A 72,089-nucleotide genomic window follows, 5' to 3' on the forward strand; every position below is an offset into this window, starting at 1 on the left:
GAAATATTAATGCAAAATAATGGGGGACACCCCAAAGCACTTGAACTGCCAAATATTGAAAAAAAAAAAGACTCCTCTATCCTCCTCTCTTCTCTATCAATTGTTATCAGAATTGTTATCAGAATTGGATGAAGAATAAGGTATATTCTCTGTCCCTGCTCTAATCAGCCTGTGACTTCACCCTGCTCTGTCCCTCTGTCAAATGGCGATGGATTGCTGTGGAGGCGGGTAGTTATGGATTTCAATTATCGCGAGAACCGACCCCCGAGATCCGACGACGTCACAATGACGTTCGGCCTCGATTTGGATTCTGAGTGGGCGGGAGAGTACCTAGCCTGCTCGGCTCGGTACTCGGATAGGCAAAGTTCGGGTGGGTTCGGTTCTCGGGAACTGAGCCCGCCCATCTCTAATTTATTTACATTGCAAGCAAAAAGTTCTAAGGACAGTTCTGGTAATATGGGGCTATACGGGTATGTAGCTTTACAATTCTACCTACAAATATTAGCTCAGAAATTAGAATTGCAGTGGACATCTTTTGAAGGTTACATTTGCTATATTAAGAAATAAAAGGTGTAATTGTAGGGGGTGGGGTTATCCAGAAAGTATAGAGACTGTACACAACAGCTGTCTCTTCTAAGATGCATTATCTGTCCTGAATACTACCTGTCAGGGAGGCACAATGGTACATATACAAAGGTTTATGGTTTAGAAAGTCTGAAGTTTGGTTTCGGATTTTCACCTCTTATTAAAACTGGATATTTGTTCTAACAGTGATGTGAAGCACCCATGTCTCTCACATATTGGGTTGTCATTGGCAGCTCTGTTCCATGTACAGTGCACATAGCTGCTAGATGGAGCTGTCATGTATTAAAGGGACACTGAAACTTTTTATAACGTGTAATGTTTTAACACGGAGTGCTAAAATAAAATGGAAAATACTTTATTCAAGTGCTGCACGAGAGTCAAAGCTCCATTAAAGTAAGTTATTTTACCAGTCACACAAAAAGCATGGAAGTTCCCAATTTACTGATAGCCCAGGTTCTCTGAAGAATAAATTCCACCCGTAGGTTTACTAAAAATGTAGGTAATGTACTTTACATATAAGCTTGGTACATTTCTTTTGATAGAAAATACATATAATACACTTCTATAATGCTTCTGGAATAGTTGCATTTTCTGTCAGGTATGTGACAAAACTGCTTCATCAAATAATTTAATTAAAAAATAGCTTGGTGGTTGATGTATGCCACAACTTCCCGATTAACTGAATGAATTCTTGACACGATATCCTGCACTAATTCCCAGCACACGAAAATACCCCTTGAATACAGTTAATTTTTTTGGTGGATTACATTTGATGGTAAACTGGACACATGCTTTTACTACAATCGCTGGGCTACTAGATGGCTACAGTGACCACCACATCAAGCTCTTCTGGCATCTGTAGTAATGATAATTCAGTTGTGTTCTAGAAATAATTTTTCCTATAAACCGTGTGTCCACCTTGATGAGCAATGCAGATCTTGTAATATTCTTCTTAATAGACTAAAATTCTGAAGATTCACAATATCTCTACAAAATGTGAGAAAAAACAACCTCGTCTTGATCAGGGAACAACTTTTATAGATGAAGTCACAAGCTCTAAAATTGTTAAGCACATCCCTTACATAACTCAATAACATGTTTTCCAAGTTTAACTTATTGGACTAACCTCTGCCTTCTTTCCAGGGACAACACACCGGAAGAAGGAGGAATGGCCCTATGTACCTTCTAAACTTGTTTCCTCTTTCCTGCTCTTACTGTAGTAGAGGGGAGGACTAACCCCTTTGTATGTACTGCCAAGGACGCAAAGAAATGTAGAATTACAAGAAACTCACTTCACAGAAGCAGTCCCTACACTTCTCTCTGACAAGCAGACAAGGTTGTTTCACTAATGCTGTATCTAAACATAACAAATGTGCCATGTTATTTACTGCCTGTCTGATATTATCCCTTCTCTGCGTGGTACTCTAGTGATAACTGCATTGCAATGCTGGTAGCTCAGCATGCATAGTGAAAACCGAGATTGAGAGCCTGATTCATCAAGGAACACAAAGGGCATACAATATGCATTTTTTTTCAAAAAAAGAAAACAGAGGGAAATTGCACAAATCTACACTCACATTCAAGTACAAGCAGGTCTGAAGAAACGTTTCCATTTATTGAACCAGGCCCTGAATGTCTTGCAAATAAGCTTTATTATTTAGAATCTTCTGCTGGCAAAGCTCACGAGGAGGCTGTTTAGAATGGGGGTGGCTGGAAAGTGTCAGTTGGGAGTTGGAAGTAGATGGAGATGGGTGTGTGAGCTGAGAGTGAGAGACAGAGCAAGACAAAGATGCCAGTGTGAAGCAATAAGGAGGAACAATTACAGTTATAGATAAAGAAAACAGAGTTATGGCACATCATATAAAAGAATAGCCATGTTGAATAGTGAAATTATTGTCAAGGAGAATGCAGACAGACGAGTAGCTGAGAGATTGTTATGGAGACACATGATAAAGATATATGCGCTTAATAAACTCATGATCAGTGTTGCATTCATAAAATAGTTACAGTTAACACAACCACAAAAAAGACAGATTCACAAGTTAAATAATTCATAAAGATTTATTAAGCTTCAATTTTTTCTGTAACACCCAATTGATACGTAAATGCTTATTAATAAATTTAGTATGGAATGAAATAACCTACCCCTCTCAATTAATCAATAGATATGTAACTATCTTGTAACTAATTTTCTAGACACAGTTCTGATTAATTTGTAAGAGACTCAAAAGTAGTAAGGTGAACTGCCGATTCTTCTGTCACTCCAGACACTATACAATAGACCAATAATTATATTGAAACCATTCAGTGGAGATATTCACCTTTTCACTAAATTGATACATACCAAAAACCCTATCAATTTTAAACTGAACTGAGAAATTAGTAATTGTGCAGAGGATCTGAAGCATTAATGGAGAGAAGCCCAAATTAATTTTATAGACTTTAATTGAAAAACAGCTCGGCTTCATTTTTGTTTTGCGATATTAAAAACAGATCTTCTACGACCATGCCAGAAACACAGCAAAGAGGAGAAGAGGTAAAAAAAGAAACTTGACCAGTGTTATAATGGAAGACGATTCTTGATGCAAGGATACCTCCCTCTTTCTTGTGGCCGCAATGGTTCTATTCCACTGGTTTAAAATAGCCTTCCGAGCACCATCCCACTTGCCTTGTCCATTCAGTCGAAACTGGTAAGGGCTACAAGGCCCAAAGAAAACCTCCCATGCCAATTTGGGATCAGTGAGGAAGAGAAGAGGAAGTTTAGGGTTGCAGCCAATGTAAGAACTTATGTCATCCATGTAAGCGACATAATCAGTGGACAATGTTTCACTTCGACCAAACCTTGAATGTATAGGAAGAAGAACAAAACAAGTTATTTTATAATGAAAGCAGTGTGTGCTATGACAACCTTGTGCAAATGTACCATCCATAATTACCATCAAACTCTGTACTATACTTTAACATACAAGCCAACATTTTGTGGGTTAAAAAAATTAAATTAAAGACGCTCGTTATGTCTTTAAATACACCAAAACAGTAGGCTTTGCATTTTATACTTTTTCTTTTGTCTCCTTTTCGTTCCTATACTTTACAAAGTGATTCATTTAGACAGCAAATAAAATAATGAATTATATATCCCAGGTAAAAGTAATGGGTTACATGGTGTATATTTATGCAGGAGAAAGAAGAGCTACATTCCCAAACCCGTTTAATGGTCACAACTTTTCTTTTTGTAATAATCAACCATGAACAAAACTGCTTTGTAGATTACCAAACAAATACGTTATTGTGCAGTACAAACTAAACACACACAATAATATATTTTATATACACACACATTATATATATATATATATATATATATATATATATATATATATATATATATATACACACACACACACACACAATATATAATTAACATATATAATAAAATTTAATTTTCAAAATAAAATAATAATACAAATAAAATAAAGAAGTCCTATATACATACTAATAGGTGTTACTGATGGTAGAAGTGGCTAACTGCACAAACATAAGGTATATTGGGCGACTATGAGCACCGATTCTACTTGTAGCCATCTGGCTAACAGGGCAGTACTGAAGAGAAGGATGATGGTGAAAGTGTTGTCCACTATGCTGAGAGGAATTTGTTATCAATCACTGTTCATTCTCCTGTATGAAGGGACATACTTGCCAACTCCCGGAAACTTGCTTCCGGGAGTTGGGGGCGTGACTGGAGGGCGGGAGGGGGCAAGGCCAATCGTGTCATTTTGGCCCCGCCCTCCAAAATGGCGTGATTCACCGAGAATCGCGTCAAATGACGCGATTCTCAGTGAAATCTTGGATCCTGGAGAAATGCCAGCTCCCCCGGGAGACTGACCCGAATTTCGGGAGTCTCCCAGACTTTCCAAGAGAGTTGGCAAGTATGATGAAGGGATAGTGCTGCAAGTTCTGCTTGGCCCTAATTGTCAGTCATAAGTAATGGGCACTTAGCAAAGACATGGTATTTCAGTTAATATAAATAATATATAACACAGTGGTGCACAGCTTTTGCAGTAGTTAATGTCCAGGCATCTCAGGTTCCCTTGTGTCTGTCTTGCATTGTTCTGGCAGCTGCAATGAGAGCCAGTGAATAATAAAGAATGCGCTTTACTCTGACACGCTGCCAGATTGTCCCTGTACTGCTGTGGAGCTTATTGTCATGGGAGAGATTAAGGGGCCGATTTATTAAAGGGTGAAAAGCCCTATTGCAGGCAAAAATGGTTGTTTTTTACTGGCAATAGAGATTTTATCTCGCTTACAAAAAAGGTACATTTGCATGAGGAAACAAGTATTACCACAATATCGTTCTGTTATCGCTATATTAGGATGACAATGACAGATGAATATTATAAAAACAGCTTTATTATTTGAATAAATAATGGACAGCTGGACATCACAGTCATTTTCTCACGCCCCATAGCTGGCAATTGAATCTCCCCCTAAACTGTAATTTTTTTGTTAAATCCAGAAAATACGGTGGTATTTGTGCAATAAAATGTGCAGAAATGGAAGGTCTACTTTGCACCATGTAGACATTGTGCTTATTTTCAGTGAATAGCAATTTGACCTACATTTACATATTGGCATATTGAAAATAGAGGAGCATCATAAACAAAATTTTAACGTGCATAGATCACAAAAAATTGGAAAAAAATGTTGTTTTGTCATGTTAAAGTAATACTTGGCCCCACTAGTAATAACTTTGACTTTACAATCTAATAAGGTTAGAACATAACAAGGATAAAGGGGCAGTTTACAAATTCTGATATAACACCTGAGTTTTTATTACATTGCACACTGGGATAATTCTTAAAAAAAAATATTGTCACCACATCTACAAAATCAAAACACAATGTAACTGTGAGCAGCGAGTGTCACTTGGCCCACACTGTTATGAATACTAAGGCACATAAGTACATGTTTATCAAGTTATATAACAGATGTAGAATAAAATGGAGCCTACCAGTTCTTTTTCTCTCCTTCCTCTTCATTTAGTTCATTAATCATTGTTTCTTTTGGTGGCAGTTTACACAACCCTTATATAAAAAAAGAAAAAATAATATATATTTATTCTAATTTGTGAAGAGACACACTGGCACACAATGGCTGATACATGTTGCCTGCACAAATCTAGTGTGCTACGTTATAAAAACAGCAATTAAATTTAGAGGAGGAATAACTTTGGTGATGAAAAGAGTAACTTTTACTTCATAAAACATGAGAATAAAGTGCTAAATAAAGAAAAGTCCACCAGTCAAATGGTTTGGGATTGCTTTTGTTTTTTTTAATCAATATTGTTGGTTTGCATGGCTTAAACAATTTTACAGAATGGATTGTGGTTTTATACAAATTGAAACAAAGTGGATTGCTGCCAAATTGCATGGCCACTGTATATAAAGAGGAACAAGACTTCAGTTACTGTAGAACAGGGGTGACCAACCCGCGGCTCCCGAGCCGCATGCAGCTCTTTTGACTTTGAAATGCGGCTCTGTTGCTGGCAGGGCAGATCATACCTCTGCCAGCACAGCTCCGATCTTCCAAGCGCCAGCAAGGTCAGTTTTTTCCCCAGCCAGCGCCAACTCCTGGTCATGTGACCTCCTCTGCACAAAGCAAGAAGGTCACAGTAAGCACTCCAATCAGGAAAGGAGGAGGAGACAGTGCAGCATGCTGTCCATCCTTCCTCTTTCGTGGGTCTAGCGGCTGTGTGAAAAGTAAGTAAGGGGCATATTGTTAAATTGTATACAATTTGTTTGGGCCCATGGGCATGTGGGGAGATCTGATGGGGTAGGTGGAGTGGACTGATGGGCATCTGGTGAGGTCTGATGGCACATAAGGGGCATGCGGAGTGATCTTGTAGCAAATAGTTATTCCTCTGTTGAATCACTCTGTATGTCTCTACATTGGCTGCCTGTTTTCTACCGAATCCAATATAAAATACTTTTACTAACCTACAAGGCCATCAACAAAGCTGCACCAACATACATCTCTTCTCTTGTCACAAAATATCTCCCAACTCGGCAACTCCGTTCTGCACAAGATCTGCGTCTCTCATCCACCCTCATAACATCCTCCCATTCCCGGTTACAGGACTTTTTTCGGGTTGCACCCACTTTATGGAATTCTCTTCCTCACACAATAAGACTCTCCTCTGGTCTACAAACTTTCAAGCGTTCTCTGAAAACCTACCTCTTCAGACAAGCTTATAATATTCCTCAACCACCCTCTTAACCCCACTACCTTACCCTATTGCCATGTGTTACACAATCTCACACAAGACAACTACCCCTGACCAACATTGTTGTGTGACAGGATCATTTAGCCTATGAGTCACTTTTATCTTTGCAGCCTGGCTGGGCCGAAATGCAAAATGTAGACTTAGCCTTAGCCTCATGTGTCAAACTCCCATTGTCCCATAGATTGTAAGCTTGCGAGCAGGGCCTTCTCACCTCTTTGTCTGTTTTACCCAGTTTGTTCATTAGTTTACTATGTTTGTCCCCAATTGTAAAGCGCTACGGAATATGTTGGCGCTATAAAAATAAATGATGATGATGATGATGATGATGATGATATAGGGGGCATCTGATGAGGTCTGAGGGCATCTGGCAAGGTCTGATGGCATATGAAGGGCATCTGGCAAGGTCTGATGGCATTTGTGGGGTGGTCTGATGGGCATCTGGTGAGGTCGATTGCCATGTATGGAGCATGTGGGTAGATCTCATCTCATGTGGAGAGGCAGATGTGTATGTAGGCACGTGGTGAGGTCTGGTTGGAATGTGAAGAGGTCTGAGGGGCATGTTGGCTATTTCGGACTTATTTTATCGCCGCTTCAACAGTTTCCTCCACAGCAATTCTGGATACAGAAGCACCGTGAGCTTCTGTGGAGAGACTTTAAGTACCCTTTGAACCCTCCTCCGCCTAACAGAGCAGCAAGGTAAGAACTGAGCTAATTATTATTCTGAACATTTTGCCAATGTTGAATATCTTCTTTTTCACTTTGGAAATATAGCATCATTTACAATATCTTGCCAAGTATGTGTGTGCGGTATGTATGCACATGTTTATATTGTGTATATGTATATGCACACATATATTAAAAGTAAAGTTGGCTCTTGCCACATCTATGGATATTTTTTGGCTCTTAAGCTCGGACAGGTTGGCCACCCCTGCTGTACAACATTAAATGACAGCAGATTCATATAAAGATTGTATTATATTATATTATTATATTATTCTCTCAAGGTGATGCAGTCAAGCACTTGTGGAAAGCAATGACAATCTTGCTACCTAACTCTAATTGTGTTGCGCCTACACTTATGAGTGGATAGATCTTAAGCATCACATTCAAACACATTCTTATTATAGGAACAAAAGCAAAATCACACCATCTGGACAGAAATATCTTGCTTCTAATAAATTTTGTGCAAAGTAATGGCATTCAGAGTTCAGTGTGCTGGGTCTCTTGTTCTTTTTTTAAATAATACACAAATGGTGATTAAAAACAACAACAGAATAAAGGATTCTACAAATATCAGAAAAACATACCATATTCACTAAATTAAAAAATAAAGCACAATATGAAAACAGAGATACCGGTGTCAAAGTCCCCACATTGTACCTTTGGCTGAAAGAAGTTAAAACATGTCAAATTGTTGTGCAATGCTATTCACAGAGGGGAAGGGGGGGAAGGGGTTGAAGGACTCAATGATAAAAAAAATCAATGCAAAAGTTGTTGTACTGTTATTGGCATAATCGGATTAAAGTCCTACTCATGTTAAAGGCCATGGGGATACATAGCCTCCAAGGTTGTAACCCAGAGTACCCTATCGATCAGGTACAAGTAGCAGTACAGCAGAACTTCAACAAAAACACGCACAGTTAGCAAAAATTAATTAAATAACCAAACATTCTTAAGATACATTAAAGAATTAAAAATACCTAAAGGGCACCATATAACTCTAGTGTGCATGGGCTACTACAGCTATAACACGATCCCGGGCTACACTTCCATATAAGTAGTACTTATTATATTTTAGGGTATCTGTATTTAAAATTGTAACTAATGTAGGAGATACAAACTAATCTAAATTACAAGTGAAAAATATGAATGTCAGTCAATGTGTGATAAAAGCAATCTGTTAGGAAATCACAGGAATAATGAGATTATGCTGTAGTAAAAAAGTATCATGGAGTTTGTTGCAGTATCAAGAGCAGACAGATGAAGCACAAGCTTTAAGGGAATGTAAGGATTTGTAATTTGTCACAAGGTAATGCAGGAATCATATAGTAGTATTACAGTCTTTTGTTGCAACTCAGACAAACAATATCTCTGGAAAAATACTGGTGCAGATTTATACAGTCCAGAAAATCAATCAGAGCCCTACAAGAGAGCAATATTAAGTTACCAAAATCTGTGCCTGGTAATTCTAAGTTGAGCTTATAAGAATAGTATGCAGACCACTAAAAACATAAGTCAGGAGACAAATATAATAGGAGCCAGAAAACAAAAGACTTGTATGATGCTATCGAGGTATCAGGAGACAGATATCAACAGAGCCTGGAACCAGCAGACTTAAGGAAGAACAGGTGCAAGGTAAAGAACAAACTTAACACAGGTACTGGGACCAGGAAGCTAGAGTGTACAACGCTATCACTGACAATGAGTGCATGACCGCTGAGGGTTTAAATAGTGGAGTCAACACAGCTGAAGTGCATAACAGATTTGAGTACCCAGCAGGATACAAGACAGATTTAACACTAACAATTCATGTCACTCACCACTCAATGCAAATCATTTTATTCAAGGACTGTTGCTCCCACCAACAGCATGTGTGCACTTTATTAAAGGATTGTTACAACTTAAATCCATTGGCAAAGTTATTTGTAGAGTGACAAGGGTTGTGGATTACATTCATCTTATTGATAGTTTTTTTATGAGCCTGTTCTTAGAACGAAGAGCCAGGCTGTCACGGAATTTTAGAGATGGCTGCTAAACAGTATTAGCGCCACTGAACAAGAAGGCTCAGAGTCAAACGTATTCACCAGGGACCCCCGCAAGTGAGTTTGGGCTTAGCAGCAGAGAGTACACAGTACGCACGGTTTTCCAAGACAGTCACCAGTGTAACGACAGTAGTAGACAGGCATAGTCAGGCAGTCCAGGTCAAAGCCAAACTAGCAGTGCGGTACACAGGGGGGTTCCAGAGAGAAGTAAAGTCAAGCCAAATAGTCAAACCAGTTGGGCAGCAAGGTACCGAAACGAAACACAGGATAACAGTAACAGAAAGCCGAGTCAGAACCGAAGAACACTGGATCAGAAGTTCAGAAAGCACTGGTGCAGGAGTGAACCAATACTCTGGAACCCAACATGTGTCAGAGGGTGCTCTATAAATTGTAAGGTGCATCCTGATTGGGTGATGGAGATTTGGCAGTCAGACAAGCCGACCTCCGAGAGATGAGCGGAGCAACGGGACGCGACTGAACAGAGCATGCGCATGCATTGCGTGCAAGGAACAAGGAGTGTCCCGCTGTTAGGCAACAGGATACAGCTACCGAGAAGGTGCAAGCGTCCATCTCCTGCACCAAGTGTCAGTGCCGAGATGCAGCCTGACACAGGTTAGCCACAAATCCTAATTGGACTTAGATATAAAAACTGTACATATCTGTTGAAGGATAGATAGTTATTAGGAACATACAAGTCAACAACATATGGAAATATGAGGGTTTTGTGAAAGGACACTTTCTTATATGAACTTAAAAGACAAATGTATTCTGTAATTGAAGAAAGGTAAAGTGATGTTGATTGCATAACAAAATTATTTCTTCAAAGTTTGTGCTCCCACTCTGAACTAATGTGGCCCACACAAAGTTTTATTCGGTTTGATTTTTAAGGCCATTGGAATTTGATGCGTCTTAGTGGTTCCCTCCCATTTTCTCCAATGAGCTTTCCAGTGAAAGTCTGAATGTATCTTAAAAGGACATATGTGAAAACTGTTCTGGGCGATATATCTAATTTTCTACACATAACCAATCACATGCTATCAGTTGAAAAAGGAATGCAAATATCAGATTAGTTGCTTTGGGCAACACCACACAGTTAATCATGGGATAGGTTTTATAAATGTACACCATTGTTCATGCAACCAATATAAAAATACTCCTCTTCAGTTCTCTCACCATCTGTAAACTTAAATATTTGTAAATGCTGCTAATTTCACTTGCATTTTTTGTCTAGTTACCATTTTAAAAAATCTCTCCATCTTATATCTCTAGAATGTAAGCTCTCAAGGGCAGGGTTCTCTCTACCGATTGTCCCATGTCTGTCCACTGTCTGACTCGCTTGTATGTCCTGTTATGTCTTTTGCTGCACTCTGTGTGAGTCCCCATTGTATTACTCGCACTTATTTGTGCTACTTATGTGTATTTATGGGTAACATCTATTTGTCCCTTGCTTCTGTATCTGGTGCTACAGAACCTGTGGTGCCAAATAAATAAATATCAGGGTTTACAATTTCATTTTGGTGTTAAAAATGCTATTCTTACAGGGGCATAATAACAAAAACCTGAAGCAACTTAGATAATCTCAGTTTAGGCAACACACCTAGTGATGGCAAGAATTTCAGTAAGCATTTACAACCTATTTTTTACCATGCCAAGCAAGGTTACCTAGAACACAATAATTTGGAGGCGTGGTGGTGGTGTTTTATTCTAAGAATCCCTACATGCCAAGGAAAATTAGCTAGGTTTGGGGAGCTTATTGAAATATTTACCATCTCAAAGGTGTGTCGCCTAAACTGAGAACATTTTAAGAATTTGTGAGTACAGGATAGAGGGAGAAGGAGAGAGAGAATAAACCCCTATATTGACATCTATGAAACTCCATACTGACATTAATCTATTGAAACTTGAAGTCATGCTCACTAGCATGCACATATGAACATGCTACAAAAAGATGGTACTCTTGATACTAGTGAAACTATTAATAATTTGAAATACAGAACCTTAAACTGTTCCTTCCAACTTACCCTTAATGACTCTCACAGCCCAACGAGCCTGGACATCTGAAGTTGGTGGAATTCCTCCTAAAGATTGAACTAATCCAATGACTGCCAATGTTGGCTTTTCCAGTGTTGGAGGGAAGACACCTTTATAGAGAGAAACTTTGTTTTTACTGTTTTTGACAATAGAATCCTCCATAAACGGATAGGCATAGCTGTAACCAGTTGCAAATATGACAACATCCAAATTCTCCATAACTGAACCATCTTCAAAGACTGCAGAGGTTTCAGTAAACTCTTTGATGTTGGGTTTCACAACTACAGTGCCACAGGTAATGGAGGTAGCCAGGTCATCATTGAATACAGGCTCTTTCCTCAGGCTCCTGGAATAGAGAAAGTCTTTATTTGAATAACCCATCATATTATTTCTATAAATTATAAATAAAATAGTTGCAAACATTTTAAAACTTCCAATATTTAAAACATACACCAAATACATACTTGTTCACAGGTACCAAGCCATAGTGGCTATGGTTAAATCTTTTTTCCATCATTCTTTCATATAACCAGTCAGAAACTGCTCTTGGTAGGATTCTGTTTAAGAAGGACTGATAGCGGGTCAAATAGACCATGTCCCAGGGATAGCCATTATCCCATACACGACTCATAATCCAAGCCCCACTCCTGGTGCTGAGAACAACCTGAAACATAATAATAGTTGTGTTATTAGTAATGTTAGGCTCAATTTGCTCATAAGAATTTAGTTTATGATTGAATCTGTAAGCCCAAATGGCATTAATGTGCATATAGTGCAAGCTCTTCCTAATCAAGCAATGCAGTTTAAAGTGTTAAAGTGCTTCATTGTATTCTGTGTAATAGATCTCATACTTGTATTCAATAAAGTGTCAGCTCAGTAAACAATATATTGGGTATACTGCCAAGGGAGTCACAATATTGAATTAGAATTCATGTTAAATGTCAAATCCCCTTTACTATAGAAAAATACATTATTTCCTACTAATATAACTTTTGGAATATTATTCAGTGTATGAGCTTCTCCATTTTCATAGTCCTTGGGCACCAGACACAGCCATAGAGCACGTTCTCGGTAGTTTGATTTGGGTTCAGCTATATATTTGACTCAGCCTGTGACATAGTAGAAGGGGACTAACAAACAAGTGTGAAGAATGTGGTCTACAATGTTCACAGACAACTAGGGACAACAAGAGATAAAATGGATACAGGGATACACATGCACTATCTGCTAGATGGCTACTTTGAGATAATAATTAGCATAAATTATAGAGCTAATTACTTTAACCCATCAAATGGGCATTAGCTATGGGGGGAAAAGCATAACAAATCACAAGGAACACTTTTGTATAGTTTCTTGATTACATGTTATATACATAGCATAATTCCAGAAAGTAAAAATTAAATATATTTACCTAATTCACTTAAGTTTAGTTATACTAAATATATCTACTTTACTGAAGGTCTTAGGGTATGATTGAAATCAGTGAAAACAAGGTGCGATTCTTTCAATTAATGAAATGTGTAAAAGTGAATATAATCATTTGAAAAACTACAGCCTGGACAATACGTCTTTGTATGTGAAAACAAAAGAAAATATAGTCCAGCGCTCACAAAAACAACTATATATAAATCGGTATTGGCCTGATTCATTAAGGCATGCAAATGTATCCTAATGTAAAGGCCTGGGGTGCTTAAGAAAGGGGGGTTATTATGGTCTAACATTAAAGGCATATCATCATTTCCACAAAAAAGAAAAGTTGTTATTGTTACCCTCATCTCTCTCTCATTGCCCCCACTAAATCTCACCCATTGCCCCCTGCATGTCTCTCCCATTGCCCCATCCATATCTCTGTCATTGCGGTTACTTCCCTATCATCATCATCAATTTATATAGCGCCAACATATTCCGTAGCGCTTTCCCTATAGTTATCATTATAGCCCCTTCCCCATAATTATCATTGCAGCCCCTCCTTATAGCAGTCTCGTTACATTTTACTTAATTTTAGATGTTCTGTAACTCCGAGCTCCTTGCTGCTCTATACTACTCAGACAGAAAGCTGCTACTTAATCAGAAAAGCATGCAATCATGATCAAGATGTTCACTTGTTGTTCAGAACAAACTCCAGAATGGGGAACTAGTTCTAACCAAGTGAATTTGACGGTGGAATGATTGTTGGTGCCAGATCTGAATATTTAAGAAACTGCTAATCTCCTGGTATTTTCAGGTTCAACAATCTCTAGAGTTTACAGACAATAGTGTGCAAAACAAAGACACATCCAGTGTGCGGCAGTTTTGTGGATGAAAACGTCTTATTAATAAGAAAGGTTAGAGGAGAATGGCCAGACTGGTTTAAGCCAACAGTAAAGCAACAGTAACTCAGCCATGAGTTACAACAGTGGTATGCAGAAGAACATATCTGAACAGACAGCACGTTGAACCTTGAAGTGCCAGGACTGCAGCATTATTAATCTGTTACCTAGCGCTACCAAACTTTATCCACAAAGAGCCAGGCAGCATTGTATCTTCTGAAGTCACAGTTATCATTTTTGTTGTGATGCATAAAAAGTGCTTTAATGTGACTCCTTAAATCTGCCCCAATGAATTGCCAACTGTTCTCAGGTTCTAGAGATAGTATAAGAATAACAAAAAGTTGTCCCTCACAAAGCCCCATTACATTCACATGTGATGGATGAACAGCAATTCACAATATCTGCTCTTATCCTGTATCATGCATTTTAGAATGTATTCGACAGTCAGCAGAATATGATCATGTTTTAAAGGGAGCATAGATAAGAAGAGATAAATATAGTTTTGCTCCTTTATAATATGAGGCCTAACCTTTAACATAGTTTTAGACACGCATTCATAAAAATAATGCCCTGATACTGGATAATGCAGAGGGGCCCTACATTAAAAAGGGGTATAGAAGATATCAAAGACTGTCACATTTAGAGTTATTTACATTAGAAAATATATGATTAAAAACAAAGACAATTATGATCATTATGCATTAATATATTAAATGGCCCATGCGGATTATTATTTGACAAATAACTGGTGTAGAAAAATATGTGAATGGACTGAAATTTCCCTAAGAAAAAAAAGACTATTTTGTCAATAGGCAAGTGTTTAATAAACGCGAATATCCAATTAATTTAAAAAGTATGTTTTTCCAGGATGATTGTCTAGTTGCCAGCATGCAGTCCGAAAATAATGTTTCTCCTCCTAAGGCAAGTTAAACTATAGGTTTTTTTTTCCTCCTCTGGATCAAATAAGGTTAATAACTATGTATTGTGATGTGCTTTCTCGAACAGTTTATGTTCTGTGCTGTAGTACATGGATGTCCACCTCGACTTCAATGCACATGTTGTGCTCATGAAAATGTGTACAACTCATAGGATCTCTAGCTAAGATGTGCAGTTAAAAAAATAAAAAAATAAAAGAATAAAGAAAATGGAAAACAAAAATTTAACAGTACTGTACAAAGTATGAATATTGAAATGTGTTATTTTAAGTTCTGCTGTAAAGATCCATAAAAGATCTTATATGTCACAAATTATCTCTCTCAAATTTCAATGCTGTTTGCAGCATTTTTACATAATAATTTCATGCTTAATTAAGAATACTGTGTAAACCATGTACCTGTTTAGCAGTCCGTCCTAACTCCACGGCAATATCAGCTCCAGAATTGCCCAAACCAACTACAAGCATTCGTTTCCCAGCATAGTTTGCAGGATTCTTGTAATCTCTGTTGTGTATGTACTGACCTTTGAATTTATTGATACCTAGAAAATACAAATGCATTCAAATAAAACAATGTTGGTGTTTAAAAATCTAATGTCACATGAACCAAGTTTACTATCCACTTGCAACATTTTGTTTTAATATATATTTTTGAAGATAGCAACCATTCTGCTTTCCCATATACACTTTGGAAGGAGGCCCCAACTGCTCAGAACCAGCATTGCTCTGTTATTTTTTGACAGAGCCGTAACTTAGAATTCTAGTGCCCTGGGCGAGGAAGACAAATGCCGCCCCCCTAGCCCTCAATTTTAACCAAATTAGCCTAAAATATTCCTAAATTGCGCCCCCCTTCAGCGCTGCGCCCTGGGCGGTCGCCCCTGTCGCACAGCCCTAGTTACGGCCCTGTTTTATGACATGACTTTTCAGCCAACACCAAGGGACTAGTATGTGGGACCTTCCCTTATATACTGCATAGAATCCACAATGTTCTTTCAGTAAGCTCTTAGGAGGACCAAAATGATCCTTTATTTCTTTCCACAACGGTATGTATATATTTATTTTCAAATCACAATCCCTAATATTCCACCATTTCTTTTTTACCTACTCGACCACTGTAAACACTAATGAGAACGATCGGCAACACTAGTCAACCACTTCTGATTGAATGTTTGCATATTCACGCCTCACACTACTAGCACAAATATATGCTGATGATCGGCAACAGCTAGTTGCTGTTGACTGGATGATTGTGTAATCACCTCACCAGCTGACATAAAAAAAAAAAGAAAATATTTTAAATTTTGTTTCACATCTTGCCGTTTCTTTGATAAAATGTTATCTTTTTATCATATTAAAATACGGCGGTACTTTAATAGCATAAGACATTATAATGTTTGCACAAATGCTATTAATGTAGTGTTAATTGGCAATAAGGCTCTGCATACGGGCGTAAATACACTATTTTTATGTTTTGTATATAAGCTACGGATTCAGAGCTGGATGTATCTTCAGATGTGTACTGCTCTAAATATGGAGCAAAAACACATTTTTTTTGTGTGCGACTTTTTAGCGCACAAAATAGGCCCAATTTGCATCCAACTCTGAATCAGATCGTAACTGGTATATTTACTCAACTGAGGGTTTGGAAAAGTGGAAATGTTGCCTATAGCAACTAATCAGATTCTAGCTGTCATTTTGTAGAATGCACTAAATAAATGAAAGCTAGGATCTGATTGGTTGCTATAGACAACATCTACACTTTTCCAAACCCGCAGTTTAGTAAATCTAGCCCTAAGTGTCTAATGAAAGGGTTGACACACAGAGTTGAAAGGATTTAAACTGTTTTAAATTATCTTTACAGTAGATAGACGAGAAAAAAAACAAACTTTTAGGTTTTCTGACAATCAAGGCATAAATAAAAGTGATGTCTCACAATGGGCTATGTCAGCGCTATTATACTGAAAATTAATTTTTAATATCATATAGTGTTTGTTAATCCAATCTTGCTGAATTAAACAAAATATTTTACCTCTAGGCACTGGTGCAGGACTGAGCCTTCGTGCCTCCTTCTGGCTCCTCTCTGCCCCAATCACTGGTGCCTTGTGCAGCAGAATGATGGGATCTTTCATTACCTGCAGTGTTGCCCATTAGAGGGATTTCATTGTATCTTGTTATGACAGTGCTTTGTGATAGCAGTAATTCACAGCAAATCTGTGATATTTCAGAGTGGCCCTATGGATTGTTTTGCAAGAGCCTCAGAGTTAATTCTATTTTCCTGAAAGACTCCCTGGCAGCCGTAACATATGGGTTACTTCCTTAGTCAGCTGAGTAGAGACAGGAAAAGACACATTCCCCAAAAAGGTATATAAGTTGTATCCTCCTTTCCTTTGGTGTCTTTGAGAACCTTAACAAACTGTCCTAAAAGCAAACAGACAACATAGGTGGGAAATGGCTGTCTGCCACGGAGGATTTCATGGAAATAAAATGAGCAGTGATAATTTCCTTTTCAAGACTCCATGGCAGCCATTATGTATGGGATGTGCCCAAGCAATATCTGACAAGGGTGGGTTACCATATTAAAGAGTTTCAGAGCCAGCATTACAACAAAACATATGTATTATTGAATCAATGTTTGAAGGATTTTCTTTCCAAATTGAGCTTCAGCAGAAAATATTAAATTCAAAAGATAATGTTTGGTAATGGTATGAAGCGATGACCAACCTGCAGAAATTATCTGCTGAGGACTGAGCTTTCTGTGCCTATGAGGTCACCACTGCCCTTGTAGAATGTGCCCTTACTATTTCTGGTGCCTCAGGTTACTCTTTTATGCCTGCACAATGACCTCCTTCATCCATCTTGCACGAGTTCTTTAATTCTGGAAAGCTCAATTGAAATTACCCTGACAAGTGGAACCTACTTGAGACATGAAAGTAGTATTGATTCTCAATACCATATTTTTCCATATATGTTTAAAAAAGTTTCCTTACACCATATAGCATGTAGTTCTCCCACTTGAGTGGCAGATGTGATGACTACAAGAAATATCTCTTTAAAAAGTTAGTCATTTGAGGGATACGTGCTTTAGTGGCTTAAAAGGATCAAATGTTAGAGCATCTAGTACCACAGTACCACAAGGTGCTACAAAATGTTTCATACAAGGTCTAATTATTTTCACTGCTTATAAAACTAATTAAAGTCTGACGTGCTGATCTATTGGATTGTGATCCCACTGAGTATATCAAATTGAAGACTTTGCATACGCCATCTTGTCCAAGGAAGAACACCTATGGTGAATGAAAATATTCCTAGCAGGCATACACAATTACTTATTGGCATCATTTTCTGACGCTGAAGTCAGTGGTATGCTTGATGTTGAATTTCCAGGAGTCTCTGTTGACAGGGACACTGCATCTTTTTGCTGTTGAGACGACACCATGTGATGATCCAGGCATTATCACTTGGATGGTTCTGTGTTTGGAAACAACTTGTGAGTTTCCAGTTCCCAGAATCTCATGCAGATAAGGCCATTCTGCGATTCATTGTTTTTGGAGAGCGCCCATAAGTGCCACAAGCACCTTGCTATTGGTCGTGGAGATGTGTACAGTTCGAATGGGAGACATGGGAACTGTAAATGTTGACCCAGAAAAAAGAATGTGAGGAACTGATGACATTGAGTTACATATTAACTGGCTTCAAAGAAGAATATTGAAAACATTATTTTATTATATTGTTATTAAAATCAAAGAAATATTCAACCCAAGGTCCTCTATGTTCAGCAAAATATTCTATTAAAGAAATTAAAAATAATTTTGAACCTATGCATATCTAAGTTTTAGTATTTCTGTATACAACAGGGATAAATCTACTTTCCCTTTAAATGTACTTTAATACTTCTATGATGTTTTTACAAGAAGTGATCTCTATTTCAAAAGGTTTCTTAAAGTAGGGCTAGTATGTGTGATTTGGGGCTTAAATGTTATTTGAGTTTTTTATATTGCACTCCGGTGTCTAGTGCTTATTTCCAATGGTTTTAAATTATAATAATATTCCACTCATTTCTCCTCAATGTAGTTTTATCTGTGTTCAGTATCAAACTGCAAGACAAAAGTGTTTGATACTTTATTCAAATTGGGAGAGGATACGTAATTAATACATATAACTTATTCCATAACATTGTCCATAATCCAGTGTTCTAGGTTACTTTCATATATGGATATTCTCAAGAACCACCTTATAGCCACCAATTTTATTTAGGGTGATTTATAGCAGCCGCTTTATAACCGCTTTACTTATAATGCCCTAATCAGTCAATTTGTTTAGGATTGCAGCTATAATATTTGTCCTCATTCATATGTACAATTACTATTTAGCGGTCTGATTTCCTCTATAGGCTGTGTAACAGCTTGCATTATTTCACCATTTGAATTTTTTTTTAGTGTCTTGATACCAGTGTCTTAGTTACAGCTTCCAAGCCACAGATTTTCCTTACTGACTGACAGCAGTCCCTGCCCGATTGGAGCTTACAGTCTAAATTCCTTAGCATACACACACACACACACACACACACAGACAGAGAGACTAGGGACAATTTGATAGTAGCCAATTAACCTACAGTCAGGATTCACTAGGATGAGTGGGATCCTTCTGTTCTGCCTGGGATTGGTGGTACTTCACCCAGATGCACGGAATCAAACAAAGTAAAAGGTTTTCACCAGAGATTCCCACAAGGGAATTTGGGCTTGGCAGCTTCCACCCTGCAGTTCGCAGCCCTCTAGGGGAGTTCCCAGTGTGCAGTGATAGATAACCATATACAGAGAAGAATGTAGGCACTAGATAGCTACAAATGAGTAGGAGAACTGAGTGATGGCCAGTGATGGACCACGGAGAGATAATAGGTGATTAGCGGCAGCACACTTGGAGAGATGGTCACGATGATATGCAGTAGTTACCACTAATGAGTGGAGCAGGTAATAGGTGATTGCACAGCAGAGTGCATAAGCTGCTTCCAGGCCAGGAGTCTGATGAGAAGAACTAGCACTAAGAGGAGCCTTATAAACGAGAGGTAACCAATGGATGTGCGGGACAGGTGAACACAGGTGAGATGATCACCTGCGCATGTGCAGAGCTGATTGCTGGCCTGACAGCCAGGGAAGCAGCAGTGAATGAGGAATGAATGATACATAGTATACCGGGTAGCAGCTATAGGTGAGCGGCTTGTGACACCTACTAGTATGTTTTTGGAGTGTGGGAGGAAACTGGAGCACCTGAAGGAAACCCATGCAAACACGGGGAGAACTTACAAACTCCACACAGATAAGACTATGGTCTGGAATCGAACTCATGACCCTAGTGCAAGAAGTGGTTTGCATGTTTCAGGAGAAGTGTGCTCTTGTCACATATTAAAGTTAGCTAACGGAGAGTGTTTTTAATTATCCTGGCATAGACATTCTCCTTAGGAAAATTTTCACCTCACTCCTCAACAGGACAAGTATTCCTCACCAAAGTTCTATAAAATTTTCACATTTTAATCTACTGATACTCAAACTCTTTGAGGGAATGTACAGACAGTCAGAACTTGATGCAGAGTTCCATTTCTGAAGCGTAAAATGGAAAAATTTACAATGCACATGCCCAGAAAGAACTGACACATATGCATCAATGCAGACATGCGCATATCTGGCACTTGTGCCTCCTTACAATTGGAGAAATTGAATGGGGGGAAGATAGGATGTGCAAATACAAGCCGAGTACAGTAAGGGCATGTTTCACGCAAGTGAGGTATGCAGTCCTGCAGAAACACGCATATATGACTGTTATTAGGTGAATCTTTTGTACCTGTTAGAAGGCAGGTGCAAATACACGATGATGATAATGATTGGCATAATCAGGTGCATTTGTTACCGATGCGCAACCAGACATTTTAAGATGTGTACGGTTCTGCATATGGGCAGAAATACGCCATCTTTACATATGCTTTTGTAAGAGTGATTTGCGCCAATTATGCTACCAGTTCTGCATCAGCCCCTCTATTAGTAAATATGATGTATTACTGTTACAGATTTGAGTTGCATAATTAGGATACATACCAGGAAAGGACTGAAGGGGAAGGTTTGGATAAACATGATGACCAGTGCAGACAAGAACAGCATCAAAAATGGTCAACTTTTGTTTTCCTTCATGTTCTGTAACAACGTCCCATTGTCCAGTCACCGAAAAGTCTGATCGTTTCTGTACACTGACCACAGCAGTCTAATAGGAAACAAAACCATCTGTGCATGACATTTCAGTTAAACTTGTCAAATTAGTTGCTAATTCAGATCAAGAAAAATGTGACTTCTCTTAAGCACAAATGAAGACAGCTTAAAGTGGACATTTCACCAACACAAACTTTCAAACCTCCTTTATCAAGAAAAATAAAATTGCTTTATCTACTGCATGTAACAGCCATGCAGTTTCTTCTATGTTGAGCTTTTAGATGTCCACAATAAGTTAAGCAATCTATAATATAAATGTCTAGTGGCGTGTGTTAGTCTGTCTGTGTGTGTAAAAAATAAAACCAAGCTGCAGCGCCACCTGCTGGGCGGAGTTATACACTGACCTACTAAATTCTTAGTGTGTGTGGAAAAAAAAATTCAGAAAGGGCTGAAATTTGGTATACTAAGATGTTTTTAATTTGTTAATTTAATTTGTTAATTGTTAAAAGTGTTTATAAAGATTTTAAAAAAATATATATATATTTCTTGAAGGAGAAGTGACAGTTGGGAGTGGTTGGTGGTTGCCAGGGGTGACAGTGGGGAGTGGTTGGTGGTTGAGGCCTGGGCTATGGCCCAAATGCATGACAAGAACCTTTTTAACACCTTAAGTAGCTTGATTTGACTAGAATGCATGAGTATCATGCACGGGTTAACTTGTAATATAATAAGATCCATCTTCTGGACAGGCACCACAATTTAAAGAGCATTGTTGAGAAAACATACAACCCATGTACTGACCATGATTACAATGCTCATAAGGAGAAGTTTGTTTTATCAGCTGACTCTTAAGTCTACCAATTTAGAGCGAAGACTTCTGATTGTAGTCTAAAATACAACTCATGCCAATAACCAATTTGTATTTTGCCTATGTAGATGAATGAACAATTTTGCTAATTATTTTCACAAGAATGGCATGTATTTTAATTACAGTACCTGGCAAGCAGCAAAATAAGGTTAATTTTTTTCAATATTTGAATACACTTTTATGGAACCTTATTTGTTTTCAGATTGGTTTTAAATAACAATGATGTTTTTAGAATTATTCAGTTAACATCTAATGATGGGACATTCTATGGGAGTTTATTTTCTGGAAAGCTACTGCGCAGCAATAAATGAAATAACCAGAACACATCTTGTAAAAACAGAGGAAAAAGGAGTTTTGATGTTCTGCATTCTACTGTTGATCATACCAAGTATTGTGTAGAAAAAGTGAAAGTCCTAGTTTGTTCACTGAGGAAGATATATTGATAAATATGCACATGTGCCACATAAGATGACCTTTTTGCAGAAAAGTAAAATAAGGTAAAATATGAGCATTATTCTATGCACAAACAACAATAAGTTGATTTCTAAGGTGATCACAAGAATTCAAACTATGGGGGACAGGGGCTGGCTGGGCTGGGTTACAGGGGACATCTGCCCCCTGGGCTGGTCCCATAGTGGGCTACCTTGGACTGGGTCACCTGCAATTTTTTCCTTTAAAATGTTCCTAATAGACTGCAGAGTTGAGTTTTGCAACCGCGGCTAAAATGTGCAAGCCCTCTTCTGATGGGGGAAATGTACCAAGCATGCTGTTTGCGCTAGCTTGCCAGTCATAACATGAGTATGCAACTTATAGATAAAAATACATTCCCCATAATTCATAAATAAATTGCGGGGGAATTTTTTTTACTGCTTATGGGGGCATTAGTTATGATCATTATTTCATGATAGGAACACCATTTAAGTTGCACATTTGTGGCACTACCCATGTGCCTACTGGCACTTGGATCTCACAAGTTTTGCATAGATATCATTTATACATAGCCCTCCCTAGTGTTCTCCTCTGTGATTTTACAACAGACAGCATGTAGGGAAGATGTCAGCGGCAGTGCTCTGCTGTGAAAATAGATTTAAATTAGATTACAGCGTTAGACAGGATGCAAGAGACAGTGGAAAGAACAGTATAGCTGTAATTGATTATAATTTATTTTAATGCAGTTTATTTCTTCAGAGATTAGTGAGGTAGAATACTTTGCAGATCAATATTTCCATGTATAGTACTATATAGAGTTATACATACATCATTATGAGCTAACTAGTATTTAGTGGAGAAAAACAGTGTGTTTTTGCTGTATGACTATAAGAAATAATCTAAGCTTTTTAGTGAAAGTAATCTTGTGTGGAGAAGCGACATCTGTATTAAAGTGGGAAAAACTGGGCGTTTGTAGGTTAGTGTCCACAGTGGAACTCCTCCAAAAAACTATTATATTCTAAACTTTTTTCTATGTTTCAATACTTATCAAGTTGAAAATGGTTATGCAGTGGCATCAATATTAAGTGGGAAAAAAAAGGGTGTTTGCATGTGAGCGTCAGTGCAGCCGAAAAACCCCCAAAAATTAAACAGGGTGTTCTCTCTAACTCTGAACAGCACAAGCCCCAATAGAATATTAGATTTGTGTGTTAGCAAATGTTAAAAAAATAACAAAAAAAAAAAGTAAAATAGAAGAGAGTGAGAAAAGGAGAACAGTAAATTTGTAACTTTAGACAGCAAGCATCATGGTGAGTGAAGAAGCAGTAAGGAGCAGAGTTCATTAGATAGACAGCGGCATCAGTAGATATTTAGATAAGTGGATATATACCCAATTGTAAAGAGTCACGTAATTTGCTGGTGCTATATAAATGTTGATGATGGAGGAAGATGGCCTGTACCCATACTAAAAAAACTTCAAAGACCTTGCAGACAATAAATTTGGAATATAATAGGGCATCCATTATAGACATTGATATTACAGAAACAGGCCGAGGTCATTGAATGGAAAGTGGTATGAATGAATAGAGTTAGACATTAATAAAAGTAAATAGACGAAGAAAGTGACCTGCACCCTTAATAAAAAATTCAAAAACTAGTACTATGCACTTCTTGCTGGGCAGACAACTCATCAGAGGCCACAAGAACCTTGTTTTACTTATAAGTGTTTTTTTATGCTACAAGTAATGTAGATTTGGCTGAATAGTAATATGTGCCGTTATGTTGCCCTTGTGAATCAAACAAGGGGACGTGTATATATTTGCCAGGTACCATGTATAATTATTTACAGCCTATATTTTTTACTGATGGGTTGTTATTTGTCAATGTCAGATTTATTTGAATAGTTTTGTGAGAATCTTGTTCATGTTATGTAACTAACTATTGTTTAGTTGGAGATTAAAATGTCACTCTCGAATTGTCCTTTTAGCCAAGTTCAAGTGTAGTAGCTGACCTAGTAGGGGTTGCTCAGGATGCCATGAAAGGGCAGATTTTCTTGGTATGATGCCATAAAGCCGGTGGAATCTGGAGCCCGAGTTGCCTGGGCAAAGTTCCAGTTTGTTTGATATTGGTTTGCTCAAACAGGGTTTGATTATATACGCTTTATGTACTATCCTCTCCACTTTTGTTGGATGCTCTGTCCTTATGTGCATTGCTGAAATACCAGTCCCCCATGTGAAGCTTCGGCTAAACCCAGGGTTAAGAGGACTGCCAGAGACTCGCGGCAGATGCAGTCGCAAAGACTGATATGTATAAATATGGAATTTTTTTTTTTACTTCAAATCGGGGGAAAGCAAATGCAACAATGGGCAAGTTGCAAAATCCTTCTTTATGACGGAAGTCGACAATACCTCAACTACATGCTGCTGCATCAGTAGACATTCAAAAGATGATGATAGACCAAGGGCACAATATTAAAATGGTGCAAGATGGCACCCCATCTTACATAAACCCTACATACTACACAGCCTAAACAACTTACACTTCACTAACATAACAAATATATAACATATTATTTATGCATTTCATATTTTTAAGCATTACATATTTATATACATTACACATTCAAATGCATGGGTCTTCAGGGCGGCCACCACCGCAAGTCTCGGGCAGTCTCCTTTATCACCGGGTTGTGCAAAGTGAGGGTTCCAGTGCCATCACCGCAGCATTTTTAGGTCACCTATGGGCCCTGTCCCCCAAAGGCACAGGTACCTCGGAGTCTTAACACCATTAGCCTTTCTTACTTAAGTTTTCTGGAAAAAACTATTTTGCAATGCAAGGGGTGCAAATTAGTTTATTATTTTGCACATAAAGAAAATATTGGCTGTTTTTTAATGTAGCACACAAATACTTGATAGCTTATTTGTAAACTGAAATTAAAAGTTGATCTAGGTAAAAAAAAAACCAGTATTTTCCTATGTGCCAAATAATAAACTAATATGCACCACTTGCATTGTAACATGGTTTTGTCCAGGAGAAAACTCAAGTAAAAAAATTAGTACTTTGCATAATGATTCAGGTCCATTGTCATTAATTTTAGCCACCCAGCTTGCTGCAGACTTTAGCAAAAATTGGTGAAAATTTGGATTTTTTGAAGGGATCATTAGAAAATAGACTGCAAATGCTTGGCCATGAACATTAATGCTATAAATCGAAATATAGGAGCAAAAACAGTTCATCACATAATTTACCTATTTTTCACAATTTTTAATAAAACCAGATCCAAGGGGTCTGTACACATTTCTAGTTTCTATTAGTTCACCCTATCTTAAACATGCATGTCCTCTAGTAGTACACAATTAGATCCAGAGTATGACAGTTCTTTTTTGTTGCTAAATAAGCTGGCGTTTGAAGGCATGGACTTTTGTATCTCTCTGAAGTTGTTTCCTCAACATCTTTCATGGACTCCTGTCAACTCTCTCTATTTCTTTTCAGATACACCCTGTCGTCGGCTCTCTTTCCATACACACGCACATATACATCTATCTCATTATAGATACATCTATCTCAATATCTCTCTCATATATATATATATATATATATATATATATATATATATATATATATATATATATATATACACACACACACACACCCACATACACCAAAGTGGGCTGGTATCTCGTATAGGCACTTCCTTCATTTTCTTAGAAGTTGTTACACCAGTTCCAGAAACGGAAGGGGTAGCTTGGTGAAACCGGGTGGTTGGTGGATTGCTGAGGGCCATGCAGTGACACCAAGTCTCTGGGACATGCAGCATTGATGAACACTATCACTGCACATACAAGGATGGGTACAGCAAACTACTATTTTCTTTTTGTATACAAAAGGGCTTCTATAGTAGACTTTCATCCCCTGGGGAACGAGATGCTAACACAGCAGCAAAGTAGCTGCTTATACAGAACGCAGCAAGAGGGCTATAAGGAGGTCTACCCCTAATTTCCCAATACATTCTACTGGAAACTTCTACTTTACTTGACAAAGTCTATTATTATTCCAGAAGCAACATCTGGTATCACCTAAACTGTTGTGGTAATCCATCTAGTAGGACAGATTTACTCCATATCAGCAGTGTATGTGGAATTCAAATCTTAGGCAGTGAGACTCCTACAATTCTACAAGTCAGGGAGCAAATAAAAAAAAAAATTACAGAAGCAATTATTTTCTTTTAATTGGAAATACATGCTGCCTGGAATGTATATATGTATGTGATTTTCAGCATTTACTGCAGAGACACAATTGGCATTTTATTGACTATATTATATGCAATCAAATGGTTAAACACAACACACAAAAAAGGTACATAAAAGAATCACATTTAATGACATGTACCTCTGGCACGCATGCACCTGGTAAACACTGTAATAATACCAGAGATTAGATTACAAACCAAAGAACAGGGTAAGGGTGATGTAATAAACCAGTCTTGTAAATAATAAATTGTATAAGACAAGCACATTTTCTCTGTTTTCTACTATATGTAAGGCAATATAATATATCATTATAACATTTGTGCATATGCATAATACTGTAAAACAATGTTTTTGCTGCATTAATATAATTTGTCTTTGATAAAAATAAGCATGTTTATCTGTTTTCAATTTTTAAACAAAAAACACACACACACACACACACACAGTGGTCAAAGTGTAAATTTATAAATGGCGGTAGGTATAGACAATGATAATTGAATGTAATTTGATAGTGTTACAAGTGAAAGTAGTAGGAGAAGTGGCAGTATGGAAAAACCACCATATACCAGCATACTTCAACCACTGCATATGTATTAGAGCTGTGCACTGACCCTCGAGGTTTGGTTTCAAAACCAGTGTCTGTTCTAAACAGACCTCGTGTTTCAGCTTTGCTACTGGTTTTGTCGAACAAATGCGAAAGGTTTTGGTCTTGAATCTGGATTTAATTACAGAATTGTGAAAAATTGGTAAAATGTTATTTTGAGTTGTTTTTGCTCCTATATTACTATTTATAGCATTAAAATCCCTGTCCAGTCATTTCCAGTCTATTTTCTAATGATCCCTTCACAATGCTCCCAATTGTCACCAATTTTGGCCAAAGTCTGTAGCGAGCTGTCTTACTGAAGGATTTTGCAACTTTGCCATCATTGCATTTGCTTACTGTGATTCAATTAAAAAAATAATTAAACTGCACAGTGTTGATATTTCCCTTTCATTGTACCCACTTCTCCTTCGCATATTCAGACTATTACTGTAATTGAATATATAACCACGGTGGCTAGGTGGTTGGTTAGCACTTCTGCCTCACAGCGCTGGGGTCATGAGTTCAATTCCCGACCATGGCCTTATCTGTGTGGAGTTTGTATGTTCTCCCCATGTTTGCGTGGGTTTCCTCCAGGTGCTCCGCTTTCCTCCCACACTCCAAAAACATACCAGAAGGTTAATTGGCTGCAATCAAAATTTACCCTAGTCTGTGTCTGTCTGTCTGTCTGTGTGTGTGTTTATATAGGTTAGGGAATTTAGACTGTAAGCTCCAATGGGGCAGGGAATGATGTGAATGAGTTCTCTGTACAGCGCTGCGGAATCAGTGGCACTATATAAATAAATGGTGATGATGATAACCACACAGACACCAGTGTAAATTTGGCAAAAGGTCAGTTTTTATTTAAACAAAAATGGTGGCAGAGAGAGCAATCCAAGTCAGCTAAAAACTAATAGCAAAACCAAACAGTGGAAGGTCAGATTGTTATTACACCACTGGTCCCAGAATATAATCCTTTCAATGTTACGGCTTCCTAGTAACTAGGAACATACTAGTAACGGTCATAAGCTTTTAAAACAAGCAGGAGATGCCTTCACCTATAGCAACAACCTTTCCCATACAGTTTGACGTTGGACGCACTCACAGGTAATCGGATGCCCCCAGGACTTAACTATATAAAAAGCTTATGAGCAGAAACCAGTAGCATGGAGATAAGCGAAATGGGGCCAAGTGCATGCCCCCCATTGTCCACTCAGGAGACAGCAATAATTTAATTACAGCTGCTTGTCCCGGTTGCCCTGGCGTCAGAGTGAGTACACCCCTTCTTGGAGACTGCTGCTGCAAGTCTCGGTCAGTCCCCATTACCCCGGGGTTGGATGAAGCTTTCCCCGGGACAATGATTTCTCCACCCTCCCTTGTAAATTTTTATGAGCTCCTTGGTTTGAGTCAGAAGGTCAGCATTACGACACAGCTCTACCTCTCTCCAATAACAATGCCATTTTGAATTCCACCATTTAACATTGTGCCCTCTCATCATTGTTTAAGTGTCTACTAATGCTACAGTTGTCCACTGTTGTCTTAATATAGAATTTTATAAATCTGCAATTGGTGCATTTACTTTCTCCGATTCAATTAAAAAAATAATTAAGTATACTTAGCAAAATTATCCATCTTATCCATCTATACATGCATTTTTTGCCTGGTCTAAAATCTGTCCTGTTAATTTCACAGAATGTGGACTTTCAATTGTATTTTGAAGACAGATTTTGGGCAACCAAATTTGCTTCAAGTATTATACATACGTACATGTGTGGAAAGGGCAACTATTGGCCTATCTGAATTGTCTCTTTTACATATTTCTTACACATCACTAATAGAACATAAAAATATTATCTATATATATTCCATTTTTATATACATAGGTCTTGGGGACCACCTCCGCTGTAAGTCTCGGGCAGTTCCTTTTACTTAAGGGTTGGTTGAAGTTTTCACCGTGGGGAATGATTTTTTCAGCCCTCCCTCCCCATAAGTATATACGAGTCCCTGGTTTTACTCAGAAGGGCAGCATTATGACACAGATCATATAAGTAATACAAGATAATAAAAGCCATGCTCTTGGCCACCGATACATACTCTGGCAATGTATTGTGTGCAGAATCTTTGAATTTTTGTGGTATGGGTGCAGGCCCCCTTCATCTCTCAGCATCCTCATATATCTATATAGCAATAGCAAATTATGTCGCTCTTTACAATTGGTTATCTAGTTTAAATATCTACTGATGCCTCTGTCCATCTAATGACATTGGCTTGTTATGGCCTCTTCACTCTCCATAATGCCTGCTGTATAAAGTTCAAATTTAGTGTGCGCATAGCGCTTCAACATTTTTATCTCTTGCATCTTACACTATTTTTTTGTGGTTGTTTAATTTATCCAATGGGCTTGCTTCAGTTGGTGGAATTTTTTTTTTTTTAAGCTGCTGCAATGTTCTACATGCAGTCACTGAATGTCGAAAATGCCCAGAAAAATCCCTCAGAAACAAACTCCCTTTTTTAAATATATATTTCACTGAATGACCCTTCCAAAATGGACAAGTATTGAAACATAGAAGAGATTAGAATATATAGTTCCTATTTCTTATTGATATTAAAAACAAACAAAAAAAAAACAAAAAACAACAAACAGTTCTTAAATGGTATGAATACAAGCTTTCTAATAAATGCCCCTTGCTGGTTTTGTCAGTGATCTACCAGTAGAAGTTTGAAACGGGTTGTAGAAGATGGCATGAGATTGACTGTGATAAGCTCACTACCTATAAAATGCACGCATACTTCTTTTAAAACTAGCAATCAGCATTAATACAAAGCGAAAAAAACAATACCTAAACCTGTAATGAATGCAACTATTGTAAACATTTTACATTGCACATATTACTTACCTTAAACTTAATGTGTCTCAGCAGATCAAAATGGATGGCATACAGCTTCAAGTACTCCAAGAATACAGCATTATGCATAAAGTTAGGGTACTCGTCAGGTATAGGGAAGTCTGGATAGCACATCATTTCCTTGCAAGCATTGGTGAAAACAGAATGGTAGATACTAGCCCTTCCATCTTCCGCATCATCCTATTTAGAACATAGACGTGTGATATTCAGTTGTTAGTTGAAAATTGAACAGCAATGCAAGCATATTGTATTGTAGTATAATATAAATAAACCACAATCAGGCCCGGCGCTCCCATTAGGCAAGGTTAGGCAATTGCCTAGGGCGCCGGGCTCTGCAGGGCGCCTCAAAATAAAAAAAAAACTGAAATCCACGGGGAAGAGAGGAGGGAAGGGGCTATGAATCTTACCTGCATGAAGCTGCTCCTCTCTGCTCTGTCTTCTCCCCCTCCGCTCACTGACAGTGACAGGCCGTGATGATGTCATCACGGCCCGACTGTCTGTGAGTGGAGGGGAGAAGACAGAGCAGAGAGGAGCAGCTTCATGCAGGTAAGTTAAAGAAAGACATGGGGAGGGGTGGGGAGGGTGCCAAGGACCCTAGCACCGGCGCTGACCACAATTGCTATATTATGTAATGTTTTATATCTTGTGCAAGGAATATGCCTTCTATTTTTACATTAAAAAGGTTTTTCCTATTTGTGCCTAAAACATGGGATGCATATGGTAACATGGGTAACTTCTAGATCTCCCCTTTGCTTGCTCGCCTATATAAGCAAAATATTAACATACTGTAAACGATATTAAATGTTTTTCAAATGTAAATGGTAAAAATAGGGTTAGTGTGATTGCATGGTTTAGGGAAATAAGATAAAAGTTACTATAATAATGCATCTGCTGTAGTCCTGTATTGTGGATGTCAGAGATCGCCTAAAGTCTTTCCGGTGTCATTTGATTTCTTGAGAACTATTTAGGATCTCAGTGAGCGATTTAGCCACCTTGACCCATTAATTTGCCTGAACAACACCTAAGTCTTTAGTAACATATACTGACGGAGTACAGATCGTTAAGACAAAAAGCCAGACCCTCATTAGTTTAAGACCACACAAGTGAAAGACAGGGTGCAACTGGTGCAGATTAAGCACCCCATAGGGGTATGCCCAGGGCCAGGATGATGATGCCAAGATTGCAGTTGATCAGTTTGAGGTGTTCTTTTTTAGATAGGCTATTTCTATGGCCTCTTTTGGTGCTTTCCCTGTTAGTGAGTTTGTAGCTTCCTCCAGGTTTTCACTTTGTATGGCATTGATCTTCAAGAATGTTACTGTTCACAGTAATAGTTAGTTTGTAAGATCCACAGGTCTAACTAGTTGAGGGCATTTTTCAGCAAGGTTTGCGTAGATTAGTCTTGGTCAACTATGGAACTCATTCATTTAGGATCGGTGCCACCACAGTTGCGACCAAGGAGTGTTGCTTCGATAAAGTCATCATGGGTAGATGGTAGCCTGGGTGTTATAAGAAGTATGTGAGGCTGTGTAATACATATTGATGATCGCTTCCTTCCCTGGTTGGGCTGACTCATGACACGTGTTGCTTGCATCATTTTGAGGGGGCATGGAGGGATTTGCCTAATTTTTCCTCTAAATGAGGGGCCTGATTTGCTTGTGGTTCCTTGAGGTGTTTTATAATTTTACCTCAATATAGGTCATTCCGTGCTTCTTTTTTCACTTGCTAGGCACACTGCGTTTAGTTGTTAATTCACTGCAATTGGTTCCTTCTCACTTTTGACATACCTCCATGTTTCAGGTTCCTGATGGGACTCCATGAAGGTGTGGCTAATCGGTCATCCATTTGTGTATTTGGCCAGTAAGAGTTGTTCAGCTCCCAGCTCAAGCATTTTTCTCTGGGCTAGAGAGAATCTATAGTTAGGTGTTAGGGGACTCAATTCAATTGACTTTCCTTAGGGAGTATTCTGTCCCTGAATGAAGCCAAGTTTGGGTGCCCCGAGATACTGGTATTTCATTTGGGCAGTAATGACATGGCTGAACTGAAGGGTTTGTACCTCATCCAGCATATTATGTCCGATTTTGAGGTGATTCTGTCTCGCTGGTCTGGGATCCATTTAGTCATTCATTCAGATATTATTCCCAGTAGGATGTGGATAGGCGATGTTACCCTGGTTCACCTCAATAAGGCCAGTTCTAGAGTGGACCTGGCCATTGACATCGCTTGTACAGGTTGGATGGAGGGCATCTCTCGGATGAGGGTGTAGCTTGTTTCGTGAAGCAGCTTTTTGGGGTTTTTGTATGGGTTTGAGAGGTCACTGTGGGTGGCAGACTTCAGTTCCTTCATTAGGAACCTAATTTTGGTGCAAAAGCATGCCAATAAGCAGCCATAATAACACATTTGGGTGGCAGTTGGGCACTCTCTCTTAATAACTCTCTCTTAATAAGGAGGTTTATTTAGTTATGAGTTATGGAGCATTGCCTTTCCAGGTGGGCCCCAGTTATTGAGCCAAAGCAGGGTAGAGTCAGGCTTCACTGCCTAGAAGTGTCCAAAAACATTTGGGTTGCCATACATCTGGCTTTTGGAGTGGCTGATAGCTTATTCGTTGGTTTAGTTTCTACCAGTTTAATTTATTTTCAATAAAATTCATGACCTTTTGTTCATCAAACAAGGGTCAAGTGTCTTTATTTATTTTGCACGTAATGTTTGGTAAGAGCGCACTTAGGTAAAGTTAAAGTGTATATCAACTGCTAAGTGATTTAATTTATCACACGCACAATAATGTCTTTATTTTGTTCATTTTTTTTGGGGGGGGGGGGCGGGGTGTCATTTAGGTATAGTCAACTTAAGGCTTGTACATTTGGGTGTTGAAAAATAATACTAGTTCAAAGCGTTGTACTTTGACCTTACTTTAACAGAACAGTGGTATATTCATTAACCTGTCTTAAAGCTTCCCTGCAATATAGTGCACTCTGTACACTATGTTAACTCTCTTAACAATTGTTAATGTTAATCTGGTCTTTGTAAACGCATGCCAGAAAGTGTGTGTTATACAGGTCCATTTGCTTTCAATATCTTGTCTATCCATATCAAACTGCATTTAACAATGCACATTCCATGCTTTAAAAGAACAAAAAGCCTAACAGATAGCTAAATCATTTATGAGCATTTACTAGGCAATGCATTGTCTCTTCAACACAAATTCACTATATTATGGCGAAACATACCATGAAATCCCATAGTCCTCCAACACAGTTACCCTTTTCAAAGCAGGTTGCATGTAGGCCAATTTCCAAGCTGCACTTGAGAGCAGCAAGTCCACTGATTCCAGCACCAATTACCGCAACATTTTTTGCCATGTTCTAAAGATTCAGGTACAAAATAGAAATATAAACACCGTTATTTCTGAGTTGTGCATAACAAAGCGGTCTAACATTTTTATTCGGCCACCTTATACTGTATGTGTTATTTTTTTTTCTTATTGAGCACAGTCAATAATTTTAGTTTTTAGTTTCTTCAAGAAAGTACTAGAGACATTTCTGAAAACTGGTGGAAAGGGGAAAAAGATGGTGTTAACTATATTAATCAGATTTTAACTGAAATGTGGTATGCAAGAGAATCAAATGCATTTGTTTCCCCATGTAGAAAATTACTGTCTGCTTTTGCATGTACCAAGCAAGTACTTGGCAGCTTTAGTTTCACATTTATTGTGAGCTAGGGGGCAACCCCTCACTCATACTTCACCTCTGGGAGATCCTGGAGGAGGTGTCAGGTGGCAAGTGGTGGGGGGGGGGGGCATGGTTATGTGATAGCGTCACCATAGCCCCACCCCCTTCTGTCAATGCTGTTTCATGGCATGGCTCAGCAGGGGTGGTGTTTTGATTAGGATGATGCAAATAGCAGCATCAAGCACTGTTTCCACCTAATTCAACAGTAAAGTGGGTATACTCTGTTCACATATTTTAAATTTGCTAACTTGTAGTGGTTTTATCACGGCGCAAAGTTGCACCTTCTAGCTGGATTTACTCCTAATTCTAAATATGGCCACACTAAGCAAGCATAGAAAAAGCATTTGCATTGACATTTATATTACGTTTATGGCAAAAAAACTGAAAACATTGGGACACATTGGACCCCCTCCCCCCCTCCAGAAAAAAAAAAAAATATTGTTAAACAGATAAAGCTAAGGTATACATCACTTTTTGGTAGACAGAATGTCTAATAATGAGATACCAGCGCTAGTTAATGTGAGTAAATACTGGTGGCTGTCCTCTGAATATTAATCTCTGTACTGGAATATTGCCTTTAAGTTATTAATGTATCCACTATAAAAGTAAATTCCATTAAGTACATATTTTCTTTGTAGAAAACACTGAATGTTACTAGAACAACAGTCAAATATAATCAGAACATTGTATTTTTATATAGTTCACCCCCATGGCATTCTTAAAAAGAGTGAGGACAAAGTGTAGCTTGGGTACAAAAAACACCTGGGTTGTTCAAACTAGCAGTAAAAGGGAGGGTGAGTTTTAGACTGCATGTACACTGATAGTTTTGTGTGGAAAAAAGGATCAGTGTGGATTTGGTCTAAAAGTGTTAAGAAGTAGTCAAAAAGAAGCTGCATACAGTCTCAATAAATTATTAAATGATTAAATTATATTAAATAAAGCATGAAACTGATGAAATGAAAAATCAGTACCTGTTGAGGAACAAGTCTGTCAAAATGTAGAAAAAGTGGCATATAGCCATTTAAAAAATATGCTCCAACAGCCATTTCATTAATAATACTAATCTGCTAACTTAAAATTAAACAATGCAACTATGACATTAGTATGTAATAACACAAATCCATAGGTGTTTGTTCCTTTCTAAGAATTTATCAACTGGGCCAAAGGCTTATGCAAAACAGGCCAATTCCTGTCAGGTGATCTTTCAATTCTATAGACCCACCCACATTAGTATGCCTGATAAATATTATTTTACACAAACTATTTAGGTAAAATATACAATAACTAAATTATGTTTTCCATACTAATAATTAAAGCAATGACTAATTTTCTAATAAAAAAATAAAAAAATAATAATGTAACATTTTTTGATAAAATATGGTCTGAATCAAAATGACTTATGTTTCACTGAAGGTTGGGTGAATGTTTCTTCTCAGTCATAATTTTAAATAACTTTGACTGGATCACCTGCTTAAAAAACCCTCAAAATTACTTTGACAGGTTTCTGACACAAGAAAGAACAGACAAAACAGCTATAGGGGAAAATTGTTATTGCATGCTTAGGAAGTATCCAAAATCTTAATAAGGGGGATGCTGATTTTTTTCCATGTCTAAGTAAGTGCAGTTAGAATAAAATGGCTAATAGAACACCGGAGCAGTTAACATGCTCGTCTTCAATTCTTACCATGCAGACAATATATTTACTAAACTGTGGGTTTGGGAAAATGGAGATGTTGCCAATAGCAACCAATCAGATTATAGTTATCATTTATTTAGTACATTCTACAAAATGACAGCTAGTATCTGATTGGTTGTTATAGGCAACCTCTCCACTTTTTCAAACGTGCAGTTTAGTAAATATACCCCTTAGTATCTATCTGAACTAATGCAGCACAGCAATGCAGCATGTGTAAACAATAACTTATGTTTCCAGATTTACATGGCTGATTTGCTAAACCTATTCTTCTTTAAGTTATGAAACAGACACTGGGCCAGTCATAAATGAGTCTGCCATCATCTCCTTTCCTTCTTCCTGTCTACTTTACCTCTCCCCTCTTCTAAACACACTACCACTCAGTTTAATCTTAACACTCTTGACCCTTGAAACTCTTCTCTTCTCCTTAGCCAATCTCACCTGTCCCAACCTGGCAACCTCCCATTACAACTTCAGTCTCTCTTCTGCCCTTGACTCCACCTGCCCTGCGACTGCCATTTCCCTCCACTGTTCCAACCCCCAACCCTGAGACTCTAAATTCACACGTTTCCTCAAACTTTGTTCATGTACTGTGGAAGGCCACTTGAGGAAATCTTGTTCCGTGGCTAATTTTCTTCACTTTAAGTTCATGATCTGCGGATAGATGTGCTGGAGACTCAGAGAACTGCTAGCAATAATCTGCAGAGCATTACCACAGGTTAGTGGAGTAGACACAGAGGCTGTGATGATCTGCAAATAGTTGTGCTGGAGACTCAGAGCATAGGTAGCAAACAGGAGCCAGGGAGCAGGACGTCTGAACAAGAAGATAGACCTGAAGATCTGGCAACTTACACAGGTAAGAGGTGTGTTTAAGTAGTGCGGACAGGCATTCGGTTGAAGGAAGTCAATGGGAGAAGTGCCAGTTCATGCATGCACAGTTCACCAGACGAGATGGTGTCGCGGCAAGAGAGCCGCAGCGTATGTCCCGGAGAAGCCCAGCCGCCGTGAATAGGGTGAGTAACAGCTGAGAGCCTGTCGATCAGCAGGTCTGGTGTGTGACACATGAGGTGAAAAGGGGAGGGTTAGGAAAGCCATAATGTGTGACAAAGGCAGGACGTGCCTCATATGCAAATTTTGGAAAAGATCTTTTGGGAATCGTAAATGAGGTGTGGATGTAGATGCTGGTTCAGCATTCACTGCTTAGGGAGCCCCACTATGATTTATTTCCTGGGCACCATTTTGTCCAAATCAGATCCTGTCAGAGGCCCTCCATCTATCCAGCTGTACTGTTCACAGCCTGCCTCCTGCTGAAAACTGTAAGTCAGAGATTTTATAATCAGTCAGCTCCAATAATCTCATGTCTCATGACAGGAATAGCACAAGCCCATGACCACATGGACAGACACCCCTTGACACTCTTGGACAAACAATGCACCCCGGCAATGTGTGGACTGAAGAAATAGGTTTGTTATAGGATGCTGCCAAGTTAATGGGATGAACTATTATTTTATTGTACACATGAATACTTTTATGCTTTACTTTACTCATCCTCATATTGGCTTTATTTTTTTCTATAGATGATTTTACAAATTATTATGGCCAGCCCCACCATTGCTGTGATTCCTGGTGACTGGTCCCTCAACCAGAAGCAGCCACCTATGTGCTTTGCAGCAGATCAATGATCTGTTACTCACAGCCATGCACATACCTTTTTGTTTCTTGTCCTATACAACCCTTTCCTCTACTCTGTACCTGTTGCTGGTGCAGAGAGTATCAGTAAGTGACTTATGGCAGATTATTGTTATGTGAGGTAGGTGGTATTAATAGTATGTTTGAATTTTCCGGGTTTTGCCAGTGCCTTAATAAGGCTGCCTGATGTGTCTGTATTTTTTTCAGTTTTATTTTATTTTCACTCAGCAGCACTGAGGGGTTTTTGGCAGCCCGCCTCCACTGCCTGAACCATCAGGGCCAACACTGCAAATCGCGAGACTGCTGGAAGCACAGCATCGCCAGTGTCATCAATCATAAATGCTGCTGCATTAGTCTCTCCCCCTGTAGGGGCTGTACAGCCTATTGCTGCAGTGCACAGAGCCCAATGTCTTTTCTGGTGGCCCCTCCTTCAAACATGCCATGGCGGGACCACCGTTCCTCTGCACTTTGGCCACAGAGTGTCTCAGGAACAGGTGAATGGGAGTTGAGTGAGGAATAAGTATAATTGAGGGAAGATACTATTGAGAATAAGGGTGTTCAACTATGAAGATTGGGTTTTATTTATGAGGGTGATCACAATGGATTAAATTTCTATAAAGAGGTACTTTAGATGAGACTGAGCTAGTAATGAGGGAGTTAATGAATATGAGTGATGTGGTGGTGAATGAATAATGCGGAGGAGGGAGTTAATAATTATGAAGGAGTTCATGATTGTAAAGGGTTTAATGATGTTGAATTGGTTTGATCTGGTGACACAGAAGGAGTTAATGAATTTGAAGACAGGTTAATTAATAATGAGGGGTATGATACGGTGTGGTGGTCACAAAAATACCATTGTAGTACATTGAGGTCACTACGAAGCTCTCTGTATTGTATAGTGGTCCCATACAGAGAGGTTGCTTTCTGTGTTGGATGTGCTATCATTCCTTGTATTAAAACCACAGAGAGCTGTTGAAACTGAAAACTTAGTTCTTTATTTGAAACAAAAATCACACTGATAAATAAGTTGATGAAGGCAATGGTTAAAGGAAGATTGCACAAGTCCATATACTCCATTGGTAACAAATGCACTATTCCAAGAAATTAATACTATAATGGCATTAGTAGTAGCAACAATATAGCACAGGATACCAGGATTGGCTGAGAAGCATATAGTACTGGATACCAGGATCTGCTGAGTAGGATTGGTTACAGGATACCAGGATTAGCTAAAAATCCACGGAAGGAGTATAGACGAGGAAGGTCAGAAGTCAGGAAATCCACAACGGTACCAAGGAGCAAACAGTAGCAAAGTAAACAAAGCCAAAGTCAGGGTCACAGAAAAGGCACAGAACAATAAATCATCCAGGAGTCAGATACCAGAAGATCAATCAGTAACAATTTACAGGCATACAGAGAGTAAGACCAGGAACAGCAGCAACTGATGAACTGGCACCAGTCTGTTGACAAAGGCAGACTTTTAAAGGCCAGGCACAGGTGATCAGGATCCAGATCAAATGATGAGGGCTTAACTCCTTGTAGGCAAGATCTGGTATAGTCAAAGCAGCATCCACAGAGGAGATGACTGTATGTCAATAGGTTGCTCTCTGAATTGTATGGCAGTCACTAGTTTGCTCTCTCTCTCTCTCTTGTATGGCATTTACTAGGATACTCTCTGTATTGTATGGCCATTATTAGAATGAACTCTGTATTCTATAGCGGTCACTAGATTGCTCTCTGTATTGTTATCAGTCAACAGGATGCTCTCTGTATTGTACGGTGGTCACTTGGATGCTCTATTGTGTATTGGTCTCTACAATACTCTTTGTATTGTATGTAAGTTACTAGGATGCTTTCTGTATTTTATGGCGGTCATAAGGATTCTTTCTGCATTGTATATCAGTTACTAGGATGCCATCTGTATTGAATGACGGTTACTAGGATGCAATCTGTATAGTATGGCAAGTACAGGATGCTATCTATATTGTATATCTATCACTAATAATGGCCACATTTGTTAGGAACCCCTCAGCCAGTATAGCAAACCAAATTCGAACATCTGGTGTTCACTGTTGCCCCTAGTGGTGGGGACAGGCTTGGCTGCAGACAAACAGAGGGTCGTGAGATGTGCAATGGCTGGGGAGAATAGAGTTACCGAGGCCGTAGAGTAGGAAGTGCAGGAGGGAGACAGGAGAGACACCGAGTGGATGGTGTCAAGACTGATATATCACTCATGGCCACTAATAAATAAAGGAACAGTTGATAGAGAAGTCCCCTGATACACAGCAATCTCTGTACCAGTGCTTGTACGGAAAGGAACGGAACTTGCAGTGATAGGTAAAGATGATGAAACTGAATGTAGGCAATTGCCAGGGGTAACTACAACCCACAGTACCGGTGAGAGTCCGGAGATTTGAGGAAAACAGTTCTTGGCAGGTTGCCAGGAGTAACTACAATTACAGGCACACAGTGATATATGTAACAGTCAAAAGTACCTGTGGGAAGGTTGAGTCCGGAGCCAGAGGAAGATTGTTGAAATCTGAGCGCAGTGATGCTGCAGGGGCTGCGTCTCAGAATACAGGTAGGATGCGCAGAGGAGCTGCAGATCATGTGGGAGCCATGCCTAGGAGCACGACTTTACCAGGGTCCAGGAGATAGCTGACTGAACTGGTGGGTAGAATAGTCAGGAACCGAATCAGGTCTGGTACATGATAAATCCACACAAGAAAAGAGTCAAAGCCGAGCCAATACACAGGGAATCCAAAGAAGAGTAGACAGGAACGGAAACGGTCTGGTACACAGGGATACCACAAGCCGGCATGAAACAACAGGAACAGGTAACAGGGAAAATACAAGGGAGCAGAACACTATGGTAATGTTATGATCTATCTTGTATCTTTGTGTGCATTTTACCATGTGTTATGATTTGCTTTGTTCCCTGCGTGCATATTGCCCTGCAGTACCTGTGATCCTCCAGAGGTGCTGTTGTTTGGCCTTTCCTATCAGGGGTTAACCAGCACTGCTTGTTAATCATTCACACCTGTCTGTGGCCTATATATGCCTGCGTTTTCCTGTATCCTTTGCTGGTCATTGAAGTCCCTAGCCTGCTCATGTGTCCAGGGCCATCTTTTCCATTGGGCACGATGGGCAAGGGGGCCCTATAGGCACAGCTCTTAATGAGAATAAATAATCCTGCAAAAGAAAAAAACCTGCAAAAAAACCCTACAAGGATCACCGAGCAAGTACATCTATCTCTATATCTGTATCTCTATATATCTATATCTAGGGGCCCCGGTGCACTGCTTTGCCTGGGGGCCCATAATGTTGTTAAGATGGCCCTGCATGTGTCCCTGTTCCTGGTTTCAGTTAAGTTATGTGCTGCATTTCATTATTATGTACCTGTTTGCCAAGATCTGGAAATCCGTTGTTTCATTCAGCTTGAACTGTTTACTGTTTATTTGCCTTCCCTGGACTATACCTTTACTGCAATAAACAGTTTAAACATTTATATCATGTGTCTGACTCCATGTCTGTAATCAAGGAATTGGTTTTGAACAGAACCATAACAGGTAAACATATTACCGGCAGTTCTGCAGAGGATTAGCAGGCTATTTAAGGAGAGCAGAATCAATGGGCTGTTGGTGATAATGAGAAGCCAGGTGAGTGAGCTCAGAGAAACAGGCTGGCCAGGTGAGGCATTACATAGAAATGACAGCATGAATGAGGGCAGATTCTGACAGAAAACTGACCTAACTGACCCTATCTAAGACCTATCTATTCTATCTAGCTAATCTATCTGCCTATCTGATCAACCTAAACTAATCTATCTAAGAACTAAACGAACTGCCTATCTAAACACCCATGAGGCTATCTAATACCTACCAAACTACCTACCTACCTATCCCTAACTAACTATCTATAACTATCTATTTACCTATCTTTCTAGTTATTTTGACAGAGAGCCCAGCAAGTCATGACAACATTATCATGGAAAGCAGTATAATACTGCTTTGACTTGCAATACATTTGCTTGTTAAGTCCACCAACCATTTCGTTCTGCATTAGGCTCGTCTACCACTGCTGTGACTAGTGATAACTGAGTGCTAATCCCATCTACTTTTGTGTTGGCCCAGCCTACAGTTGATTTGGTTAAGTTACCAATCTACCGCTTTTGGAGGGGGTATTAATGTCATGTGGTTTTTAGTGGGGGGGATGGGGATATAGGCGTTGATGTGGGTTTATAATGTTATTTGGTGGATCTCTTGTGTAAACTTGGGAGATGTGGGGGCATCAATACTATGTGGTAGCTCTTTGTTAAATGTTGAGTTTTTCAATGTAATGTGGGTTGGTGTGGCTATTCATATATTGTAGGGGCTATTAAAACAATGTGGAATCTCTATTAAGGGGAAGAGAAAACAAAAAAAACGTAGCAATCCAAGGAGGGAGGATGCTGGGTCCCGGGCACCGCCAGATCGGTAAGGTTATTTATTTATTTTTTCTTGATCTTCCTGGCCTCCGAGATGCAGAGGGGGCAGAGTGAGGGGAATGCAGAGGGGCAGAGTGAGGGGAATGCAGAGGGGGCAGAGTGAGGGGAATGCAGAGGGGGCAGAGTGAGGGGAATGCAGAGGGGGCAGAGTGCGTGGATATGAAGGAGGGGGCAGAGTGCGTGAATATGAAGGAGGGGGCAGAGTGCGTGGATATGAAGGAGGGGGGCAGAGTGCGTGGATATGAAGGAGGGGGGCAGAGTGCGTGGATATGAAGGAGGGCGGCAGAGTGCGTGGATATGAAGGAGGGCACAGAGTGCGTGGATATGAAGGAGGGCACAGAGTGCGTGGATATGAAGGAGGGCACAGAGTGCGTGGATATGAAGGAGGGCACAGAGTCTGTTCAGATGAAGGCGGGCACAGAGTTTGTGGAGATGAAGGAGGGTACAGTGTGACTTAGCTGTAAATTATTCTTTGACAGAAATATAATTGAAAAAAATATCTAAATATATTCTTTTCCCTTGGATTTATGTGTATTATTGTTGCATACAACTAAATAAGTATTTCTGTCCTGACCTAAATACTTATTACGTTTTTTTGACCCAACTAACTATAAAACGGGACTGCTCAATAATTATTTTGGAGGAGTGCCTTGAAAAAATCATGGAGACTAATGGTGGGTGCCGCGAACTGCAAAAGTTTGGGAACCACTGCTGTAGTGTTTTGGATTATGTATATATATATTACTGTGGGGATTATATATACTGTATATAAATATAACACCCCCTTACGACCTTTAAAGGATTGTTGCCACACCTCTTGGTGAATGCAGGCAGAGATCACCAGGAAGGTGGTCAGGCATGGCCGGGAAGTAGCATGGATGGCTCCATTTCTGTTAAGTGGAATGACCAAGGGATGAGGCACAAAAATGCCTAGTCTATCTGCCCGACCAACTTGGTTTTCCCATGCCAGGGAAGACAACACAATGAAACCTGAAAAACGTTCTCAGAATTCTGAGATGGGAATGTCACCCACGGCCCTGTGGCCACAAAGTGTTCTATCTAGAAGAAAGCCGGTCTAGACCCCAAAACCACCCCCTAGTGGAGCCGGTGGAAGGGGTCACTGCCTGCACCAGCATGACTGCAATGTGGAAATCTTTCAGGAATAAGAGGCAGGGGGAAATCCAGTAAGAGAGCACCATATGATAGAGGGTATGTTTAAAGGAGTGCCAAAGTAGTGACTATCTGAGACAGTATGTATACCTGTAGCCTGTAAAGGAGCTTGTGGGACTACTGTAACCAGGCGAACCTACTATCATGTGTGAGTAACTGCATATGAAATATTACATTGCTTTGAAAGTGAACTGAATATTTAAGTACTGGGCAGGACAGGGTAAGAGCAGACACATTATGTGATAGTTATAATTACTACGCACATGTAGCCAAGACTTGCGTGTAAGGTGAGTGCTTATGGCATACCTACAGCTCAGGGCCTCAGATCATATTAAACTACCATTCACCACAGACTTAAAGTTAACATAAGTATATCTGCAGGTCACTATTTTAGTGAAAACTGTGGTAGTAAAATGGTTTGGAGATTGAACTTTGATGTGACTTTTACACAGTACACCTCTTCAGATTTCCCCCCCTAACTAAAGAATGAGACGTCATTCTATTTGCAGAGCTGTCTACCGGGAAATGAAGGATAGGTGTGTACCTTGTAATGCGCTCAGCAGAGTTTCTTGACACAGAGATGCAATATTAAGGCAGTGTGCATCAGATGCATTTTCTAAATGATTTCTAATATTGCAAAATCATTAGTCAAATATGACAGTATTTTAGACTGCATTGAATTTATGGTCTACAGTATCTGTACAACATTAAAAATATTAGTTTGATCTTTACAGAGTCCTTGGAACTAGATTATTTGGTGGACACTGCATACCCGGTCTGCAACAGCCAATATAAGCATTTAACATGTTAATTCATTGCTCATTCTTGTATTTTTTTATTCAGCATTTAAGTACAGTGAGACACACTTTCATCAAGAAAAAAATATTGAAATAACACTAAAAATATTAAGATACATAATAACAAATTAACTAATCAACTGTGAGAGAAGCATAATGTACCTATATGCTCAATACTGGTGCCTCTAGGGGTTTAAATGCTTGTCTCATTCACATGAGTTTGTGATGAGTGTTAATACAATTTGTATTAAAGTATTTTATATTTTTAAAATTATGTGTATAGCCTCTGTCTTCTAGTCTGGCTGACTGCATTGATCAGATTTTAATGGGAGGAGTCATCTCTAATGTGCTGGCTGGATAATTGGTTACTGTGTGTGTGTGTGTATATATATGTATATATGTATATATATAAATTTATTTATTTTTTTGTTATTATGAAAGTGCGTTTCACTGCACCTAAACTTTGACCTAATAAAGTTTGGACTGCTGTGGGCACAGTTATCTTTGTTTGTGTAAATGTTGGCGATTGTAATCAGTATTGTAAATAGCTGGAGGTAAAGGTATAGTACAAGCACTAAGCCAGATCATTTCAGTTGGAGGCAATTTGGCACCATATAGCCCTCCAACCATATTGCAGCTTCAACATTTGCAAGAATAGGCTCTGTTCTGTAGTCATGTGAGCATTTCACATACAATTAGGCTTCCCCATGAAAATTTTGCTTATCATAAGCGAATGGTCATCCTGGTCAGATGGGTTAGATAGATATTTTGGCAGTCTCAGTGATGTCTGCAATAACTTTCTTTAAAAAAGTTTTTGTACTAATAAAAGTTTATGGTGGAAGCATATTTAATAAATTAAGGATTAGACTTATTCATTTCACAACCAGTGCAACATGTATCTGTTATGTATTGACTGTGGAGTTAGCATGTTTCAGATTAGTATAGGGTGCTAGGCTTTGTGTCTGTTTGAAACTAACATTTTATTTATTGTTTTATCTGTCTTTCTGTTTCAGATTTGTATATTGCATCAAAGTATATTGAAGCTTTTGCTAAAATGTTATCTTACCAGCTCCCACTGTTGCTCACAGTTATCTTCCCAATATTGAAATTTGACCTGTCACCTACACTGTAGTGTTATCCATTTTGTGGGCTGAAACAGTTAAAAGAATGTAGCCTCAGGTCCATATGCACTAGTTTCATTATACAAAGTCAACTCAAAGTTTTCTACCCTCAGAAACTGGTGAAGACACCTTTAGCCAGTCCCATCTCTAAGGGGAAAATTCAGGAGCGATTTGAGCAACTTGCTGGTTTTCGACAACTGTTTGGTTGGGTTTCAAACCGTCCGATTTATTAAAGGCTAAATCAATGGAAAGTTGCTGGAAAGCCGTGTTTGACAAATGCAACTCACCACAAATCTCATCATCATCATCAACATTTATTTATATAGCACCAGGAAATTTCGTAGCGCTTTACAATTGGGAACAAAGTTTAATAAAACAATACTGAGTAATACAGACAACCAGAGAGGTAAGAGAACTCTGGCTGCAAGCTGACAATCTATGGGACAATGGGAGTTTGAAACACAAGGTCCTGTGCTACATAATATTTCACACTGGACCAGCTAGAATGCAAAGGTAAAAGTATTGAGTGGACTGTGTGATCAATCACACAGCAATGTTGGTCAGAGGGTTGTTGTCTTGTGTTAGCTGTGTAGAGAGTGGTAATAGGGTAACCTAGGGAGATTAAGATGGGGGTTGAGGAATATCATAAACTTGTCTGAAGAGGTGGGTTTTCAAAGAAGGCTTGAAGGTTTGAAGACTAGAGGAAAGTCTTACTGTGCGAGGGAGGGAATTTCACAAAGTGGGTGCAGCCCGAAAAAAGTCCTGTAACCGGGAATGGGAGGATGTGATGAGACTGGAAGAGAGACGCAGATCTTGTGCAGAACGGAGGTGTCGAGTTGGGAGATATTTTGAGACAAGTGAGGAAATGTATGTCGGTGCAATTTGTTGTCGGCCTTGTATGTTAGTAGAAGAATTTTATATTGAATTCGTTGAAATACAGGCAACCAATGTAGAAACTGACATAGTGGCTCAGCAGAGGAAGAATGATTTGCAAGGAAAATCAATCTAGCCACTGCATACAAAATAGATTGTAAGGGTTCAAGTCTGACTTTGGGAAGACCAGTAAGGAGGGAATTGCAATAGTTGATGCGGGAGATGATGAGTACATGAATTAAAGTTTTTGCGGTGTCTTGTGTGAGATATGTGCGTATTTTGGAAATGTTCTTTAGATGTATGTAACATGATTTTGATATAGAGTCGATGTGGGGAAAAAATGATAGTTGTAAGTCAAGAATTACACCTAGGCAGCGAGCTTGCGGCATGTGATTTATGGTCATGTTATCAACAGAAATATAAATGTCAGGCAGGAAGCTTCTGTTTTTGGATGGGAATATTATTAATTCAGTTTTTGAAAGATTGAGTTTGAGTTGGCGAGAAGACATCCAAGATGAAATGGCAGAAATACAGTTAGTAACGTGACACAACACAAATGGTGAAAGATCAGGAGAGGATAGATAGATTTGTGTATTATCCGCATAGAGATGATACTGAAATCCAAAGGAGCTTATTAGTTTTCCAAGAGAAGTGGTGTAGATAGAGAACAGCTGAGCACCTAGGACTGAGCCTGAAGCAGAGCAGAGGTGGAACCAGAGAAATGAACACTGAAAGAGCGATTAGATAGGTAGGATGAGAACCAGTATAGGACAGTCCCTTCAAGACCTAGGGATTTTAGTGTTTGTATGAGGAGACAATGGTCAACAGTGTCAAATGCAGCAGAGAGATCCAGGAGAATTAGACAAAAGTAATGGTTTTTACTTTGTGCTGTGATGAAGTTATTGACAACCTTGGTCAGCGCAGACTCTGTGGAGTGTTGAGAGTGAAAGCCTCACTGAACAGAATCCACTAGGTTGTTTGCTGTAAGAAAGTGTGTTAGGCGGGTGTAGGCAATTATCTTGAGAAGCTTGGAGGGGCATGGGAGCTGAGCGTTTGAGTCAGAATTTTGTTTTTAAAATGGGAGTAATCACTGCATGCTTGAATAGTGATGGAAAAATACCAGTAGAAAGAGATAGATTGCAAATTTTAGTTAGAGGGGAAATGAGCACAGGAGACAGGAACCTACTAATTTGAGAGGGAATGGGATCAAGAGGACAGGAGGTAGAGTAGGAAGATGAAAAGAGTAGAAACTTCCTCTTCATTTGTGGGATCAAATGAGGAGAGAGTGTCAGAGGGTCTACAAAGGAATTGAGCTGATTGCTTGTCGAGGAAGATGATACCATTTCAAATCTCAATCATTTTGTTTTACATTTTCTGAATTCAAATCACCAGATATATTAAGCTGCGTTTTTGCAGGTCACTGGAAAACCCACCGAAAAACCCACCAGATAAGAGGTGTCTCTGGCAGACGAGATGGCTCAAATCGCACACCTATGAGCTATTCACATTCAAGAAGCCTATAAAAACCTACACAAACACCATTACATTTGTTGCTGGGGTAATATTATGGATCCTTTTGGGAGTTTTCATTTCAAAGAGCAGAAAAATATAGTTGCTGACTGTTTCCACCGACGCGTTTCATTCTGAAAAAAAAGTTCTGGGATTCAGAACGAAATGCGTCAGTATTTGACCTGATCTTGGGAAGCAAGCTCAGCTATACGGACGGCTGCAGGAGTTATTCTTCATAGTGAAAACTTTAATCTGCGTGGTTGTTTCCGGACGATTGACAGCAGAATTACGGTCTAACTGCTTTGCAATGGACAAGTCCCGCAACGATACTGCTGATGAGGTATGATTTATTCCTTCGGAGGATATATTCAATAAGACTTCTTACCGGTAAGAATATATATTCTTCTCTTTTCCTCAATATCGGCATGTGAACTGATATCTCATGAATATGGGAGTTTAATAGGTTGGAAATCTCTATCCGGAATATATAATTAATATTTATTTACATCCATTATATTCATACCTACTAAAATCAGTGAATTGCATCTAAGAATTGTTACTCCAGTGGACTGATTTTGAATTTTGAGATTATTTTTCTCTAATAGCCTTTGGAGGATTCCTTGAACAGTTTGATATGTTTTATTAGTGAGGTCCCACAGACTGAGTATCATCTGATTTACCTAGCAGCCTATTGGGAGCCTGCTCCATTTTATACTCTTCATGTTTTATTTATGTTAATTATTTATGTGTGTTATCAATTGCAGTATAATAAATTGTTTTTTATTTGAACCAATCCTTGTCCCTCTAGTGTGACCTACTAAATGCTTTTTATTCCACTCTCCACAGCACGGTTCCTTTTTCTTTATTGCTATGTTATACTGAGAACTTAAAAGATTGCAGTGAAAAGAACCAGCGGGTTACCTTGGCATTTAACTCCCAGTTGTTCTGCATCCACCAAAGTGGTGCATGGTCTGTTATTAAGGTGAATTCTCTGCCTAGGATATAATAGCGCAGAGCTTCTGTAGCCCATTTTATGATGAGACATTCTTACTCCACGGTGGCAGATACTTCCGAGGGAACAAAAATATAGCGACTTAGGTACAGGACAGGGTTTTCTACTCTATCCTTCTCCTGTGACAAGACTGCACCTAAGCCGACACCAGAGGCATAAGTTTGAAGGAAGAACCACCAGGTAAAGCCCGGAGCTTGTAGAACTGGAAAAAAAACAGAGGAAAAAAGAGCTAAGTGACGATCTGACCAGACTGCTTCTGCAGAGTCAGACCAGGTTAATCTATCTGGACAACTTTTTTTTTTAACATGTTCGTAAGTGGAACAATTCTAGTGGCGAAGTGGCTTAAGAACCACCAACTAAGCCTAGGAAGGTTCTTAACTGCGATTTTTTTTTTTTTCTTTGGACTTGGCTAATTTTTGACTGCCTCCACTCTGTTTAGCTGGGGTTATACACACCCTCGCCCAACAACGTACCCCAAATACATGGCTTCTCTCATGGGTATGGCACATTTCTCTGTGTTAGCTGTTAGTCCTTCAGACCGTAATAAAATTAAGACCACCCTGACTTTGGCTAGATGTGATCCCTAGTCTGGGGGTATAAATCACTACATCGTCCAAATTAGCAGCTGCATAAGCTGTGTGAGGTTGCAGCAATTTATTCATGGCCTTTTGGAAGGTGGCAGAGGCCCCATGCAATTCAAATGGTAGGACGTTATATTGAAAGAGACCATCAGGGGTGGAAAATGCAGTTTTTGGCTTGGCTGTGCAAGTTGGGGGAACTTGTCAATATCTTTGTTAAATCAAGAGTAGTCAGAATGTTACTACCAGCAAGATTTTTTTACCAGTTCATCCACACATGGCATCGGATAGGCATCGAACTGGGACACACTGTTTAGGCGCCTAAAGTCATAGCAGAACCTAATTGTCCCATTGGGTTTCGGGACAAGCACAATGGGACTATTCCATTCACTAGTGGACTCTTCAATCACGTCTAGCTGGAGCATTTTCTCGATCTCCTTTCTCACGTTCACCTGTCTGGCCTCGGGAATGCGATACGGCTTCTGTTTTACAATGACTCCTGTCGAAGTGACATTGTCGTGTTTGATTAAGGTAGTGCACCCAGGAATAGAAGAGAAGACATCCCTGTTCTGGCGAATCATTCCTTTAGTCTGTTGTCTCTGCTTAATAGATATAGCTGGCTCTATGAGCACCTCAGACTTTTCAATGGCAGTACTCACTACTCAAAGAGAGGCTTCCTATTCATGCAAGGTTTAAGGAGATTAACATGGTATATTTGTCACTCCCTTCTCCTATCTAACTGGCGGACCCTATAATTGACAGGACCGACAGCCTCTAGAACTTCATATGGACCCTGCCAATAGACAAAAAGTTTGCTTTCCTGGGTAACTTTTGTTCTGTTGTTCTTCTTTTACATGTTGTTGCACAATGGACCCTATCTTTCCTAGCCTCTCATACAATTGGAACACAAATTGTTCCAGATTTGGCTCCCTGGGACCTTGCTGCTCCCATCCTTCCTTTAACATATCCAAGATACCCCTGGGCTGTCTCCCAAACAATAACTCAAAGGGGCTAAACCCTTTTGAAGCTTGAGGTACTTCACAGATGGCAAACATCAAATAGGGAATAAGAGTGTCCCAATCTTTTTTCTCTTGAGTCACAGCTTTCCTGTGTGTGTGATTTTAAGTGCGGTTAAAGTTAGGGGTGTGCACCGGCCACTTTTAGTGTTTTGTTTTTTGGGTTCTGATTTGTTTTGCCAAAACACCCGACGACAGGTTTTGGTTCTGATTTAGGGTTTTGGGTTCTGATTTATTTTTAAAAAACCATAAAAAGTGCTAAAATACCGTTTTTTTTTTTTTTTTTTTTCACTCCTACGCTATTATTAACCACAATAACATTTAATAACAATCATTTCCACTAATTTCCAATCTATTCTGAACACCTCACATCTATCTGGACTGCATAGTGGAGTGGCCCCGGTACCCAATTTGGTACCGGGCCCACAATCCCTCCTCCAACTGGTCTGAATTCCACTGCACAGATGTCTGCTCCTACCTCCTCCAACTGGTCTGAATTCCACTGCACAGATGGCTGCTCCTACATCCTCTGCAGCATATACAGGGTGTAGTTCGAGTGCGTCAATACCTCTTGTTTTTGACGATGACAGGTCATTTTCATTAATTTTGGATTTGGCAGCAACAGTCAACGTTTTTTAATATCTGATACGTATCTATCTGGACTGCGTAGTGGAGTGGCCCCGGTACCAAAATACCTCCTCCAACTGGTCTGAATTCCATAATGAACAATGAACGTAGTAATAGAAATGGCAGTTCCTCTTTATTGGGACTGCACAAACAATGAACGTAGTAATAGAAATGGCAGTTCCTCTTTTTTTGGACTGCACAAACAATGAACGTAGTAATAGAAATGGCAGTTCCTCTTTTTTGGGACTGCAAGAATATATTGCTCTATAATATTTTTTATACTTTTTCAATTATTTTTTTAGAATTTTTTTTTAAAATTTTTAAATGATTTTTGGCTAATTAACAAATTGCTATTGACTTATCAGAAACAAATACAGGACAAAGGCACCACTGGACTCAGCAGCACAGACACTGGCCAAAGCACCACTGGAATCAGCAGGACAGAGCACTGGAAAAAGTACTACTGGACTCAGCAGGACAAAGCATCACTTGACTAAAGTAATCAGCAGGACAGAGCACTGGACAAAGTACTAATGGACTCAGAAGGACAAAGCTCCACTTGACTAAAGTAATCAGCAGGACAGAGCACATCAACCTCCCTCTTCAGTAACCACAGGGAGAATGAAGATGGCGGCCGCGAGCGGGGCATTTATGAGATCCGAGTCTCGCGAGATCCGACGCAAGACTTGGATGTCATAGCCTCGTTTTGCATTCCTTGGGTGGCCGGAAGTACCCTAACAGTGCTCGGATCCCGTCGGATCCGCACTGTTCGGGTGGGCTCGCATTAGCGAAATCCGAGCCCGCTCATCTCTAGTTAAAGTGTACAACCAAGCAATTTGCTTGTGGATGGCACACGGAGGTGTGAAGAGCCATCACCCCTAACAACTGGCACATATACTTCATCAGTTTGGACATGAACGGGGTGCCCAGGTCTGTGAGAATTTCCTTGGGTATTACCAAGCGTGTAAACATCAATACAAGTTCTTTAGCTATGGTGCTGGACTTTATGTTCCATAGGGGAACTGCTTCTGGATATCTGGTTGCATAGTCAAGCACCACTAGTATATTTTGGTGCCCATGTGTGGATTTTTCCAGTGGCCCCACAAGGTCATGGCTAGCCGTTCAAAAGGAACTTGTACTATTAGTATTGGAATGAGAGGTGGCCTGTACATGGATTTGGGACAGGTTCTCTGGCAAATGGGACAAGACCAGCAATACATTTTCATTGCCATGTGTACTACAGGCCAGTAATATCTGAGCAGAACTTGTTCCTGCGTTTTATCCTACCCCAGGTGTCCCCCCACAGATATGTGTGTGTGCTGCTTTTAACACTAACACTTTAACACTGGCATCATTAAGTTGGGGTCCCGAGCAAAGTCCTGCAAAGGAAACAAAATTGGTATTGCGGACCAGTCCCAATCCTCACCGACAGGCGGGGTGGGCTCATCCGCGACATCACCAGCCATTGCTAGTTTGGACTGTTTCATGTTTCCCCACAGGTGGATGCATTTGTGGAACTTCTGCTGTGATTCCCAGGATGGCATTCTGGTTTGGCGGTTCCCAAAGATCGAGGTCCAAATGTTGTGACTTTTTAGACGGCTCCTTTAAGATCAGGCTTCCGACCGTTGCATCAGTTGCCAGCATGTCCAGCCAGACCTGCTCACCGAGTACCTCATTAAACAGTGGGAAGTCTTACCCCAAAATGAGTGGATATTGGAGTATAGGTGCTATGGCAGCTACCATCATAACTGGTTTTTGAGTGTGACTGACAGAAGTGTTCTCTCCTACAGCCCATGTACACAAGACCTTCACCTTGGGCAACCGAGTAGTTACAGTTTTGGGTAAGGCAGAGCTGGAAACCAACGAAAGTTCACTACCAGAGTCAATCAAGGCCAAGACAAGGTTTTGGTTGATTAGCACCGTCACCAGGAACAAACAAGGACTTCCTTATGTGGAACTCATGGTAAAACAGCTTGGGAAAGCAGACCCAATATGTGTCACAGTACAGCCCATGGGTTCCGGTACTTTAGGACACTCTGCCTTAAAGTGGCCTGGCTCACCACATTCGAAGCGCTTCAGAATAGACCCCTTTATAACTAGCCCTCTCTCTGTAGCAGTTTTGCCCTTGGGCCCTCTAGCAAGGGTTGTCAAGTCTGGCTTTTGATGTGGCATTGGCTTTGGCACAAATGCAGGTTCTTTAGTCATTTGCTGTAGCGCACAAAACCTCTCTACCACTGTGGCAAACTCTTTATAAGTTTGTGGGTCTGATTGCAGCACCCACCTTTGCAGACCACTGTTCAGCCCCCACATGCAATGATCTAGCGCCAGAACTTCAATAATCCAAGAAGGCAAGTTCTCCTCAGGCTACAGCCATTACTTTAATATTTTGGAAGGCTCCGCCAATTGTGCTCTGACCGGTTTATCTTTATAATAGCACCATTCATGATAGCCCTGGGCTTGGACTGGCCCGGAAACCCCAATCCCAGACAATATCTCAGACTTTAGATGCAAATAATCAGAGGCCCTATGGTCATCCAGATCCATATAAGCTTGCTGAGCCAGTCAGATATGGCACCAGCCTGTCAGCCCAATATTCAGGAGGCCATTTTGCCCTTTTTGCAACTCCCTCAAAAGACACCAGATATGCTTCTACGGCATCAGGTGGCGACAGTTTTTGCAGAGCTGGACCAGGTGGCTCATTTCTGTCACGCCTACCTGGACTAACTCTTCCCTTAAGAGCCTGGTGTTTTCCACCTGTGCCTCGGCAACAAGTAGCACTTGGGCTTGCTGCACTTTAGTTATATATATATATATATATATATATATATACTGCTCCTGATGAAGTCCTGGTGTTGCAGGACGAAACGCGTTGAGCTGTATTCCGGGCATTCTGCGCTATTCTTATTACCTCATGTGAGTGTTTTTTTATTGCATTTTGTATTAAACCTTGTGTATATATACCAATATACCTCTTTTTTTTCAATCTGATTCAATTTCGCCGACTGAGTGAGATTGGGATTGAGAAGCCAATTACTGGGCATGTGTGAGAACCTACAATCAAAATTGCTCTGAGATGTGACATTTTTTTATTAGATTTGGTACGCAGATTTATTATTATTCACACGTATATGGTGATCCAATATTTCATAATGGGATCTTGGTTCCATACACCTTATAGAACCCTGGTGGTTTATGGTGTATTATCCTCATAAAATTTTAGTACGGTGTCACACTGTTTGCTTTTTCTATTTGCTGATTGATGGAGACTTGGAGGATTATGAACACAGCAGAAGCTACTCCACTTTCTCTGTGAAAACTACGGCTGCTTACCTCACGGTACGCATGTTATTACTCATTCCCATCTTTCTAATTGATACTACACTATGAGGCGCCCTGCCTGTCTTTTGTTTCAGTAAAATTTTCCATTGTCCGGACCAACCATCTGGCTTCAGGTGTTCAAGGCTGCCACTCTTACACGAGTCGAGTGACGTTTTAATGTGGACTTTTTTGAATTGGGACTGATAATATATATATATCTTGTTGAGACGTTTGCTCTAATACGCACGCTGTGGTGACTAGCGCCATATATATCTTTGTGTTTATTATATATATATATATAAACAGGGATACTCTGCACTCTCCAAACACATAATTAATTAATATGTATATATATATTATGTTTGTGGTGTGTGTATATTTTTTATGTTAAATGAGTTGTTTTGTTTTAATTTTATTTAATCCCTCTACGATATTTGTGAGGTTCTATGTAGGTATATGAGGATTTACTGTATTATTGTGATTTGCTGGATTAAATGAGTATAATATTTATATGAGCATTTGATAGATACTTATTTGATGACTGACATTTTATACGGGGTACAATTAATCCCACAGTGCTTTTGCATGTGTTTTTTGAGGGTTTGACGGACCCATTAAGAGCTGCAGTGTAATTAATACCCCATGTTCATTTATCTGGATATATTCATATAAATACTCTGTCTCTTTTTTTCTTTTTTTTATTAATTTAAAGCCTTCTCTATACTTCATCTGAGTTGCCGTCCTTCTCCAGCGATAACCTTCCAATTTAACATGGATCATGGCCTTACACATACTGCAGTAATCCTTTTTCTCCTATCTCCATCTCTGGATGGCAATATCATTTTATTTTATTAATCAAAAAAAGCATTTTGTCAATTGTGAATAATATTAAAATAATACATTTTTTGAATGTTTTTTATATTTTTGGAATCATTTTCTTTCTTTTTTTACAATGCAGGGTTTTCAGAAAACCAGGTTACGGATCTACATATACCTGGACACTGGCCTGGCAAAAGCAGTAAGTAGACTCTTACCACTCACTCCTGGTCAGTTTTCTTGCGATTTCTTTTTTTTTTTTTCCCCTGGCAATATTTTATTATTATTTTTTATTATTATTTTTACCCAAAAGCTGGTAAGATAATTGAGGTTACATAGTTTCCAACAATTGAAAACCTCCAGGCAGGGACATCTCTGTGTCATGAAGTTAAATGAATGCTTGGACAATATTTAGCTTACAGGTAAATTATGCAAATTACTATGTGTGGCTACATACAGAAAACAAAAGGAATTTTAGAAATAAACATATAACTGATTGTACAGGTGTGGCAAGGAGCAAAGGCACATTTCTGCATTTCTTAAAGAGACTATAGAGCAACAGCGACAATGATCAACTACCACAGAGCCAGGTGCGGATTGGCCATTGGGCTTACAGATTTTTTTCAGGTAGGAAGGTAGCATATTTGCGCATGTCTTTATCTTTTTCCCTTTTGATTTAAAAAAATATAAAAAAGTAGATACTTTTCACCCGGCAGACAAGGGGTACGCATAGGAGATCGGCCTCCCATGTCCTTCATGGTGGCTGGCCCCTCCCCAGGATCACCTATGAGCTGATCCTTCCCTCCCCTACATTTCCATTGACTGCCTCTTCTACATGACACTCGTTGCAACAGACTTGCTGTCAGGTGCAATCTATGGGCAGTGGGGTGGTGTTGGCCCAGTGTGTGTGGAGAGGGGTGGTATAGGGGCAGTGTTTGGGGAGAGGTGTGGTGGTTTTGTGGTAGTGTTGTGTTGGTATAGCCGGTTAATGTGGAGAGTTGACAAGGTATTGCTGTAATCTGGGAGGGGACTGCTGTAATTTTGATGGATTGTGGTATTGCTATAGTGTGGAGGGGCTGGGAAGTATTTCTGTAATGTGGAGGGGGTGGACGGTATTGCTGTAATGTGGGGGATTACTGTAATTTGCCAGTATTGCTGTAATGTGGGAGTATAGCTGATTGCTGTAATGTTATGGCTATTGGTGTAATGTGGATTGTATTGTTGATTTGTCGTAGTGTGTGTGGGTTAATGATGTAGTGTGTGTGTGTCTGTGTGTGGGGTTATTTATTGATGCAATGGGGGTGCTAATAATGCGCTAATTAGGAGAAATAGCCCTATTTGTTAAATGTGAATGCTATTGATTCAATGCTGAAACTTGTTGGGGGTCTAGAGTGTTTATTAGTTGCTTGGCTTACCATGAGGTGTTAGTTGCTCCCACATCCCGCTGCATGGTAGCGCTCCTACTGTTGATTTTACCCCGTCTACCACCATTTTGGCCACACCTACTACATCAGGCCACTTTCAGTATATTTTCCAGGGCTACTTCAAATTCCCAATCATCCCCTGCACAAAGCAACCATGGCAACCTTAGTAGCCAGGAGCAGCTTCCGTTGAAGCTGTGGTCAAAACAAGGAAATTTTCAAAAAACACAACCTTACATGCCATAAGCAAAACATGGCACTAAGAACATTGCTAGCTATATTTCCACCAACTTGTAACATACCAGTGTAAATTCCTCTCATATGAAAAAATAATAATGATGAAACACTAACAAAGGAAATTGGCAAAAGTTAAAAATGTATATTTTTTTCAAGAGTCAGGAGGAGGTAAAAGCCTTTTAAGTAACATTTATGCATTTATGTAAAATCCAGCAATACTCCAGTCAAATATGTGCAACATATGTCTATTAATTGTAGTATAACAACCATAAAAAACAATCACAGTTAAAGAGAGACTTCAAGTAATAAAATGATGGTTCTGTAAACTTTAGTGTAATGTAAAAGATTCAATTGCATGTAGATCGTTATCCTAACATTACCATGTTTTCCCAAAAGTTAAAAGTCAGTTCTTCAGCAGTTTCGTGTACTCAGTATTAATTCTGACTCACAAAGAGATGAACTGTTATTTTACCACACCCAAACTGTGGAAAAATAATGAAAACAATGTACAAAAGGAACTTCTATTCTAATGCATACTACTTTATAAAATGGATTACATATAAAAATCCTAAAATATATGTGTAATGGATCCTACCTTTCACTTTGATTTTTATCATTCCATATGGATAACATGAAAGATTATTAAGGCTGAATATGAGTGTGTACAAAATAACATTTCATTGGTAGATATAATCTGAGTCTATATTTAGACTAATTATATTTCTTTGAACATTTAAAAAATCCTCAGTTTTTAGCTTACTCTACTGCTAGCATATTTTTCAACTATGTATTATTATAGTTAATAAAAAAGCAGTTTTAATAAAACAGAGGTAAATCATATGCTAAGAAGTTAAGTAATGATTATAAAACATTTACATGTCATACATGATGTATCATAGACTTGAAAACCCTGAGGTGACTCTAAATGTATTTCTTCCTGGCAAAATACTTAATAAAAAATATTTTTTTTCTGGAACACTGCTAAATATGCTGTGCGTGGATTTTTTTAGCAAGATCAATCAGAACTTAATTTGCATTTGTTGTCTCTGCTACTTACATTTTGCTGTTGTCGATTGCGATGTTGCTTTACTTTATTGCATAATACTACAGCAACAGGACATTCATCAACTGCTAGGTATAAAGTGTAGAATGTGCCAGCAATTTGTTCCTATCGTTTACAAAAAAAAAAATGCAGGATCCTCCCTGTACTAAGAGTGCAGACCTCTATCAAACTAACAAAAAGCATTTTGATTCAGAACTCTTTTAAGCAGCTTAAAATCTTGCTTTCGAACAGCACTGTTAATAACAAGTCATTGCACACAATAACTTGCAATCAATGTCACAGAATTACAGGTTCTATGGGGTCTAGTTACAATGCTGCGATGAGCCAAAAATCTGGAGAAAAAAGTTGTTTTCTCCAGAGAAGAGAAGTGTGTCCCTCAGACTAAACGCAGTTAAAATCATGCGGGTGAGTGACTTACCAAAGAACCTATTAGCTGTGGATTCCTGTAAGTTTCAGCCAATGAGTGCAGGAAGGGGTTGGGACTTATACACAGTTATAAGTCAGTGTGCAGAGGCTTCTGCCCTTCCTGCTTCCGGATTCCGCCCGCCCTCCCTACAATTGGTTACATAACTTTGAATGTAGTTGTTGAGGGTAGGAGAACAGTGCAGTCTGTAACTGTGCATATGGTGCTTGGTTGATCTTGTCATAGGTCACTACCCCCCTGCGGTTATGGTGTCATACCATGGTTGGTCCGTTTTGTTAGTAGGACCTTTGGGCCAGTTTTGTATGGTTTATACTGGCGGAGTTTATTGGGGGTGTAGTCTTGCCGTTGGACTTGATCTTAGCACCGGCCAATAGATAAGGTATGATCCTGGGTTGGTGGTATTATGGTCTGACCTTTCCACCTTATTGGTTTTGCGTTCCTGACTGCCCTGCTCTCGTCCGCCTTACAGTCCTATTAGTTTAAAATAAATAAATACCGTCATTCATTCCAACTTTAATTTTGTGTCCGTGTCTTTATTTGGTTTGAAATAAAGGTTTATCCCAGGTGTGTTATTTGGGAAAAACTTCCCTGCTATGCATTTTATAGCCATTGCAGTTTGTCTTTTAATTTATCATGGGGTTAAAGCAGGAGAAATCAGAGCTTTCTCCTGACTTATGTATGTAACTGGAGTCCCTATAGACTTCTATAGGGACTCCGATGTGACCCAATTTAACATGTGATGAAAAGCTTTTGCTTTGCACTGCTAGTCTTAAAAAACTAGCCCCATCTCAGTGGCCAGCGATACAAAATGATTCTCACTACTACCCACTAAACATCAATGATAAAGACACCTTCATTTTGTAAATGTAATTGTGCTGAAATTACAGTGGATATAAAAAGTATTCCCCCTTTCTCATTTTTCACATTTCATTTTCTTGTAATATGAAAACAAAATGGATTCTTTTTGACTTTTTAAAACTGATCATCATGTAACGGGTGCTAATGGGGAAGTAAGAACAAACGAGGAAAATCTCGCCTCTTTACCATCCCAGGTACTCCCCGATTCCTGAGAACAGAATATGGAATATACGGTACTTACTATGCTGAAAGAGCTCCACCCAGCCAAACTTGAGCTGGATGAGGAAGGGACAGGAATGTACCAGCTATCAACCAGAAGAAAGACACAACAGTCAATTCTGCAGTCAACTGCTAAATTTAGTCTGGCCACGTGATATTGACTACTGTGTTCGTGTCACGCGCCGGTCCCGTAGATAGGTGCCGGCATTGTGACTTTTTCCCTATGGACTATGTTTTGGACTTGTTCTCACTCAGACACTACTTTCATACAGGTGCTGCTGGTTGTGTGATCAGGACCTCCTCCCTGATTCTCATTGGTCCTGAGTACTATTTAAACTACCCATGACCTTGGGGCATTGCCTGTTCTTCGTGTTACTCAGATTGCCTGGCTCCTGGTTACCATTACCTGTTCCTCTGTTTGGGCATCCTGAGTCTATTGTTGCTGTGACCTGCCGGCTGGACTTACCTATTCATCGTTGCACTTGGTACCTGTAGTTCTACGCTGTGTCCAGAGTTTGCTGCTGCTGTTACATGCTAGCTGGACTTCCGCTTATGACATCTTCGCATCTGGTACCTGTAGTTCTACTATGTCGAATCTACTATCATCTGCTGATTGAACTTTTGCTTTTACATCTATGCACCTGGTACCTGTAGTACTCTGTGGTCCGTGGAACTTTACCGCTGTCAAGTTACAGAGTGGAAACATCTTCCGTGAGTTGATCGCTGCATATTCAAGTTGATTCTATGCACCTGTGCTGTATGTTCAAGCTGACTCCCGTTAAAGACTCTCCTGTGATTCTGCTCGCTATTCTACTGTGACTGTGTTCCATAGCGAGCTTGCTATTAAGTTTACTACTATTGAACTTCTTCTTGTGAACTTTGCTATATATTAAGATATCTCTGTGTTGGATCGTTGCTGGAGGATATTAGCCTTACGGGGCGGCACGCGGCTGGGATTCTTTGCTTTTCTTTTACTTCTAAGTAACGGACTGTTTAAAGGCTCTCTGCTCTATTTGATCATATTGGGATTGATATATATTGTCCAAGAATTATTGTGATACCAGTGACCACCTGCTATGTGGAATATACCATCTTCATGTCTGGACTATTTGCTATTTCATCCCATAACAGTTGCTCAGAGTTAATAACAAACTGAAGTATATATGGTGAATTGCATTCTGTTTGTATTCCATTGCTGTGTGTGCTTTCCATGTTATATATATTCTTCCATTGCTATTATACCATCAGCATATATACCTGTTGTGTCATCAAGCAATATATCCTTCAATTTTATCATCTCTCCAGTGTCTTATTGCTACTGATATTCAGCCTGAGTGTTGCCTCCACTACCCTCTGTCACTTTTGAGGTAGATCATTATAGACAGAGGCAAGGGATCATTAAAAAAACTACTCAAATCGTGACAGTTCGCCACAGAAATCTTACTGCAGGAAAATGTTACTCACCACGTGAAGACCGCCAGAACCCAGACAGGTCCTCACTTCAGCACCACTCTAGCCGTCAAGCTCGCAGAGACTCCACTCTGTACCTAAGGAGTGTGTCAGGCGCTGTCCCTGTGCTGTGTCCGTCACACAGGGACGGACGCCTGTTTCCTCCGACGAGAGGAAGCAACGGGACGCTTCCCTCTGATTCCGACGGTGGTGTTCTACGTCACCACCGCCAATAGGTAGGACTGCCTCCTCTCCCTATAAATGGTCAGCTCTGGCACCTAGTGGGTGCCAGAGTATTAGGTCCCTCTAATTTCCAGCGTTCCTGTGTTATATATTACTGTGTCTCCTGTGTACAAACCGGCTTGATCTTGACTATCCATTATCTGTGCTCCTCGTGAATTGACCCAGGCTACGTTTTGACCATTCTTTATCTCCTGCGCTCCTGATACCTGACCCGGCTAGCTCCTGACCACGATTACAGATTCTCCTTCTGGCATCTCCTGACTTCTCGGTTTTGACCCGGCCTGCCTGACACCTCTTCCATCCTATCTCTTCACTGGTTGCTCCCTCTGAGGACCACGTCCTGCGTGTCTCCCGCACAAATACCATACTTCCTTGCGGAGGTCCCTGGCGAAGACCTGGGACACGTTAGACTTCGCACCTCTTTGGTGAGTAGTGCTGAAACCAGTAAGCAGAATACCCTTGAGTTTCGTGACCGTGTGAAAGAGAACAGCCCCCCAAGAAAACTTACTCTGCCCCCAGTAAATTGTACCACCCACAGTATGACAGGTTCTAACAGCAGGCGTGAAGATCTCTGGAAATAACTGACCTCTGCAGTGCAAACTAGTCTATATATGGGTGTGGTGCATTACACTATCAACTGCTGTCTGACAATAAGCACAATCCCCAATACACAAGGCAAAGGTATCACACACAATGTAACCAGGTGAAACTTGCCTACTATTAATGGGGCTGTCTGGTGGGACCATGTATAGTTAACGGGACTTGCTGTGGAAGCTAACCCTCCACCGGACTATGAGGCTCATACTCTTCCAATGACCGCCCGACAACCCCAGCCAAGCAAGTGGCCAAAAAAAGGACAGCACACTGCAGAATGAGGAGCCCCATCCTGCAACCGCCATCAGTCGCTGCCAGAACTCAGAATTGGAACAGTCGGATATACTGCTGGAACTCAATATAGGAACCTCAGTTGGAACCACCAGTGGCCGCCTACGGAACTCAAAAGAGGCTGTGTCACACTGCCAAGGGGAGTCACCTAGGGACCAGGCGGGACTCAATGAATAACACTTAACCTACAATGTAGTGAACACCCAATCGGGAGCCTGGCAGAGTAGAACAGCGAATCAGCCCTCCAGAGACCGCAAATACCTCAGGATGCGAACAGCCCTCATGCGCTTAACACGGGCCTAAAAGAATATATGGGATAGGTGGAAGTAACACTAGTGTTAAACAATGACTTAGAATAGATTATTAAATACCAGGCCTCTCCTTAACATGTACCTATTGCTAAAAAACAAAATGGCCGGCTATGAGGGTATACAATTTGGCTGACACGTTAACTTGGTGGCATAGGCCTAATGCCTGACTCTGCTTGTGCCACAGGCCTAGCACCTGAATAAAGAAGATAGATGTCCTACCTTTACCAGACACCGCCTCGGTTTCCTGGACTGCCTCCAGCCATCTGGGAGATCTGCACTATTTTCCTCCTTTCTTCTAAGCAGGGCCGCTCCTAGTCCTGACAAGGACTCCCTGCCACAGGCTGTTGCACCCTCTTCGGCATCTTCAGACTTGATCTCAGCGTCTTCGGTCTTGACCATGCTGTTACGGATCTTCTGTCTTTGCCTGCCCTCCTCTGCTGCTGGTTCTGTATGTCCTACAATGTCCGGAGATGAACTGAACTTGCGTCGTCCAGACGGCAATATAATAGCTGTCACATTGGAACAGAGCAGTGACGTGACAAGCCCTGATTGGCTCGCCATTGAGCCAAAAATTTAAATGGCTGTGGATGAGCCCTTATTGGCTCGCCGTCCCAGCCATGGCTGGCAGCAAATTGCTTCTGATTGGCTGTCATCAGTGTCAGGGGACCCTGAAACAAAGAAGACCTGTGACAGGGTGGACCTCCTATGCACCCTATCGTGTTGCTGGGGACCAGCTGGGATTAACTTGCCCCCGTCCCTTTCTTTATCCCAATTGCACCCCTCTAAACGCAGTAAGAGGGGCTCTGCTGCAACCACTAGGCTCCTTCACTGTCGCCTAGAACCGCTTCCTTCTGGGTAACTCTCACTGCTAGTATACCCCCTTGCTAGGCACCTGGGCTGGTACCCCTGACCTCTTCCTTTAGATTAGGGTTGCTCTGGGTTGTTCCCTCTGGCCTACCACCCTCTCACAAGCACAACATAATAAAAAAAAAAAAAAAACAATTTTTTTTAAAAGCTTTGTCAAATAATTACAGCTGCAGCTGTAGTTTACAGTATTTTGGAAAGTCCTTATCATCTTTGCAGGTAGCACCTGACTGTTTTTCTCAGTGATGGCATTAAAATGTCTATTCAATGTGATGTGCACTGTTAAACCAATTCATGGAATCAGGTACGAAATAAAACAGTGCCTGGTTCCAGTACTGATGTTTATAATCATAATGTAGCAATTTACTACCCCAAATATTGATATTTATAAATATCAAGCTCTGTAAATAGGTTAAAGAAAAAGGATAATCAAGAAAAACAATTTTAATTTGCTGTACAAAATTAACCCCAAACTCACAATGATGTCTCTTCGCAAAGAGATCCTTTCTTGCAGAGTCCTCCATTGTCCAACGGAGACCACTCTTTGCAGCACAGACCCCCACCACTATTCCCCACTTATCTTTATCTTAAAAAGTGTCACCAGTGTGTTGTCCTCTAAAACCATTCAGGTCTATGAGTCACTCAGATCAATCATAGTGACGTGTTTAGTGCTGAGAATCTCTAAGATCACAGAGACACTCATAGCACTGCAAGAGTCTCTATGATCAGAGAGATACTCATAGAGTACACCGCACCACTGAATTTGTATCCACTGGTACACACTTCCAACCTAACAAGAGTCAGGCCCTTCCCATATTATATATTTGAATGTTGCAACTCTTATTGCTACGCAAAAGGGTGTCACGTTTGATCCTCTTGTCAATGAAGAGATTTAACCTGTGGCTACAAACTACCCTCAGATTGAAGCCATCTGGTCATGTCCGGATAAACAATGGGCCTGATGGGGCCGCAACCCCAGGCCCCCCATCGCTGATAGGCCCAAGGATGAATCAACACCAGCCACTAATGGGCCAGGAAATATGTCGCTTCCTGGTGGCTGGCCCCTTCACATATCACTACATAAGCTACGGATCAGCAGCCATAGGCAGATCTGTTGAAACTAGAGATGCTCAGGTTCCTTGGAAACCAAACACACCCGAACTTAGGAGATTCGAGCTGAGGCAGCTCGGTAATTTTGCGTTTTTTCGGATTCCAAAGCGAGGCAAAATATCATTGTGACATCGTCGGATCTCGGATCTCGCGAGTTTTGGAATCTATAAATACCGCCCTTCACGGGGATCTAGCGCCATTTGAGAGAGGGATACAGAGGGGGTAGAATAGAGTGTAGAGCAGTTGGGCAGGCAAACTTACAAAAGTGAAAAAGGAGGGTGGTAGCAGTGTTAAAGAAAGCTCCATTGCTAATTGTCATCGCTGAAATACAAATATACTAGTTCTTGCAGGCTTTTTTTGGGAATTTGGACCAAAAAGTATAGGGTGTTATCCAAATGGATTCACAGCAGTACACAGAAGAGCAGGAGCAGCAAGCAGCTGCTGCCACCAGTCCTGATGATAGTAATCCCTGTACGTCATCTGTTAAAGCCTATGTAAAAGTACATATTCTTTTTGAGTCAGGGAAAAAAACATTAAAAAACCTTTTACCTTGGTGAAGACAAAAAGAGCTGTAATCTATGAAAAGTTATCTGCCGGGAAAAAAAAAATGCCAACATGCCATTCTACACACGCAGTAGCAGAGAAAGAATGAGGTCTTCGCCTTTTTCTATGAGTTTGAGATCTAAAATTGTTAATGAGGCATCTTCTTGTAAGGTCACTCGTGACCAAGCAAGACCAAGTAATTCCGACTCCAAAAGTGGTGCACAAATACTGTTACGTGTAAAAGCCGAGCTGGAAGAAAACAGTAAGGCATTAGAGGAAAATGTATGCTCAAATTCAGAAATGACACCAATCCCTGAGGAGAGTCCATGCACGAGTGCTATGTGTAATCGTGACCATTCAGATAGTCTATCCATAAAGAAAGCTCCTTTCAGCATTTCTGCTGATGTGTGCCTGAACAGCCCGAGTGTAGTCTGTGATACACCAATTGAGGATGCCACTTTGGAATTGGAACAGGATGAGGGGGATTTTTGTGTAGCCGACGAAGGCGCCAATGAGGATGTTGATGAGGAGGATGTTGTTTGTATAAGTCCTGCACCAGTGGAAGCAGTTCTGGCATGTGATAAGAAGAAGGCCATTGTCATGCCTGGGCATAAGACCAAAAAAGCCACTTCTTATATGTGGAATTATTTCTACCCAAATCCTGACAACAGTTGTCTAGCCATTTGTAGTGTATGTAAAGCTACAGTCAGTCGAGGGAGGGACCTTAACCATCTAGGAACCTCATCCATGTTTCGCTATTTGACGCGAGTTCATGGCAAGGTGTTGGGAAAATCAGAAAGTTATGGTAAAAAAATAACATCAAGCAGTCCATCATCATCTAGGACCCTTCTGTCACCTACATCCTGACGCCTGCAATCTACACCCACAGCACCGTCCTCATCAATATCCTCTGTAGCTATCGGAGTTAGTCCTGTATCCAAGTTGCTAAGTCTAGATGACTCCTGCACTATCCTTGATTCCTCTGAAGAGTTCTTGAGCATTAGTCCCACTGCTGCTGCTGTTGCTGGGGGTGAATCTTCATCCCAGAAGCAGACCAAGAAGAAGACTACTAGTAGTTTACAACAATTGACTGTGAAACAATCCTTTATAAGAGGAAGCAAGTATGAAAGCTGTCACCCAGTGGCATAGCGGATCACAGACGCCATGGCGACTATGCTCGTATTAGATCTGCGTCCAATATCCACTATTAATGCAGCTGGTTTTAGACAGTTACTTGAGATCTTGTGTCCCTGTTACCAAATTCCGTCACGACACCACTTCAGCAGAAGGTTCGTAAAAATGTTATTAGGCTGCAAATGCCATTCTACCCACTGTACACCTAACCCCAGATATGTGGAACTGGGAAACTTCTGGGAAGATTATATGACTGTGACAGCCCACTGGGTTGGTGATTCGCCTTCACCAGCAGAAACAGCAGCAGCATGTACCCAAGTACGTCACATTTGTCAGAGGCAGGCTACTTTGTGTATCACCGGCTTCACTAAGAGGCATACAGCTGACAATCTGTTACAAAAACTAAGGGATGTCATAGCAACATGCCTTATCCCACTTGGACTCTCCTCAGGATATGTCATTTTTGATAACGCCACTAATATTGTGAGAGCATTACAGCAGGGTGAATTCCATCACATTCCCTGTTTTGCTCACACAATAAACTTGATGGTGCAGAGCTTTTTAAAAAATGACAGGGACGTGCAGGAGATGCTGTCTGTGGCTAGCAAAATATCTGGACATTTCTGACATTCGGCAACAGCGTGTAGGAGATTGCAGCAGCTACAAGAGCAATTTAATTTGCCCTGCCACCAACTGAAGCAAGAGGTGATGACAAGGTGGAATTCCACCCTGTATATGCTTCTGAGGATGGAGGAACAGCAAAAAGCCATCCACGCTTACTCCACAAGCCATGACATTGGGAAAGGAGGGGGGATGTATTTTAGTCAAGCACAGCGGAGAATGCTTTCCGTGTTGTGCAAGGTGCTGAAACCATTTGAAGTAGTCACCTGTGAAGTGAGTTCAGACACTGCTAGCTTGAGTTAAGTGATTCCCTTAATTAGACTTTTGGAAAAGCAGCTTGAGAATTGTCGGACTTGTAGATCAAGTACTTTATTCGCTTCGCCAGGATCCAAGAGTTATCAAAATCTTGAAATTGGATCATTGCATTTATACGACTGTGCTTGATCCTCGGTTTAAGACCAACTTCTCTTTTTTTCCAACTGACCCAGAACTGAAGAGGTGCAAGAAGTTCCTGGTGAGCAAGATGACAGCTCAAGTGTTAAGTGACAGGACAGCGTCTCCTTCAGTTTCTCACTCAACTGCTGCTAGGAAAAACTTATCTTTCCCAAGAGAGCCAGGGATGATGCAGATGACTGCACCAAATTTTGACATCTGGTCTGTTCTAAAAGAATTGACCAAAAAACGTGAAACCTCTGCTGTAACTCCACCTGATTCTACTATCAACATCCAAAGGATGGTGGAGGGTTATTTTCACGACGGCATAGAAATAGACACATCAGGTAGTCCCTCTAGATACTGGGAGGAATAAAAGGGAATTTGGAAACCCATGTACCAACTCGCTTTGCACTGCCTAAGCTGCCCACCCTCCAGTGTGTATTCGGAAAGAGTTTTCAGCACAGCCGGGAACCTTGTCAGCGATCGGCATAGAAGGCTACTTCCTCAAAATGTGGAAAAGATGATTTTCATAAAAATTAACTTCAAGTTCCATGAGGAAGGCCTTTCCCGACAATTAGTTCAAAATACTGACACTTCTGTAAACGTGGATTCCAGCAGTGATGAATTAATAATATGTGAGGGTGAGGATGCGGCTGAGGATGATGACAACAACATCTTGCCACAGTAGAGTTCATTAACACCAATATTACCTTAGGTGGCTTAAGGCCATTGTTACCTTGTTTTGTGGGGCCCCAAACAAACCAAGCACTTCAGCCACAAGGAGTGGCACTTTTGTGGCTGAAGTGCTTGGTTTGTTAAAGTGTGTATGTCCCTTTTAAGATCCAACATAAGGGTGGGTTGCCCAAGGACAATTTCATCTTGCACCATTTTTCCTTTCAGCTAATGCTGTGTGGCAATATTACCTACATGTGCTATATATTGTTGTGTGCTTAGCAAAATCTTAGATACCCATCAATGATGCAGATCACTCAGCACAACATTTTGACATCTGGGGCTAGATTTACTAAGAATCGTGTTTGGTGGCGGTTTGAAACCGCCACCCATCGCCAGCGGTTTAGTGGTTCAAACCGCTGCATTTACTATAGGGCGGCTTGAGGCTTCAATTTAAAATGACTGACGATGTATGGCGGATTGAAAAAGCTAAACCGCCGGCGGTTTGGATGAAACCGTCATCAAAACCGCCATCCAAAAGACAGGACAGGACAGTTTAATACCTGCTACAGAATGGCTAGATAGCTTAAACATGCTGTTTGAACTATTTTGCCATTCAGAACATAAGGGAAAGCACCATTGACATTTAAATTATGATGGCAATCATTATTTATCGATTAAGGGGCAAAATTAATTTAGTATTAACTTATGAGGGAATAAAATTTTTTCACTATAATGGTATAAAATAATTTAATTATTATATTATTTGGACAAGATATAATGACAAATTGTGCAACATAAATAATTATATCCACCATTATCAATCAGTTTATAAATTATATATTCACATTTTCTACATAATATAACGCTATAATAGTGTCACTTTAAAAAAAAAATCTAAAAAAAAAATTCTCTCATAAATTATTACATTTTATTTTGTCCCTTTTATCAAAAAATAATGATTTTCCAAATGATTAAAATATCATTGGTGCTTTATCTTATGTTCTGAATGACAAAATGGCTCAAACAGCAGCTGTTTGATCAATCTCGTCTATTGCAACCACCTCTTTCATTTTGGCCGTTTGGATGGCTGTTTTGTGGCGGTTTTGAAAAAAGCTTAGTAAATCCGGCTGTTTGTATGTTCATCATTGTTAAAATTGGGATGGCGGTTTGTAAAGTGGTGGTTTTGAAAAAAGTCATTTCTGCCCGTTTTGACGGCGGTTTGAGCAAACCGCCCTTTAGTAAATCTAGCCTCTGGTCTTTTCTACTGTAAAAGTATTGACCAGAATTAGTGACACTTCTGCTGTAACTCCACCTGATCCTACTATCAAGTATCAACATCCAAAGAATGGCGGAGGTTTATTTTAAATTTTTTTGAACGGTATAAAGACAACTGTTTTATTAACAAAGAACAACGTTGCTTGCAGAACTAATGTAAGCATGGATGTCTAAATAGACATGTATATGTATTACCTTCCACTTTGCTGCTGTTTCATCAAGTGTTTGTAATAGGCACTTCACATTAACTAGATTAAAATTTTGTGGGAATTGAGGCTGATTCAAAGCTCACTGATGAACTGGCTTTTCGATAGGAATTACAAATGCTCTTTTTAGTGCATTGTCTGGCACCCTGGATTGGTCTGTGTCTGATAAAAGCACGCATCCCGGGGAATCAGCGCTAGTTGCCATGTAAAAGCTGTAGAATTACCTCACTTATTCAAGAAACAGGAGGAGCGATCAAATGAACCATAACTGGTTTCATGATCCAAGGACAATTCCATCTTGCCCCACTTTTCAGTTCTGCCACTGCTGTGTGCCAATGTGTCCTAGATGTGGTAGGAACTGCCGTGTATTTGTGTCATTGCTCTGTCGCTTTGCATCTAGTCAGGTCGCTGCAGTATTTGTCCGAAAGTGTATGAAAATAATATTGTGACCTGTGAGGTGGTCAAAATTGACTGCAAATGACTTGAAATTAGTGTTATTGAGGTTAATAATAATGTAGGATCAAAAAAAAGAGCAAGATTATGTGATTTTAGTATATTTTAGCAATTTTTATATAAAAAATACAAATCCAAAACCAAAACCAAAACACACGAGGGCGGTTTTGCCAAAACCAAAACACGAAGCTAATCCAGATCCAAAACCAAAAACCACTTCACGTGGGTCAGTGAGCATCTCTAGTTCAAACCCCCTCTAATTGTCAGCATTGCTAGCAGTACACTGCAGCAAGAGAGGAGAGGGAGATGGAAGTGGTTGGAGGGAGGCATTTCCAATGCCCTCCATGCTACTGGCCACATCTCCTATGGCAGCACGGTGCTGCTCTTCATAATTTTAAGCCCATGTGGCCATTAATCTGGCCCTGAATATGATGTAACAATTCCCAGAGGTAAGCTTCCTTCTTGGTGGTTCTGTTGCTTGTGTGTTTGAAATCTGCAGCAGCAATAAGAGGAGGTATGTTCTCTGGGCATTATGCCATATGGAAACATGATGGATCTTTAGGGGCTATTTTGCACATTTATCCCCTAAAAAAAAAAAAGGTCTACTACTTTCTCATCCTAAAATACTTGCTATGAAAATGATGCACTGTATCTTTTGGTAATAGTTCTCCTTTCACTTTGCTTGTTTCCTACAATAAATATCTTATTTTAACATCAAAAATTGTAGCGTGAAATGGGGTAGAACTATGTTGCAGATTAAAGTTTGCATTTTTAGTACCGATCCGCCTTCTCATTCTATGTGTATTTCTATAAAGGTAATCTTAAGCCACAATGATCTATTAATGGACTAGACACCGGAGAATGGTGATTTAAATTTCTTTAAGTAATAGTAGTGTCAAGTTAAGATAGGTTAAAATCTCTGACAATTATGATGAAGTGGGACTTAGTCATTATAGCAGCTCTTCTCAGGTTTCTTTACAATAATGAACGAAAACCAGGTTTTAGGTTCTATTACAGGTCAAACTAGCTTTAAAAAACAAAACACGGTGTAGGCGCAGCATCTGGAGTCACAGGTGCACTGCAAAGTATATTCCACTTCCTTCCTTTTAATCCACCACAGAGGACCAATGTTTCATATGGTAGCTTTCACTGAACCTCACATACTTATAGACCTTGGAATGCCTGGTTTCTAGATGATTCGATTAAGCACTATCAAAACATAAATGAAAACTTTGGGCCTGTTATGACTTCAATGTACAGATTATCATCATCAACATCATCATCAACATTTATTTATATAGCATCAGCAAATTCCGATGCCTCTTTTACATATGAGCAAAGATGTGTCTACACACTTCATTTTCCCCATTTATATTAAGATAAGTGCATCCTTAAATCTAGCTTATAGATGTGTTCAGAGCACAATTGCAGCAATCATAATCATCAATTCCAAAACTTTCACCCAATTATGTAAGTGCAAAATTTAAAACTCGTAGCTAACGTATTTCTACATCTGTGAGACTCAAAATAAAACACATCTCAAAGGAGCATTCTTAACTTACATTTGCATGCCCATATTGTACTGAACTTGCAAATTAACTCCCCTGATCTGTCCCTCTAAGTGCAGGGAGCACATGTGCAAAGACATTGTTTAAATGCACTTACATGCAAGACTAGGCCTGTTGTGTCAGGTTACCCTAGATACTAAAAATGCATCCACACACTGGTAAGAAAATATTTCTGAAACAATTCATGAACTGCTCCGTATAAGGGAAGATATTTTAATACACAGGACGCAGACAAATTATTCCACTTTCATACTGCCGCCCCGGCAATATCCCGGGTAGTTAACCCGGGATATTGCCGGGGCACAGGGCAATATAGATAACAAGAATCCCGGGTCGGGCGGGTTCATACTGCACCTGCCCGACTCGGGTTTTACAAAAAAAAAAGTGTTAAAGATTTTAATAAAAAAAAAAATACATAAGAAATGTTTACTTAACTTATTTTCAGCCAGCGGTGTCTCCGGTGCGTTGCCGGCTGTCAGGGGGACCTCTGGGTACTAAAATGACGTCATTTCTAGTCCATTAGAAATGACGTCATTTTAGTACCCAGAGGTCCCCCTGACAGCCGGCAACGCACCGGAGACACCGCTGGCTGAAAATAAGTTAAGTAAACATTTCTTATGTATTTTTTATTAATTAAAATCTTTTTTTTAACCTCACAATTTTTTATTTTTTTTTAACAGTATGAATGGTGAGACCCGGGAATTACACGGGTTGCACCATTCATACTGCAGGCTAGCGGGGTCCAACACGGGAATTACCACTCGCAAAATCCCGGGTCTAAGTCCCGGGATTTTAGACCCGGGATTTTGTGGTTGGACTATTCATACTGCACCAAGACCCGGGTTTTTCAGCGTGCCTCTGCAAAAACCCGGGTTTTTGGTGCAGCATGAATGGGGTATTAATAGGGTCTGAGATGAACCTTTAGGGTCTACCATGGTTAAAAAAAAATAATTAAACAAACAAAAAAAAATCTTTACTAGTGTCAGTCCTGAGAAAGTCTAAAAAATGAAAAGTACTCAGCATTTGATATTCCTACTATTGGGAGAATTAGATTACAGTTTCATTGAATTAGTGGAGCTGTATTACTTGTGTGAAAGTAAATATTGTCAGAATCTTAAAAACCTACACAAAATTTTTAATGATTAATGAAATGCATTTATCTAATTATTATGTAAAATATACTATAATCATTCCATTTTAATTTTGGTTGCCAATTTTTATTCTATGTCATTAATTTTTCTCCAGGTGTTGCTAAAGATGTCCCAGTTGTGAAATTACATGGAGTTTCATCATTCCACTTGTATCTGCTTGCACAATGGAATGTGACTTGGGATGGGTCCCATTCTCAAATATTGACACATTAAGAACATCAACCTGTTTGGGCATGAAGTTTATTACTTTCTTTGGGCTCCCATAATCTGAAAAAGAAAATGAGATATCTGCCAAAGTGCATGTGAAGGATGGCAGTGTTTTGTGGAGGCGAGGAAGTTAGAACCATCCAATGAGAAGAACTGGGCGGATGAAGGCATTGCTATGTCCATTC

General features: G+C 39.9%; 1 protein-coding gene across 2 annotated transcripts; it reads right to left on the minus strand.

The window, feature by feature from the left end:
• Positions 1-2,627: 2,627 nt before the first annotated feature.
• LOC142099234 (flavin-containing monooxygenase 3-like) lies at positions 2,628-57,379 on the minus strand. Of its 2 annotated transcripts, none has more exons than XM_075182479.1 (9): positions 57,268-57,379; positions 33,347-33,481; positions 30,114-30,302; positions 20,988-21,150; positions 15,301-15,443; positions 12,123-12,322; positions 11,649-12,004; positions 5,594-5,666; positions 2,628-3,426 (listed from the first exon to the last, which is right to left on the minus strand). In XM_075182479.1, the coding sequence occupies exons 2-9, from the start codon at positions 33,476-33,478 to the stop codon at positions 3,084-3,086; spliced, it is 1,599 nt and encodes a 532-aa protein (XP_075038580.1). In that variant the 5' UTR covers positions 33,479-33,481; positions 57,268-57,379; the 3' UTR covers positions 2,628-3,083. The 2 variants fall into 2 exon arrangements, with proteins under 2 accessions (XP_075038580.1, XP_075038581.1); XM_075182480.1 differs by lacking the exon at positions 57,268-57,379 and adding an exon at positions 39,725-39,810.
• Between the last annotated feature and the right edge of the window lie 14,710 nt (positions 57,380-72,089).

The sequence above is a fragment of the Mixophyes fleayi genome, chromosome 8 (assembly GCF_038048845.1).
Source record: "Mixophyes fleayi isolate aMixFle1 chromosome 8, aMixFle1.hap1, whole genome shotgun sequence".
NCBI classification, from domain to species: Eukaryota; Metazoa; Chordata; class Amphibia; order Anura; family Limnodynastidae; genus Mixophyes; species Mixophyes fleayi.

What these genes read in the sequence shown, in the direction of transcription:
- LOC142099234 (XM_075182479.1), bottom strand. Translation starts at nt 33,478, where the DNA reads ATGGCAAAAAATGTTGCGGTAATTGGTGCTGGAATCAGTGGACTTGCT. An exon ending in GAGGACTATGGGATTTCATG is followed by an intron (nt 30,303 to 33,346) that starts GTATGTTTCGCC and finishes TGTTCTAAATAG; the next exon opens with GATGATGCGGAAGATGGAAG. An exon ending in TGAGACACATTAAGTTTAAG is followed by an intron (nt 21,151 to 30,113) that starts GTAAGTAATATG and finishes GTTTCCTATTAG; the next exon opens with ACTGCTGTGGTCAGTGTACA.